Source organism: Camellia sinensis, chromosome 8, assembly GCF_055761805.1.
Source record: "Camellia sinensis isolate YWXY chromosome 8, ASM5576180v1, whole genome shotgun sequence".
In the NCBI taxonomy this organism is placed as follows: Eukaryota; Viridiplantae; Streptophyta; class Magnoliopsida; order Ericales; family Theaceae; genus Camellia; species Camellia sinensis.
Window position 1 is genome coordinate 159,439,190 of NC_138968.1, and position 54,103 is coordinate 159,493,292.

Sequence of the window (54,103 nt, forward strand, 5' to 3'; positions counted from 1 at the left end):
TTGGCTCGAGCGAGAGTTTTCTGTGTCTGGTCGCTCGAGCGACCAAGTCTTCGCTCGAGCGAGCGTGTTTTATATCAGCGGACAGTAGCATTTTTGAACATCACTTTTTCACTTTCTTTTTTGATCAAACCTTAGATCAGAGACTCTCTCTCTCTAAACTTACACTCTCTCTAAGATTTGATCTCCCTAGAGTGTGAATCTAGCCTAGGGTCTTTGTTAAAAAGATAGAGGGCCTTGAGAGCTTCGTTCTAATCTGAAAAAGTTTGGATTTGGAGCACGTTGATCTTCGAGTCTTCATCTCCTTTTTTGGCTTAAACTTCGAGGTAGGGATATCCTACTCCTCTCTATGGATTTTTTCTTCAAATTTTGGTATTTTGAGATGTTGGGGTTGGTTTGATAATTTTGTGGAAGTTTGGGGCTTTTGTGTAAGTTTAGAAAAGTTGGGGTTTTATTCATAATAAACCTAGATGCATGATTGGAATAGAGAAATGGAATAAATGTTGAATCATTAATGAAAATGGGACCTAAGGGTTGAAATGGTAATTATGGATAACGACCTAATTACATTGTTTGATTAATTGGGATAATTAATTGTGAGAAATGAGGAAATAAAATGTTGATTGAATATCCATTGTGCATTTATTTTCTGTTTAGAAATAACTGCTTTGGGCTATCGGTGGAGGATAGTCGTGATTGTTGTAGACAATGCATGATGATTAGGCAAACAAAAACTAATCAATGGAATGTGTCATGGAATTTGACGGTTGATAGAATACATTAATTGTATGTATTGAGTGATTGTATATAGAACCAATGTGTTTGTATACGTTATGTGTAGAGGAGGAGATGGGGGATGTACTCCGCGGTTTAGGGGAAGATAGGGGATGTACCTCTAAACCGGATAGTGTTGGGAGAAGATAGGGGATGAACTCCGTAGATACAGCTCATATGCTTGTCTAGAGAAGTGAAGATAGAGCTCATATGCTTATCTTTGTGAAGTGTGGATACAGCTTATATGCTTATCTGTGAATGTGGGATATTGTTGTTAAACATATCTGTTGAGAATATGGATAGAGCTTACATGTCTATCTGTTGAAATAGAGAAAATGAAAAGTAACTTGGACTCATAAGTCGTGTGGCATAAATATGTGATTTATGTGAATGTATCAGTGTTGGCCATCTATCAATTGCTAATCTTTTAGTCATTGTTCATGGTTGGTTTAGTATATTTCAACTGGGCTGTGGCTCACCCTATATGGGAATATCATTTTCAGGTACAGGTAGCATGCCACCTCCAAGGACATAGCTTGGGAGGCTTGAGGCGGACATACTTTTGTCGTTTTTACTTTTTGATGTATTACATGTAAATTCAAGCCAAGGGCTTAATGTGTAATAAGTTAGTACTCTTTTGTTGTAACCAAGTGTTAACTTGGAAAGCTGTAAGCCCTTAGGGCATTTGCTTTTGTTGTTAACATGTAATACTTATGTAATGGAATTCTGATAAATGGAAGAATGTGGAACTTTTACATATTAACGCATGTCTTATTTGATGGGATTAATGTTATTATTTTGAGGGCGTTACAACTTGGTATCAGAGCGTACCGGGTTCGAATACTTTGGGTACGTGAGAAGTGATTAGGATCACAATGGGTTTGTCTCGCTTGATAGAGACTTAGATGTAGTATCATATGCTAGGTGATTGATTGATAACATGCTTATGTGACTATGTGGGTATGTTATTTAATTTCTAGGATGTTGATTGGATCCTTGGGTTTCTGGGAGTCTTGTTGGAAAAGCACTTGATCAATGCTGTTTCTAACCGGAACTCTAGTAACGCCTCGGGACTATCATTATCCGGAAATGAAATTCGTAAGTGCTTATGTGTTTATGTGCTTATGTGGAGTGAATTACAGTTGTCCATGCATTAGGACATGAGTGTTTAGTTTCGGCACATTTGTGAATGTGCTAATGTTCTGTGTTACCTTTATTAGGATATCAGGACGAGGAAGAGGTGCTAGGCATGGTAGACCTGCGAGGCAGGAAGTACCGTTACCGGGTGAGATTCCGGCAGTGCAGGAGGGAGTTGGTCAGGCCAATGTGGCCGAGCCAGTGGGTCAGCAGGCCATGGGTGCCTTGGCCAAAGAGATAGCAGGAGCTTTGGGTATTCTTAGAGCTGGGAATCAGGCATCTGAGGCAGGGCCTTCTTTCTTGAAGAGGGAGTTCTTCCGGTCTAATCCGGATGAGTTTATTGGGGATCCGAAGGAGCCACTGAAGGCTGATGAGTGGCTAGAGCAAATGAGTAAGACGTTCGAGATGCTTGGCATCGAGGACGGAGCACTGAAAGTGACCTTGGCATCTTTCCAACTGAAGGGAGATGCGGGTCACTGGTGGAAGTACGAGAAGGCTCGTGTTGGTGGTACTTGGGAAGCGTTTATAAATGCTTTTCAGGAGAGGTTTTTGTCTGCAGCAACTAGGGAGAAGCTGAGGGATCAGTTTAGCCGGCTTAATCAGCAAGGCTTGTCAGTGGCCGAGTTTGAGGCTACTTTTACCAGTCTGTCCAGGTTTGCACCTGAACTGGTGGCGTCTGAGGAACGCCGTTGCTATGAGTTTGAGCGGAAGATGAGGCGGGGCCTCAAGCTGAGAGTTGGCGGGTCTTACATCCGAGAGTATAGACACCTAGTAGACGCTGCAGCTCATATGGAGCTCATGATGCAGGAGGAGGATGAGGGGCAGAGAGGCTCCAAGAGGAGCCAAGATGGTTAGAGTGATGGCAGGAGGCAGAGGGGTTCTAACCCTCAGCAGTCGCAGGGTGGTGTTGCTAGATCGACCTTCCCAGTGCCGAGTGCAGGCTCCGGGAGAGGTGGTCAGGGGGATTTCACATGTTACAAGTGTGGCCAGTTGGGTCACAAGGTTTCTGTTTGCCCGCAGAAGGGTGGGGGTCAGAGAGCTGCTTCTTCTTCAGCTAGACCGCAGAGTCAGAGTTTGGGCAGGGGACAGCCCTTGTCTTGTTATCAGTGTGGACAGCCTGGGCACCTGAAGAGGTTTTGCCCGCAGTTGAGTGCCATTTCGGGAGCGTCTGGTTCTAGGCAGACGCAGGGTTTTCAGCCAGCTCAGTCTGTGCAGGCTTCGAGGGCCAATCCGGGAGCTTCGTCATCCCAGTCTGTGCAGCAGTCTTTTGCTCCGAGAGGTGAGCAGGTAGACTAGGGGCCTACGGGGCGCGTGTATGCTGTTACCGCGCAGGATTTAGTACCGGCTCCATCGGTAGTGAGAGGTACTTTTCTGTTTTGCAACTCGGTTGCTAATGTGTTGATAGACACGGGTGCATCTCATTCTTTTGTATCTGCTGCATTTACATCTGTTTTGGAACTGGAGTTAGCACAGTTAGCATCTCCTATTTGTGTGGTATCGCCTTTGGGTGGTGAGTTGATCCTGAAACAGGATGTTAGAGGTTGTGATATAGAGGTCGCCGAATATAGGCTTCCTTTTCCGTTTGTTGTCATGCCCATGAAGGGTTTTGATATTATTTTGGGTATGGACTGGCTATCGTCATACCGGGCTGTTATCGATTGCTACCGCCAGAGGGTCACGTTATGTACCTTGAGCGGGGAGTGGTTCCATTTCTTGGGAGACCGGGTTGGTAGTGTTTTGCCACCGGGGTATGATTCGCGAGGGCGAAGTGAGCTTAGTAGTCTACTTGCTAGCTTTGAGAGTGGTGAGAGTGGTGAGACCCTGCTTGTGTTGCCGAGGGTAGTTTGTGAGTATTCGGATGTCTTTCCCGAAGATCTTGTTAGTTTGCCACCTCACTGAGAGATAGAGTTCTCTATTGATCTAGTGCCCAGCACGGCGCCGATTTCTATGGCACCTTACCGTTTTGCTCCAGCAGAGTTGGTTGAGTTGAAGGTTCAGCTCTAGGAATTGCTAGATAAGGGCTTTGTTCGCCCTAGTGTTTCGCCGTGGGGAGCACCGTCCCTCTTTGTTAAAAAGAAAGATGGTGCCTTGAGATTGTGTATTGACTACCAGAAGTTGAATCGGGCTACGGTTAAGAATAAGTATCCTATGCCCCGTATAGATGATTTGTTTCACCAGTTGAAGGGTTCCCGTTGTTTCTCTAAGATAGACTTGAGATCGGGTTACCACCAGTTGAGGGTCAGGGAGGAGGATGTTCTGAAAACGGCATTCCGTACGCAGTATAGCCATTATGAGTTTCTGGTGATGCCATTTGGGCTTACCAATGCACCGGCAGTCTTTATGGACTTGATGAACCGGATTTTCCGGGAGTTCTTAGACCGATTTGTGGTCGTCTTCGTGGACGACATCCTTATCTATTCGCCTTCAGAGGAGGAGCACGAGCAACACTTGAGAGTGGTGCTTGAGTTACTTAGAGCCCATAGGCTGTATGCCAAGTTTGGGAAGTGTGAGTTCTGGCTGAGGGAAGTCAAATTTTTAGGCCACGTGGTATACGGGAAAGGGGTGTCTGTTGATACATCCAAGGTAGAGGCAGTGCAGGATTGGGCACAGCCTAAGAGTGTATTTGAGATCCGTAGTTTTCTGGGATTAGCTGGGTATTACCGTCGGTTTGTGAAAGATTTCTCCAGGTTAGCGTCACCGTTGACTAGACTGACTCGGAAGGGAGTCAAGTTTGTGTGGAGTGAGACTTGTGAAAAGTCGTTCCAAGAGCTGAAGGTTAGATTGACCACCGCTCCGGTGTTGATTATTTCGGAGAGAGGGTTGGGTTATGCGGTTTATTGTGATGCCTCACGAGAGGGTTTAGGTTGTGTGTTGATGCAAGAAGGGAAAGTAGTAGCTTATGGCTCACGTCAGTTGAAAATACACGAGAAGAATTACCCCACACACGATCTAGAGTTAGCAGCAGTGATCTTTGCCTTGAAAATTTGGAGGCACTACCTTTATGGTGAGAGGTTCGAGGTATTCTCGGATCATAAGAGTTTGAAGTATCTGTTTACACAGAGAGACTTGAATTTGAGGCAAAGGAGATGGATGGAGTTCATCGAGGATTATGATTTTGAGTTGCACTATCATCCGGGAAAGGCCAATGTTGTGGCCGATGCCCTTAGTAGGAAGTCCATTAGTGATGTAGCTTGTATAGCCATCCGGGAATGGGAGATGTTGGGAGCACTTGGCGAGTTTGATTTGCTACTGGGCGAATCTGTTGAGGCTGCGGCCTTGTTTTCTGTTGTTGCGCAGCCTACACTTGTGACTAGAGTGTTAGAGGCACAGAGAGGTAATCTTGAGGTAGAATCCCTCCGAGAGAAGATCTCCAGTGGGAAAGTTGAGAAGGGTTTGACGGTGTATCCCGACCTGAGTGTGAGATACCGAGACCGTTTGTTTGTACCGGAGTCTTGCGGTGAGGAAGTACTCCGAGAGTTTCACCATTCACGCCTTGCGGTGCATCCGGGAGGTACTAAGATGTATCAGGATTTGGGTCGCCAGTTTTGGTGGCGGGGTATGAAGAGAAATGTGGCGGTTTTCGTATCGAAGTGCCTTACTTGCCAGCAAGTGAAGGCCGAGCATCAGAGGCCAGCGGGTTTGTTGCAACCCTTGCCTATTGCCGAGTGGAAGTGGGAGCATGTCACTATGGACTTCGTTGTAGGTCTTCCGAGGACTCAGCGGGGTAGTGATGCTATTTGGGTGGTTGTAGACCGGTTGACTAAGTCGGCGCACTTCATTCCTATGCGCGTGAGAGATTCGGTGGATCATCTTGCCGATTTGTATATTCGGGACGTAGTGAGATTGCACGGGGTCCCAGTGACGATCGTCTCAGATAGAGATCCTCGTTTTACTGCTAGGTTGTGGCAGAGTTTGCAGAGTGCCCTGGGCACTAAGTTGACCTTTAGTACGGCTTATCATCCTCAGACTGACGGGCAGTCCAAGCGTACTATTCAGATCCTCGAGGATATGCTTCGGGGTTGTGTCCTGGACTTCAGTGGGACGTGGGAGAGGCACTTGCCATTGGTAGAGTTTGCCTACAACAACAGTTTTCAGTCTAGCATCGGTATGGCACCGTTTGAGGCCTTGTATGGCCGACCGTGTAGGTCTCCAGTTTGTTGGGCCGAGGTGGGTGATGCACCTTTGTTGGGTCCGGAGTTGGTTAGGGAGACGACGGAGAAAGTTGAGCTTATCCGTAGGAGGCTTGTTACAGCCCAGAGTCGACAAAAGAGTTATGCCGACCGTAGGAGGAGGACTTTGGCGTTTGAGGTAGGTGATCATGTCTTTCTGAAGATATCACCTAGGAGAGGCTTAATGAGGTTTGGGAAGAGTGGGAAGTTATCCCCTCGGTTTATTGGTCCTTTTGAGATCCTTGAGAGGATTGGCGAGGTTACTTATCGGTTAGCCTTACCGCCGCAGTTGTCCGGAGTGCATGATGTGTTTCATGTGAGTATGCTTCGGAAGTATGAGCCAGATCCATCACATGTGTTGGATTGGACCGATTTAGAGGTAGATGAGGATGCCTCGTATGAGGAGAGACCGATTCGGGTCTTGGATAAGCGGGATCAGGTCCTGCGTGGCAAGACCATTCCTTTGGCGAAAGTCTTGTGGAAACATCACGGAGTGGAGGAAGCCACTTAGGAACGTGAGTTGGAAGTCCGTGAAAAATATCCGGACTTGTTTGTTGATATGTAATCTTGTATTTAAATTTTGAACAATTGTTGAACTTAAGAGCTTTTATATATGTCTTAAGTTGTGAAACATCGAAAATGTTTTGGTTTATTGGAAGTATGTTTTGGAACTTGCCTCATATGGAAGTTGAATATAGCTTTATATATGTTGAAATTGGAAAGATAATGCGTAATGTTGATGCATGTTAAAAGTACATATGTTGTTTACATATTGTGAAATGCCTCTTGTTAAAAGGAGGGGGTGACCGGTAAAGGGTCGAATTGTTGAATGTTAGTGTAACATTGTTTAAAATGGAGAAAAACTTGTTTTTGAAAACTTGTGCTTAATTTCGGGGATAAAATTCTTTAAGGGGGGGTTATAGCGATCCCGGGTTTACCCTTGTTATACCGTAATCCGGACATGTGTCCGTGGGTGTTGGTAGTTGTTTATTATCTTGTTTGCATCCTCTCTACTTTGTATATTGAGTTATAGGATGTGTTGGGCAGGTTTGTTACAGGTTGGTTGTGTTTGGGAGCCTAGTGTTGCTGCCCAGATTTTTGGACCTTCGCTCGAGCGAGGAGTTGGTCGCTCGAGCGAGAGTTGAGTTCGTGTCTGGTGGGTCGAGCCAGCGTGGTTTCGCTCGAGCGAGCGATGGCGTCTGGTTCTGGACCTGAGAGTTGTATTTCTTGGCTCGAGCGAGCTTTCCTTGGCTCGAGCGAGCTTTTCTTGGCTCGAGCGGTCTGGTTTGTTCTTCGCTCGAGCGAGAGGTTTGTCACTCGAGCGTGCTTCTGGTTGCAGACCTGAGGGTTTGAGTTGTTGGCTCGAGCGAGCGTTCTTTCGCTCGAGCGCACTTTTGAGTTTTTGGCTCGAGTGAGAGCTTCTTGGCTCGAGCGAGAGTTTTCTGTGTCTGGTTGCTCGAGCGACCAAGTCTTCGCTCGAGCGAGCGTGTTTTATATCAGCGGACAGTAGCGTTTTTGAACATCACTTTTTCACTTTCTTTTTTGATCAAACCCTAGATCTGAGACTCTCTCTCTCTAAACTTACACTCTCTCTAAGATTTGATCTCCCTAGAGTGTGAATCTAGCCTAGGGTCTTTGTTAAAAAGATAGAGGGCGTTGAGAGCTTCGTTCTAATCTGAAAAAGTTTGGATTTGGAGCACGTTGATCTTCGAGTCTTCATCTCCTTTTTTGGCTTAAACTTCGAGGTAGGGATATCCTACTCCTCTCTATGGATTTTGTCTTTAAATTTTGGTATTTTGAGATGTTGGGGTTGGTTTGATAATTTTGTGGAAGTTTGGGGCTTTTGTGTAAGTTTACAAAAGTTGGGATTTTATTCATAATAAACCTAGATGCATGATTGGAATAGAGAAATGGAATAAATGTTGAATCATTGATGAAAATGGGACCTAAGGGTTGAAATGGTAATTATGGATAACGACCTAATTACATTGTTTGATTAATTGGGATAATTAATTGTGAGAAATGAGGAAATAAAATGTTGATTGAATATCCATTGTGCATTTATTTTCTGTTTAGAAATAACTGCTTTGGGCTATCGATGGAGGATAGTCGTGATTGTTGTAGACAATGCATGATGATTAGGCAAACAAAAACTAATCAATGGAATGTGTCATGGAATTTGACGGTTGATAGAATACATTAATTGTATGTATTGAGTGATTGTATATAGAACCAATGTGTTTGTATACGTTATGTGTAGAGGAGGAGATGGGGGATGTACTCCGCGGTTTAGGGGAAAATAGGGGATGTACCTCTAAACCGGATAGTGTTGGGAGAAGATAGGGGATGAACTCCGTAGATACAGCTCATATGCTTGTCTAGAGAAGTGAAGATAGAGCTCATATGCTTATCTTTGTGAAGTGTGGATACAGCTTATATGCTTATCTGTGAATGTGGGATATTATTGTTAAACATATCTGTTGAGAATGTGGATAGAGCTTACATGTCTATCTGTTGAAATAGAGAAAATGAAAAGTAACTTGGACTCATAAGTCGTGTGGCATAAATATGTGATTTATGTGAATGTATCAGTGTTGGCCATCTATCAATTGCTAATCTTTTAGTCATTGTTCATGGTTGGTTTAGTATATTTCAACTGGGCTGTGGCTCACCCTATATGGGAATATCATTTTCAGGTACAGGTAGCATGCCACTTCCAAGGACATAGCTTGGGAGGCTTGAGGCGGACATACTTTTGTCGTTTTTACTTTTTGATGTATTACATGTAAATTCAAGCCAAGAGCTTAATGTGTAATGAGTTAGTACTCTTTTGTTGTAACCAAGTGTTAACTTGGAAAGCTGTAAGCCCTTAGGGCATTTGCTTTTGTTGTTAACATGTAATACTTATGTAATGGAATTCTGATAAATGGAAGAATGTGGAACTTTTACATATTAACGTATGTCTTATTTGATGGGATTAATGTTATTATTTTGAGGGCGTTACATTCACAAAAGGTGTAAGTTTTTTCACAAAATGTGTAAATTTTCACAAAAAGAGTATTTCACAAAAGGTGTAAGTTTTTTCACAAAAGGTGTAAGTACTTTCATAAAAAGACGTAAATTTTCACAAAAGGTATAAGTAATTTCACAAAAAGTGTAAGTTTTTTCACAAAATGTGTATGTGTTCACAAAATTACTTACGCTTTTTGTGAAAACTTACGCCTTTTGTGAAAACTTACGTCTTTTTGTGAAATTACTTACACCTTTTGTGACAATTTATAGTCATATCATATATTATTTTATTAATTTTACCTGTAAAGTGACCTATTTAGCAGGTCACCAATGTGTAAATTTTAACAAAATTTGATATAACCCAAAACATAAAAGGTGTAAGTGCCTTGGATATGATATGCAAGGTACACCTAAGAAAGATCCTTATTATAATAGTAATTGATTGAGGTACATTTGCTTGGGCAATTCACTTGAACTATGGACAAGGCTATATTAGGCCTGCTTGAAAACCTAAAAGACCTTGGGCGTGCAATGGGCCAATAATAAATAATAATAATAAGTTGCAGAAATCCCCATTACAAATCAGATCTCTCCTCCTGACCCATAAAACAAAAAGAAAAGAAGTACTTACCGATAAATCTCATACACAAAGTTTAAAATCTATTTAATTTTAAAATAAAATACTTATATTAATTGGTCTTGTATATTTTTAATTGTTACCAAAAAAAAATTTTTTTTTTTTATAACTTTAAAAATGTTGCTACATCCAACGACTTTTGTCAAACTCACCGAAAACTCGGCAGAATATTCAACATCACCGAGAAGTCGCCAGAGCATCACCGGAGTTTGCCGGAGTGTTTTGAGCATCACCGGAAGTTCGCCGGAGTATTCTGAATATCACTAGAAAATGTCAAGAATATCATCGGAGACTCACCGGAACATTCAGAATATTGCCCAAAAAAAATAAAAATAATAAATAGAGAAATTATAGTTAAAAAAACATAACAACAACAAACAACAATGGGAAAAAGTATATATTATTTTTCAATTTTTGTAGGGTTTAAGCAAATAATCTGTAATATTGATCAAATTGAAAAGTAAGCTTTAAAACTGTAAAATGTTACAGTTTCAAAGCATTATTTTATTAAGCTGGAAAACATGTTATGAAACTGCAAAATTTTGCAGTTTTAAACAAGATTTATTTCAGCACTAAAAAGAACTAAAACTGTAAAATTTTATAGTTTTCACCGCCTGTAACTAAAATTTAAAAATAACTTATTCAGAACTTAAAATTTTTCTCCATTAAAATAGAAAAATAGACGCGTGTAACAGAGAAAATATAGAAAAATTAAAAAATTGAAGGAAAGAATAGATATAAAAATAATATTGTACTTCGGCAACTATTTTTAGTTTAGATCTAGCCAGATCTCATGTAGATCTACTCAAATCTGATATAGATTTGAGTAGATATACATCAGATTTGAGTAGATCTACTCATCTTCTTCGCCGTCGGTGAGAATGAAGTAACGAGTTGATGTCGATGGTTGGTGGTTGCCCGTGAACCCCAATCAATGGTGGTCATCGGTCGTCGGTGACTATATATTAGAAAGAGAAAAAGAATAAGTAAGGTGTGATCACTGGTCGTTGAACATGACAAAGAGAAGGAGAGGAAAATACAGGGAAAAAAAAAAGAATGAAAGAAAACGCAGAGAGAGAGAGAGAGAGAGAAAAAACGTGTAAGACTTTTGGGTCCACTCAAATAGTTGTTAGATTAAATAGTGTACACATTTCAAGCAAGACATACAAGTAATTTTCTCAAAATAAAATAAAATAACACTTTGTTTGGCAAGAAAGGAAAAAAAAAAAAGATTCTCCTCATATTTTAATTCATTTCTCCTTGGTTTTTAGGTTGGTTAGCTACTGGTATTTAATGTAAACCATTGGATGAAGTTGGTCTAGGCCCAGTTTGGATCCAATCCAGTTAGATGATAGGTACAGTCCACTTAAAAGAGGGCTTTAGGTTTTTCTGTATTTATTTGTTGCCTTTATTAGCCTTGCATTACTGGGCCAAACAAAATCGAACTAAGGTTGCACATGCACAAGAGTAAAGATGGTATTAGAAACAAAGAAAACAATTACACATATTTTCAAATTATTATTATTTTTTTATTTTATTATTTGTATTTTGTCATTTTTAAACACAATTGAGTACATTCTATGTGCATTTATTAATATAAGTCTCATTGTCTTGTGTCTTGGAGGAACAAAAATAAGGTAATACATATAGCATTACTCATCTTATAAGAGCAACTACAATGCTATTTTTTATTTTTTAACAAGTTAAAGTATAAAAAAGGAATACTCTTTATTTTATCTAATTACATTTTTATCTATGTGCTCCAACTCTATTTTTTATTTTACCTATCTATATATACAAATTGTTTAAAGAGCCTCCAAAAGGCTCTCTAAATATAGTTAGCTTGGAATATGTTTTTGTTAAAATAGCTAGCTAGTGTAGTAACTAGCCCACTGAAAGTAAAATAGGATGAGACTAAGGCCTCGTTTGGAAAGGCTCTGTTTTAGTCAAAAAGTCAAAAAGTTATTAAATTAGCCAAAAAACCAACAACTCATACCAAAAAGTCAAAGATTCTCTTTTCTCTCTACTTTTTGCACATCTTTTCGTAATTAGCCAAAAAGTCATCCCAAACATACTAATTTTTTTTAGCTCATATTTTAGCCATATAGCTAAAAAAGTTACTAAATTAGCTTGTTCCCAAATGAGACATTAATAAGTTCTAATCAATTTCGTATTAGTAAAATTGGGTATAGGTAGGAGTAAGCATGGCCGTGCTAACCTATCCAATTCTCATAACTAAGATCATTTTTTAAGAATTTGAGATATATATTTTAGCACATAAGGAATAGTTAAACAAGGCTTGTTAGGCATTTTAGCCAATGTAAGTTTAATTTTGAGCTCCAATGGGCCATCTATTGGGCTAACTACTTTACTATCCTATTTTTTTTGTGGCTACAATTGAAGAGCCCCCAGAGGCTCTCCAAACAATTATGTATGTATATATTTTAGATTTTTGTATATTTATGTCTTGAATTTGGGATTTTATATATTATATATATATATATATATATGTGTGTGTGTGTATGTAGCAATTTTATATGTTCTTCAATTCTGGTTGATGAATTACAGAATAACTTATTTTGTATTTTATATTTTTTTTTCTCCTCATTCTACAGGTTTTGTATGTTTGTATGGGCAAATTTATTATTATTGCAAATTTATATTAGTAAAATATCAACAATTAGTATTTTTTTATTTTAAAATTTAATTAAGTTAGTTTAAATGATTAGCTAAAAAAAAGAGCGTGGTTGGAGAATATAATAGCTAAAGTAATTAAGTAAAATAAATAGTGTATTTTTTTTGTACTTTAACTAGTGAAAAGTAGAGAGTATGGTTGGAGTGAGTTAGGCTAAATTTTATGGTCCATTTATTTAATGAGATAAACTTGAGAATAATCATTGAAATTCTGGATGGCCAAATCCGATTATTACTAGTATATATTATGTATATGTATATATATATATATTATATAAATTTGCTATAATTTATTTAGTTTTATTTTTATTTTCTTCTTCCCAAATGGAGAGAATGTGTTATTTATGTTGGTATCCTTCACAAACATACAAACAAGGGTAAATTACACTAACAGTTCTTATAGTTTGATATTTGTGTCACTTTGATCTATGACTTTTCAATTGTGACACATTTGATCCTGAATTTTGAATCTTGTTCCAAATAAGGACAATTGAAGATACCATTGTTTAATTTTAAGAGTAAATCGTCAATTTAATAAAATATAAACTAATTTAACAAAAATGAATGTCAAAAATATATTTTTAATTTTTAAAAAATTATTTTTATCCACCAATGATAAAATTATGTAAAATTGATGAACATTAATAAAAATTACATGATTAATTTTTAAAAATTAATTTTACAAGATCATCATCCAAACATATAAAAAAATTAATTTGGTAAAAAAACAAAATAAATGTCTAAAAGATTTATCAATTTTACATAATTTTATTTTTAGTGGGTAGAAATAATTTTTAAAATTTTAAAAATATTTGTTTGACATTTATTTTTGTCAAATTAGTTTATATTTTATCAAATTGACGATTTTACTCTTAAAAAATCTAATGATATCTTCAATTATCCTTATTTAAAACAAGATTCAAAATTCAGGGTGTCACAATTAAAAAGTTAGGATTTAAAGTGACACAAGTTCCAAACTATGGGAACTTAATTTTTCCTACAAACAACTTAAATAGCATAGTTGACATTAAATAGAACTTTGGCTTACCTTACTTACCTTATCTCCAAATTAAAGTCATCGGATATGAATGAAACACCAAGGCTCCATTAACTCTCTGTAATCTCATTAATTTGATTACAAATGACAAACATTTTACAAGGCAGGTACAATATGTATGCATCGTCTTTAGGACCCACATGGGTCAACAAACCTCAATTCTCTTCTCTATTTATCTCATGCGATTTTAGCAGTTAGTGAAGAATCTAGAGGACACTTGCAAGACCACTTGGAGGTAGGAGTAACCAAAGGACAGTTCATGGACTGAAAGAGAGTTTATCAATGATTAGGTCTTCAAAATTACAATTATTAGGTTGCTTTTGAGTATTAGATAGTATTCTTGACAAATAAAAAATCATAAGAGACATACCATTCTTTGTCTTTAAGAGATCTAACAAAAGTGAGTCAGTATTATCTTACCTATAAAATCTTTTGTTACGTTATTAATTGAGAATGCTATGTGAAAATTGTAACATAATACTTCAAGGACATGTTTGATTGGAAGGATTAAAGCATGGGATTAGGATTATTAATCCGTGGGCCCAATCATCCTATGTTTGTTTTGACATTTTGGTTTAGGACTATTAATCCAATGGATAATTAATCCAACAAATTTGTAGGATTATTAGTAATAGGGTAGGGGTGGGATAGTTAATACCACACTAATTTAATAGGATTATTAATACCTCACTATTATTATTGTGAATCAAACATGGCCCAAGAGTACTGAATAATTACGCTTCTAAAAGATAGACTTCACATTTTTTTTGTTTTTTTTAAACAAATAATAGACTTCACGTTGAATTTGTGGCCTAATATAACCAAACACATCGTTTTTGTATGTACAGTTGTGAGCGCTTTGCCGTGCATACTTTCTCTTAACCCGTGTTGTGTTATGTGTGTGGTCCAATCCAGCAAAGCCAATCCAAGGCACCTTCAGTGTTCTGTTTGGTACCTCTTGACTCTCACAAATGGAGCTTCAACCTCTAGCATACGGTGAAGGTGTGTTAGGCCAATAAGTAAGAGCTGTGTATTTATATGACCTAAAAGAAATAAGAATAATGTGGGAAAATCATAAAATATTAGTAGTTGGGCACACAATCATGCAAAGACTAAATAATTGCAATTATACTAGTCATCATGACTCTAGATAATTTGCATCGCATTGGGTGATTAGTGCATTGGAAACAAGGAGTTTTTTGAGACACGTGATCCTGAACTGTGCCTCCATCAAATGTTGAACCAGAACATTAGACTCTTACCACTGATAAATATACGCGAGACTCATTTTTTTATATCATCTAATAATAAAAAAAGTCCAATAGTTTTTTGTTTTTTTAAATAATGAAAGTTCAAAACCATGCTTTGCACCCTTTGCAATCAAAACTTTCAGGTATGACATTAACGTTGTATTTGAATAATAAATTTAGCTAGAGATTTGAAAAAGAAAAAATATATATAAGAACAACGTGAATGAAATGTAAGTTAATTTTTTCATTATATTATCAAATTTGAATGACAAACCAGCGGTCTAAGTTCAAGTTAAAATTTTCTTTATTTTATTTTATGAAAGTCTTTCCAAAGTACAGTCATATTGAATTCATCCTTACATAATAAAATGTGTATTTAAAAAGAGACACAATATCAAAAGGAGCTGAATTTAAGATGTTGGAGTTTATAATTTATCTAATGACAAGGTTTTTTTTATCACTAAGTTATTTATACAGATTCTAATTTTATTTTTATTTTTTTTTCTTCTTAAAAATTCAAAATCCAAATACAATATAAAATTTGTAAAGAATTAAGAAAGCTGATTAGGTCCCCTTGGAGTCTTCTTCAGAGCCGAAGTGAAATTTGTCAAGAAGCTATTCCTCCTTTTCCCTTTGGAGTCTCTGGACAAAAGGAATTTTGTTTGGTTGTCGTTTAAATTTGTCATATTAGGAGGGACGTTATATGAACAATGACTAAACTTAGTATTACAATGGGTACACAACGTTGAAGGATTCAGATATGAAAAATTAAGCAATTTTTAATTTGAAGATATCACATTACGCGGTGAGAGAAATGACTTGAGATAGAAGAGATTTTTGTTATGCTACAAATAAAAAAATAAAATAAAATAAAAAATCATAGAAACTTACATAGACACATACTCACAATTGTGATTGTCTGTGTAAGTTTTGAGAAATTTTATTGTGCGATACTCTGTTTATTTTGATCAAAAAATATTTTTTAGGTCAAAAGAAAAAAAACAAATATTTATTTATTTATTTTTATGTTTGGTTGTGAGTTTGAAATTAATTTAGTAGTAATTGTATTATGGTGGGGTGGGGGGTAGAGGTGAGATGGTATCGCAGTACTCAATATGCTAACATTAATTAGCCTTTTGATTGAAAAAAATATATATATTTTTCACTTATATAAATTTGTTTGTTTTACGTTTACCACGTAAATGACTTTGATCCTCTCCATCAACTTAAAAAGAAAAATGAAAAGTATTTTTATAAGAAACAAAGGAAGAGTTATTAGAAATTAATTAATTTTAAAAAAATGAAAAATAGAAGAATGAGTCAGGATACGACTTAAAACTGGTTGACAGACTTAAAACCGGCTGACAGAATTATTTTTTTAGAGGTTTGCCAAGCCCAATATTAATTTGGAATGGTTCGACATCAAATGGACGTGGAGTGTGTTAATCTTTCTCTCTTCTCATAGAAATTAAGAGAAATTATATTTTAGTTGGACAGTGTGACAATAATTTTATTCTTATAATAGTGTAAATTTTCTATGTATGGGGTATAAATTTTTTATGTGTATGATAAAAAAAATTTCCGTGTGAAACTTATGTTAAAAAAATTCCACCTATGATATAATTATTTTACAGTTTTTTTTATTTTTTATTTTTTGTAATTTTTTTTTAGTTTCAGTTAAAAAAAAATTTTGACTTTTTAATTATTTTTCTAATATTATTATATGGGAAGAGAAGACAGTGGGGCCAAAAAGCAAAATGACGAAAATCAAGTGAGACAAGTTACCATTCTTTCATTTTTGGGGTGTCCTTCCGTGTCAAACAATGGCCTTCATTTCTAACCACTTTGAGACGGTTTTGTTGACCTCTTTCTTGACTACGCCACACCATACCCCTTTCATTACCATGTGTATGAAAAATCTCATTTCAAGATTACAACCAAGCAAGCAACTCCAAGTAAAGAATCTATTTCTATTTCAACCCTATCCTTTTCTCTTTTATCTTTTCCTTTGTCCTCTTTCTTCACTTTGGCTCCATCCCCATGACTTTTGGCGTTAAGCCGACTTAATACGAGCTGTTCATTATTTATTTTAATTTGAGCATTTATATCAGACTGTTTAATACAGTTTATATTTATAACTTAATAGATAAAATAAATTGAGAGAGATATATTTTTAATTTTTACTTTTGAATTATTAATTTTTAACTTATAATAAATTATACCAAACAAGATCTTTCACCTATGCAAATAATTATTGACTGATCCAAAGTATTATGTAGTGCATAGGGAAATTTTTTGAATTTTTGCAGGTAGTATATGTTATTCAACTTTATTTGAAAGGCAAACAATAATTTACTGTATTATATTTTTTTATCTGTCTAGAATATTATATAAATAATGTTACAACGATCTCAAAAATATCTGATAAATTGTCATACTAGCTATGGTGATTAAATTGAAGTATTAAATTGTAAATATTATCTCGTGTTTGTGCTTTATTAACATGTGAATGTTGAACATAAAAGGTGAGCATGTTAAAAAACTGCTTGAAATTTTCTGTATCAAATTTTTTATTCTCTGTTATTAGATTATATCTTGAGATATTAGACAAAGTATTATGAACACGAAAAAGTCATAGATCATAAAAAAAGATCTGCAATTAAAATTTATGGTATAAATTCAAACATAACAACCGCCAGTAAATCACATTTAAAATAAATTTAATTTACCCATTTTATTTTTATGATAACTTTCAACTTACTTTTCATGGATTAAACCTATGGATTTGTGCAGAGGAAGAGACAAAGAGAATTATTTTTTTATTTTCAATATTTTGATTGCTCAAAGATACACACAACAAAATAGACACATCCAAATTCCATATCCGTACAAAAGCAATTAAATCTGCACTTTTTTTCCTTATATCATGACAATTTAGATGACATTATTTAAAACTAACAAAGAATGTAAAAAATCTATGGCTAATTGACCTCCCTCCACATCCACAAAAAGAAATGAACATGTATACCTCATTTTCCATCCCAAAACAAAACTTTAGGATTATAAAAATAAAAATAAAAATTTAAAATATAAAAACTTGAAAGACAATAACCATATAACCCCTTAATTCCCCATAAAACTTGAATTATTGACTTTATTATTGTCACCGCTATTGTTATTACTGCTCGAAACGCCGCCATTGTTGTTGCTGGTGGTGGTGGTAGCTGCAACATTTCCATTATTGTTACCTCCACCAATTAGAGAAGAGATGGCCGCGGCTATAGCTGCGGTGAAGTTGGGGTCGGCAGTGAGGGCAGTAACGGTGTCTGCCAATGAGTTCTGCTGATTCAGTGGCGGCAGTGGCACGGCTTGGTGGCCCAATTGGGCATCTTGTGACATTTGAAGCCCAGAGAATTTTGATTGGTTATACAATGCCTGGCCAAATACTTGGGGCAGTAGATTGGCTGGTGGTTGTGGGTTAGGGAATGGGACATGAAATGGGTTTGGTGGCCTTTGGAAGTGTTGTAATGGGTTGGGGCTTTGGGTGAGGTCTAGTGTGACAGTAGGGAATGGGGCTGAGGCTGAAATTGTGGCCATGTTTGATGAGCATGGGAGGAGTGTCCTGGCTAGAAAATTGGAGTTAATTAGGCCGTCGGCACTCGGCATTGAGCCTGAGAGGAGCATTCGGGCGGCTGAGGAGGTTGTGGACGCCATGGCCATGGCAGCCGGAGGCAATGGGTGGTTGTGATTGCCTTCGTAGGTTGTAATGAGGATGGTTCTGTCTTCTGCACATCTCTGTACCTGTTCAAGCACCATCAATTTCAATTTAGAGCAAGAAAATTACCATATGAAGGTTTCGTTTGGAAAGTGGGTTAGTTTTTTGACTTTTTAATTTTTTTTGTCTATTTTAACTTGGGTTAAAAAGTTTGATTTGGGAAAGACTTTTTAACTTTTTTTTTTTAGAGAAGGGTGTAATGATTATGGATTGGATGTGATATTTTGTCTATTGTGACTAAAATAATTTATTTTTTCTTTTGTGACTAAAATAGCCAAAAAAGCCCATAAATAATCTTCCCAAACGGAGCTGAAAAAACGAATACAATATGAGTGTTTGGGAAGTTGTTATTTAATAGGTTATTTTAATTTTTTGGCTATTTTAGTAGGTTAAAATTTTTGTGTTTGGAAAAATAATTGGATTTATTTGTAGTTGGATGTGATATTTATAAGAGAAAAAATGAAATGATTATGAGCTTAATATAACATTTTGTCTTATTAACTATTTTAGTCTATTTTATCTTTTTATAAATTTTAGCCTAAATTAGGTTAAAATTCCACTTCCCAAATCTTTTCAATAAATGTTTAAAATGCAGTGTTTTTAAACAGTGTTGTCTATAGTATCTTCATCTTGAGTGAGCTCACATTCCATCGAAATGAGTACAGGGATACTATCACTACATTTTGGATGCTTTTTTGTATATATATTTTTGGGCAAATTATTGAAATGACTATGTAATTTACATAATATGTCAATTTAGTTCTTATTATTTTAATTTATTTAATTTTGTCCCTTAATTTAAATGATTGTATCATATTAGTCCAATAAATAACAGCCGTTAGTTTTGATGGATGGAAACTTAAATGATGTGTCAATTTGGTCCCTGTAGTTTAAACGATGTGTCAATTTGGTTTATGTAGGGACCAAATTGACACATTGTATAAACTATACGAATCAAATTGACATATCGTTTAGGCATGTGATAACTTTTCGTCCCCAAACCTAACAGACATTATTTATTAGACTAATATGACACAATTTGTTAAATTAAGAGATAAAATCGAACAAATTAAAATAATAGGGTCCAAATTAACATATTATGTAAACTACATAGACTATTTACATAATTTATCCTATATTTTTTTCTAAATAGTGATATACAAATAATTTTTTTTTTTGTATAGAATTCACATACAGAATGTGAACTTTTCTGGATTTTTCATTTTTTAAACTAAAACATGCACTATTATTGCTTCTAATTTCAAGAATATTGCTATCGTATCATTTTTTTTGACAAAATTTTGATTATAAATTATTTCGTTTTTTTATCTATAGTCGTAGCAAATTCTACTTACGAGTGAATGAGTTCTATAAAAAAAAACTACACACAATCGAGTAATTGTTCTTCTGTAAGACTTAAATCGAGTAATAGGCCATCTAATGTACTACCCAAGATCTAATATTCTGAATCCAAAAATACAAATTCTCTAAATTTGGCACGAGGCCCTTAATTATTTATTGAACTCCACCTACTTAATTTAACAATCACTAAAAAGAAAAAAAATTAATTGATTAAATTCAAAATTGAAGATAAAATATTAAATATTATGAGAAACTCACTAATATCTTCTTGAAATAATTAGTTCTTTTAAATTAATTTTTTTTTTAAATGAAATACATACTTGCTTTCGAACTGGGCAGCCGGCAGCCATGGTGCAACGATAATAGGCACGAGGGCACGGGTTTCCTTTCGCCATTTTTTGCCCATACTTCCGCCATTGGCATCCATCACTGATCTGTCATCGACAAATTTCTAATTAATTTAGCCAAAAATTAAAATTTTAAACTTTCGATACTAATATTCACTGGAGTGAGGTTAGGAATTCAAATAATTTATCAAATTTTCTATCAAATTTGCACACCCATGTAGGTTTGTGTGAGTCTCACGCTTATGCGAAAGTTTAATAAAAAATTTGATAAATTATTTAGGATTTGTAACATTTTTCTATTCACTGTATTAGCTCTAAGTACATACCATGGGTGCCTCGGATCGTGCTCGTACGGAGACTCGGGCTTTCCTCATGGTGGCCTCGGTAGCTTGATCAACATTTTTAGAAGAATTATTCAATCTAGCAACCTTATTAGGACCACCACCACCACCCCCACACCATCCTTGGCTCGATCCATTATCTGGACTCTCCTCTCTTCCCTGATCATCACACAACTCTTTCGAAGCCGCCGCCTCCCCATTATCATTCACCGGTGATCCTGACCGATCTTTGCTCCTCCCCTCCGAGGAAGACAGCTCAGTCTCTTCTGTCTCCGCAGCTAATCCAAGGTCCATGAACTGTCTAGGCACCATTAGACCACCACGTTTCTTATTATCATCAACTTCCACTTTCCCATCTAGCATGTTGTTATTGTTCCGATCGTCTTGTTGATGTTCTCGTTCTTGTTGTTGTTGCATCAGTGTCATCAGATGCATTTGAAGCGTGTTGTAATTGGTTGTAACTTGATTGAGCATGTCTCGCATGCGTTGATTCTCCGCGTTCATTCGTTCTATCTCCGCTTGAAGAACAGCTAGCTAAAACCAGTAACATCAAATTGAATGTAAATTCATGAAAATGAAAACAACCCATAATTGAAAAATATGCATATATAAAAAATTAAATTACTAGTTCTTATTATTACCTCAGTCCTAGCTCTTTTATCATCGGAGTTGGAAGATATTCCATCGTCCACCATTGATTGATCACTACTGGTGTTCGCAGTCAGAAGGTGCAGTCCAGTCTATAAATAAATAAATAAAAATCAATACGATTCAGTGAATGAAACTAACCAAATTGAATTGAAATTGGCATATTTGACGAATTAAAATGAGAAGTATTAAAGTGGGTATTGCAAAAATGGTATGTAAATCCATATTTTGTAGTGAAGTTCTTACGTTAACGTTGAAATCCAATTTGGGAGGTGGTCGATCGGCGGCAACGGTGGTGGCTGTAGCCTTGGAGTCATCGTCATGTTTTTTATTCTGGGCGAAGAAGTCCATCTCGTCGATGACCGTGCGATGATTGTGATCGGACGGCGTGGGAATGTCTTGATCGGAGGTGGTGGTGGTGGTGGTGGTGGTGGTGCAGTTGAGATTGACAGGGAATTGGATGGTTTTTATCGGTGACCTGGTGGTGGTTGGTTCCATTTCCATGGGTTCAAACTTGAGCTTGGGACGGTGGTGATGGTGGTGACGGTGGCGGAGGTGGTGGTGGTGGTTGTCGTCGGGAAATGAATTGATGACAGTTGGGTGGTATAGGAATAATCCGATCCGATCTGAATCAATTGAGAGTTCACTTCTTCCTTGGGCCATAATAAATCAAGAGGAGGGACTGAGAGAGAGAGAGAGAGAGAGAGAGAGGTCTGGAAACGGTGCAATGGACTCGGCAATAAAAAGGGAATGGAGACTTGAGACTAGGAGAAGAAGACCAAATACAAGTAGTGAGAGAGAGAGAGAGAGAGAGAGAAAGAGAATGCGTGTGTAGATTTGAGTGAAGAGAGAAAATGAAGGGATTTGACTTGGGAGGTGGTGTGGTAGTAGTGGCCATTCTCTCTCTCGCTCTCTCAAGTCCCTTTATGTTCTAGTTATGGTCTAGTTTACACTAGGACTTGTTTTGTCCGCATAAAAACTATCTCAATAATGTTTTTTTTTTTTTCAAAACAAAATAAATAAAAAAATATTATGTGTTTATAATAATTTTATTATTAATATAATTAATAAATAATACATTAATAGTGATACTAAAACTTATAATCTTATAATAGAAAAATTTCACAAGAATGATGAGGTGATGATATATTCGTAATTAAAATTTATTTTGATAAATGATTTTATTTTAAAATGAAATGTTCTAAGAAGAAGAAGAAAAAGAAGATAAATATTTCATTTTCTTTTGGATAAGTGGAGATGAGACTTTGAGCACCTTCATAAAAATTTAAAAAAATTACAATTAATTTTATTGAGTATAATTTATAATTGCACCATATAAATTATTATTGCATTTGACTGATTTGCAATTAAAATTTTCAGCTCTCATTTATAAAATCATCACCCTTTCTTAGTTCATATCTGAGTAGAATATTAAAAATCAAAAAATAAATAAATAAAAATATTTTTAAAAATAAAAATTTGAAGAATTTTGAAGGAAAATAGAGAGGGAGGTGGTAGAGTCATGGAGAAGGAAATAGTGAGCGTCAAAAACGGCAGCTACAGTGGGAGCAGGTTAGGTCGGGGCCAAGTCCAAGTGGGGGAGGCGGTCTAGAGTTTTAGGCAGGCAAGTGGGCCCGTGTTGGGAAAAAATATTGAAAGTACAATGAGATCATTTTACGTAGAATTATCGGGCAATAGTATTATCGGTCAATAAATGTTTATAAAAAAATAATATTAGAAATAATGAAAAAAATATATCAAGAAATGTATTATGAAAATTTTTTATCTTTTAATTAATGTGTAATGTTTTATTATATATGTAATCTAATATAAAGAATCTTTCATAATATTTTTTTCATAATTCTTAATATTACTCTTTATAAAAAGAGAATAAATTTTAATTAATTTAATCTTATTATGATATTTATTATAAATTAAGATTATTTACTTAATGATAATATCATCACATAATATCACCGTTATATATTATATCCGATAAACATTTCATTTATGTAATTTCTTCTTTACAAAATCTTCGAATGGCCTGACAAAAAAAAAAAAAAACAAAATTAATAATTCACATTTCTATAACCTTCTCCTCTCTTAGTCTCCGTTTGGGAAGTGAGTTGGCTTTTTGATTTTTTGGTTTTTTTGACTATTTTAGTCTAGGCTAAAAAGTTTGGTTTGGGAAGGGCTTTTTAGCTTTTTAACTTTTTTGATTTTTTTTGTGAGAGAAGAGTGTAATGATTATGGATTAGATGTGATGTTTTATTTTTTGTGACTAAAATAACATATTTTGTCTTTTGTAACTAAAATAATCAAAAAAACACCTAAAAAAATCCTACCCAAACGAACCATTAAAACCTTCGAACTAAACTTGTCACGTCATTCAAAAAAGTTTACAAGGGAGAAAGTGTGTATAGAAGTGTCAATATTTACTCCCGATTGGGCATGTGGGGGCATTGAATTGATTTGCGTCTAGCATTTGTCAAAAGATTGAGAATGGGGGAGATTGACGCGTTCCACATATTCACCGCCCTATTTGGCCCGGCACTCCTCCACACTTACACCCCAAATATTTACCTTATTATTATTATTTTTAATTATATAAATAAAAAAATTGTATAGAAATTATGTGGTTAAATTAGAGCTTTTCACTTCTTTTTTTATTTTATTTTAAAAAACGCTCTTATCTACAAAAATATAATTATCGCAACATTTTTGTTTTATTTTAGGGGATTTTTTTTTAAGATCCCTAATAATAACAATTTAGAGGCTAAAGGACACACAAAAAGATAGTGATGCCTCACGTCCCTGAAACAACTTGGCGCGCGTTTTTAATTATTTTGTGGACCAAAATACCCTCGCCAAAATCAACACAGAACCAAACTCATTCCGACGTCTCAGTTACATTCCAAACATCCAGCATCTTCACGAACAGGAGACCAGCAGAATTAGGGTTTCAACATCATCTGCACCATCGACATTACAGCTTCGTTATCCTCTCCAAAAATCATTCCCATTCCTTCCTCACAAATTTCTCTGACCTACGTTAAAGCTTCGTTTTCACGGCTCATCATCATCTCAGTCCATCTTCGTCACGTCGCATCTTCATCGCGGACCATATCAGCTCATCATTCAAGTTTCATCCTAACTCTGGTCAGTTTTTCTACAATACAACTAGATTTTCTCTGGAAACACAGTTAATAGCATTTTATAATAACCTTTCATAAATTAGGGTTTCAATTTCGTAATAAAAAGCTACCTGCATTTGAAAAAATTTATTTCTGTGTATTTTGAACTTATTCTTCAACATGTTTGTTTGACTTTATTTGTAAATTTCTCTGGCATTTGAATTTCTCTGATTTTTTATTAATGTAATTTTCTTCTTTCAATTTTCTCTGGCAAGTTTATTTTCACAACAATTTTTTGTGTTTTTATCTTATTCTTGAACATGTTTCTGTAATTCTGTCTATAAATTTTCCTGCTCCGTAAATTTCTCTGTAATATGTATTTTTAATTGCAATGTCTATCTTAATCTAGAATGTCTATTGCTTTCTTGCCTCTGTCTTAAGTTTCTCTGGTATTTATAATTTTCTCTGACCACATCACATCACTTTCCTCCCTTGTGTCTTTGTCATTTTAAATTTTCTCTGGAATTTTAATATTGTGGACTGGAATGAATGTTTCTTCTTGGAATTTTCTCTGCCATATGTACTTTGAGAAAAAGTTATTTCTCTGAATTTTGATCTTATTCTTGAATATGTTACTGTCATTTTGTATCTGAATTTCTCTGCTTTCTAAATTTCTCTGGAATATGTATCCTTCTCTGCAATGTCAATTACACTCTTGCCTCTGTCTTAAGTTTCTCTGGTATTTATAATTTTCTCTGGAATGAATGTTTCTTCTTGGAATTTTCTCTGCCATATGTACTATGAGAAAAAGTTATTTCTCTGAATTTTGATCTTATTCTTGAATATGTTTCTGTCATTTTGTATCTGAATTTCTCTGCTTTGTAAATTTCTCTGGAATATGTATCCTTCTCTGCAATGTCAATTACACTCTTGCCTCTGTCTTAAGTTTCTCTGGTATTTACAATTTTCTCTGACCACATCGCACCACTTTCCTCCCTTGTGTCTTTGTCATTTTAAATTTTCTCTGGAATTTTAATATTGTGGACTGGAATGAATGTTTCTTCTTGGAATTTTCTCTGCCATATGTACTTTGAGAAAAAGTTATTTCTCTGAATTTTGATCTTATTCTTGAATATGTTACTGTCATTTTGTATCTGAATTTCTCTGCTTTCTAAATTTCTCTGGAATATGTATCCTTCTCTGCAATGTCAATTACACTCTTGCCTCTGTCTTAAGTTTCTCTGGTATTTATAATTTTCTCTGGAATGAATGTTTCTTCTTGGAATTTTCTCTGCCATATGTACTATGAGAAAAAGTTATTTCTCTGAATTTTGATCTTATTCTTGAATATGTTTCTGTCATTTTGTATCTGAATTTCTCTGCTTTGTAAATTTCTCTGGAATATGTATCCTTCTCTGCAATGTCAATTACACTCTTGCCTCTGTCTTAAGTTTCTCTGGTATTTACAATTTTCTCTGACCACATCGCACCACTTTCCTCCCTTGTGTCTTTGTCATTTTAAATTTTCTCTGGAATTTTAATATTGTGGACTGGAATGAATGTTTCTTCTTGGAATTTTCTCTGCCATATGTACTTTGAGAAAAAGTTATTTCTCTGAATTTTAATCTTATTCTTGAATATGTTACTGTCATTTTGTATCTGAATTTCTCTGCTTTGTAAATTTCTCTGGAATATGTATCCTTCTCTGCAATGTCAATTACACTCTTGCCCCTGTCTAAGTTTCTCTGGTATTTATAATTTTCTCTGACCACATCGCACCACTTTCCTCCATTGAGTGTCTCTATCATGGTTAATTTTCTCTGCTTGTGTATGTAAATTTTTCTTGCATTTTAATATTATGAATTGAAATTTTCTCTGGAATGGAAATTTCCTCAAGAATGTGTAATTTTTTTCAGAATGTGCATTTTTCTCTGGTATGTTTATTTTGTTCAATTCTTGATTTCAATATGGTATACTTCTCAGTGCCATGTTTACATTACTTTGTTTATTTTATCTTTGCTAATTGTGGAATGCAAATTTTCTTTCACTTGCCATGTTTTACTTTTTTCTATCATTCATTTTCTCTGGTATGTTTACTTCTATCTGTAATTTAAACAATTATTGAAAATTTCTCTCCCATGTTTATGATGCTGAGTTGATTTTCTCTGACATGTCAAATTTTCTGTAATTTTCTCTTATCTGTAATTTTCTCTGGCATCTCCAATTTTCTCCCTTATCTGTAATTTTCTCTGACATTTCCATTTTTCTCTGGGATTTAATGTTGACATCTCTATGCTTTAATCATTGTCTAGAAATGGCAAAACGTAAAGGCAGCGAAACACCGGAAACACCAAGCAAAAAACAGAAACTGTCTCAGTCTTCTTATGCACAAGGATCAAAAACCAGCAGCAAAACACTAGAAACACCAAGGAAGCAAGAACAACTCTCTCAGTCCTCTTATCATCTAAGATCAAAAACCAGCACTAAAACACCACAAACTCCTTCCCAAAACACACAAGTCCAAGCTGATGAAGCAACTAGCATCCAGATGAGTACCCCAACTTCAAAAGACTCAAGCTCAAGGGGGAAAAAACCTGTTAAACTCCACAGAAAGAGAGCTCACTACAGCATTCAATACCGATCCAACCTCTCATCTGTCGTCTCCTTCTTTCAAACACTTAAATTCAGTTCAAAACATCTTCTAGAGCTTCAAAAGACCCCATTCTGGTATTTGATTCAAGCTCTAACCACTGGAAGGATGGATCCAAAGAAATCTAGGAAATCCGATGATGATGTAGTTGCCATAATCCAATGTTACAATGAAAAAACAAAAGCATTCACAGTTGGGAAGAAGAACCTGACCTTTACAACAAATGACATGACCTTGATTTTTGGTTTGGAAGGAGGTAAAGGAGCCATGTCATTAAGATACTCTAAAAAGCCAAAATCTGCATTCCTCAGGAGAAGATTCCAAAAGGACACAAGGCTCACTGGTCCTGTTCTTAAAAATGCCTTGGTCAAAGCAATGAAAGGCAAGCAACCAACTGACTTCAAAGATGTAGCAATCATTGTTACATTGTACTTGTGTCTCACCCTATTTTTTGCAACAAGTGGGAATTCAATAGGTTGGGTTTTTATAAAGTATGTGGAACCTCTTGAATCAATGAAACAGTATGATTGGCCGGAAGCAATCACATCAACATTGATTGATTCTATCATGGCATTGCATAGAACTCCAGAAAAAGTTACGGGGTGTGTCATTGCATTGCTGGTAAGTATAATATCCATTCAAATTTGCAGTTATCATACTTACAAATTTGTGCGTTTACAAAATTTTATTTACTTTCATTTTCATCACAGTATTGGCTATGTGAACATGCAACTATCATTGACTCAGAAGACAGTAACACAACAGATTTCCCAAGATGTGCCAAGTGGAACCTTCAAACCTTGACGAAACAGCTGCAGAAGACACCAGTCCACTCTCTTGCACCTCGACAGGTTAGATTCCTATTGCTACCGAAATCTCAGTGAAATTTCAAAAATTTCTCTGACTACTGCTTTGTTTCCCTCCTTATGCATTGATTGATTAAGATTAATTTTCTCTGAAATATCAATTTCTGTTTTCTTCTTTGTTAACCACTGGTCTATTTCTGCCATTGTAATCAATTTTCTCTCCCATCCAAATTTCTCTGACCACAATTGTAACACATTAACTTATATGCCCTGATTCATTTTCTCTAATATCTGAATTATGTTCTTTGTCACATAATTTTCTCTGGCCCATCAAATTTTATCTCCTTGTGTGTAATTTTCTCTGCCCATAACTTGTGTGCCTTGCATCTTTGATTAACACTGTTTATTTCTACCCTTCTAATGAATTTTCACTGGAATTCAAATTTCTCTGACACAAATATAGTAAAACATTAACTTATAAACACTGTTTATTTCACTGTTTCATAATTTTCTCTGCCCCATACAATTAACTCCATGCCTCTAATTTTCTCTGGCCCAATACAATTTTCTCTGAAGTTTGTTTCCAATTAGTATCATTTAGATGAATTTTATTTTCCTTATTTGAATTTTTTCTCTGAGTGAATTTTGTAACATTTCTCTAATAAAAGAGTCTCCTGTTACAGATTGATAACAAGCAGCTAGTCAAAAACCCATCTGAGGAGTTTTGTCTTGGCAAAAAGACAAAGAAAGAATTAAAAAAGGCAATTGTCATATTCAAGGAGAAATTACAAGATCCATCTGAAGATGGAGGGAATGAACAAAAAGAAGAAGAAACCACCAAAGAAACCAGCAATGGACAAGAACATCAAGCAAGCAGCACAGAAGAAGAAACCACCAAAGAAAGTGAAGAAATAGAACCAGAAGACAAAGAACAAAATGAACAGAAAGAAAATGATGAAGAAAGTGATGAAGAAGAAAATAATGAGCAGATGGACCAACAACATGATGAAGAAAGTGATGAAGAAGAAAATGAACAGAAAGAAAGTGAACAAGAAGATGAAGATGAAGATGAACAAGAAGAAGAGAACAAGGATGAAAGTGATGAAGAAGAAAATAATGAGCAGATGGACCAACAACATGATGGCATTTGTGGCTCAACAATGCATCAGCCTGAAGAATTTGAGGAATCAAAGGATGCCCAAATTGCTGATCTACGTCAAAGACTGAAGGCACTGTCTCAATCTAAAAAAGAAGAAGACAGAAATTGGATGGAATTACTTGCTGAAAAAGATATTTCAATAAGAATCCTGACATCACATAACTCAGAACTTCAAGAAAAAGAAAGCACAATCCGAATGAAACTAAGGATGTTGGAGGTTGAAAAAGCAGACGATGCAAAAACAATTCAACAGTTGAGGTGTTCAAATTCGGAGCTTGAAACTGAAAATGCCAAATTGCATGAACAAGTTCAAGAACTATCTGTCCAACTAGCAACACAACCATACCGAACACCAACACAACTTCAACCACAAGGTCAGTGAAAATCTTGAGCCACAAAAAGTTATGTCCTTGTGCCATCATAACTCAGAGAAATTTCTATTTATTATAATTTTCTCTGTCATTGGTAATTTTCTCTGGAAGTTATATCTCTCTCAACACATTAGTTATATTTCTACTGCTCATTTCATTTCTCTGTATATTTTCTTATTCCATTTTTGGGGCTTGTTTGATTTTCACTGTATATAGTTGGAATGCAACTGGAACAACAACCAACAACCCAACAAGAGCAAATCCCACACAAACAACAACCGAAACAAAAGAAGAAACTCTATGGTAACTACAAAATATTGAATTAAATAAATTTACATATTGAAATATCATCTGTTGCTTCAGAGAAATTTCACTTTTCCTAATATTTTCACTGCCTACAGTCAAAAAAGATCCAACCTCAATGATAAAAAATTTAAAGGCAAAAGAAAGGAAGGAAAAGCAGCATGATCCAGAATTCCAATATCTGAAAGTTGCGAAAGTGACTAGAGCTTCAAAACAAGCTGCAAAACAAGTTGAGCAAAGCACAAAGGACAAAGAAGTGTTTGATGCTGATGCATACGTCTTGCCTCAACCTATAAACATCACAAAATCTTGGGTCTTTCCACAAACTCTTCCCATTTCAAGATTGATAAAAGATCATATAAAAGACATCTTGCAGCACATATCAAATGTGTCTGGGCTTGAGTAAGTACAACAAACAAAATAGAACATAACAAACAACAAATTACAAACTTATGTTGCATTAACAACAATTCAATCCCTTCTTTGTCATCTTGTAGAGCTTTAATTTGGACAAGTGAGTTGAATATCATTACCTTTGAAGACATTGGAAACCTCATAAAGCAAAAAGAAATTGCCAACAATGTAAGTCTTTCCCTTTCATCAACATTTCTCTGCAATGTTCCATCAGCCTTTATAAAACAATATTACAATTATAAATCATATTTTTCAGGTCATTGATGGCTATGGAGAGATCCTTTTGGCTGACCAAATCAGAGAGAAACAACAACCAACCTCATTTTTTTTCACATCCATGTGCTTAGTATGTTACTACTATTTTATTTGATTTTCTCTGGAATTTACTTTCTACTTTCTCTTCTTAATATACTTCTTGAAGTCAGTTGTCTCACTAACAAAACCATTTTTTGATTTTCTCTGAGCACAGAATTTCATCAACATGACAGAAAATCAAAGTTTTCGAGTGTCCTTATTTGACAAGCATATTGAAACAGCATGGAGGAACTATAGGTTCCTCCATTTCCCAATAAATACTGGAGGTAATGAGAAGTCCACACATGGAAATCACTGGACCTTGCTTGTCCTGGACAAACAAGACAATTTATGGAGGTTCTACAACTCATTGAGGCCAAGGAGGGATGATGCAGAAGACAAATATGTCAAAGATGCAAAACAATTGGTAACGAGTGCAAATTTCTCTGATCCATCATCATCTTTATGTGATGATAATTTTCATAGAATCCCATTGACTTGTCCGTAAATTTCTCTCTTATATAAAAATTATTTTTTTGCAGCAAGATTACGTGGAGAATTTTCTGAAAGCTTGTCTTGAAAGAGACGCTCAATCACAACCCTCTTTCAAATTAATTAACTCACAAAACACAAGTTATGACTTTGAGTATGTCAACAATGCTCCACAACAAGAAAGCGATTCGTAAGTTTCATACATCTATAAATAAGATAATTTCTGTTGCATGTTTCTTAAAACTAACCATACCTATAATTTGTATGCAGTCTGGATTGTGGCCTCTTCGTCTGCTATATAATGAAACAATATAGCAAGCATGAACCTATCAAATCCAAATTATCCACACAAGAGATAAGGTTGATGAGGGCAGAACTCATAGAGAGATTTGTGACCGAAGTTGGCAGGTCATGGACTGAACCAATTGAAATACCCCCAGAAGAACCACAAATGTAATAGTGAAACTAGTGAAAGGAAGACAATGTACATATCCACACAGAGAAAATTGTCTCACATATATGTATATATCCTTTCTTGTTCATACATTGAAGGAATGATGATCCTTGACGTATATGTATATATCCTTTCTTGACTAATCTAAATTTCATTTTTTTTTTTATTTCGACTAATGTAAATTTCAACAATTGTCTACCAGAGAAAATTGTCTGCAGAAATTTCTCTGGTATAAACTACCAGAAATTCACAGAGAAATTTAACTTGTATCGTCCCAAGGGGATGCCTATATGATCATGTAATCTGTAAAACTTTGTGTTGGTACAAAACAATCATCAAACTCAACAAAACACAAAGCACACAATAATTTTATCTGCCACTGGAAAATTTCATTGCATGAGTTTCAAATTTCAGACCACAATGCCCATATAGTTTTCTCTGTTGGTGAAAAATTTCTCTGGATGAAAATTTCTCTGGCTTTGACACAAATTTCTGAGTTCAAGTGAGTCCAGAGAAATTCTATCCTGGTCCAGAGAAATTCTCAACTCAGAGAAATTTTTTGAATCCTCTGTCTGCTGTGCACATTTCTTGAAATGACTGATATGAAGCTACCAGAAATTTACAGATAAATTTAACTCCTATCTCACCAAAGAAGGTGCCTATATGATCATTCAATCTCTAATGCACTGTGTTAGTACAAAACAATTATCAAATTGAAAAAACACAATCCACACAGTACTTTAGTCTGCCATTGTCAAATTTATGTGGATGAATATGAAGCTTCAAAACACAACACACAGAATTTTCTCTGCCATAGGAAAATTTCTCTGGATGAATTTTACAGGTACTACAAACCCACTGCCTATAGTATATATCAACAAACACACTTTAACTCATATTGAAAAATTTCTCTGGATGAATTTGATTGATATTATTATATACACTGTCCAAAAAATAAATTTCACAAAACAAAATACACAAAGTAATCATCAAATGTATTATTCCATCAATAAAATGTATAATCCTCAACTATTTAACAAAGGTTCCTTGCATGTCCTCTTATTATGGTGACCAATACTCTCACAGCGACTACACTTAATCACCCTTTTAAACTCTCCAGTAGAAGCAATTCTGTTCTTCTTCGGCCTCCCAGCAGGTCTCTTGCTCAATGGAGGTAAAATCATAGCATCTTCAATGCTACACACAGGTTTTTCAACAGTTGGAACTGGGCCAATCGAAAAGGAGTATGCTTGACGATACATATCAGCATGAAAAAATGGTTCAACAAATGAATTCAAATTCTTTCCACTCCTAAAAATTGCAGCAACAGCATGTTGACATGGATACCCATTTATTTCCCATTTTCGACATGAACAAGTTCTCAACCCAAGATCAACCATAACCGAAGGAAAACAATGCACTTCAAAGACATTATCAGATGATAAACTCACATTCCATGTCCTCACGTCCAAAAAAGACTTCTCCAACACACTATCCATACGAGGACACAAAATTTTATTCCATTTACTAGAGAGAAGCCTCCTATCAGACCTCATATTCATGATTTGCAACCGTATCATGTCCACCAAATTTGTTATTGGCAAGTGCCGAGCTTCTCGTATCCATGAATTGAATGACTCAGCAACATTTGAATACATCTCACCATAACGTTTCCCTGCAAAATATGCATCACTCCAATTTTCATATGGTAAACTTCTCAAGAAAACACTCACAATGTCTCCTCCCTCACTTTTTAACTCATTTAACTTGAAATGAAATGATGCCTTTGTTGGAGCATATGCACATTCTGAAAACTTGGACACAATCGTCTCCCTAACCAAATTTGTGTTTCCACATGACAACTTATCCCTCAAATTTCTCTTTAGATGTTCCAGACAAAATCCATGAAAGCAGTTAGGGAAAAACCTAGCAATTCCCTCCACAATTCCACAATGTCGATCTGATATGAAACTTATCACCCTTTCTGATCCTAATACTCCATATAAATGTTCAAGAAACCAACACCAATTGTCTTTATTCTCAGCATCAACAACAGCAAAAGCTACAGGAAAAAAACCTACAAAACAAATAGGAACAAGCATATTAGGTACACACATGCAGAGAAAAATAGAACAATAAACATCCAGAGAAAATTCACACATTGGCAACATCCAGAGAAAATTGAATAAGTGACCAGCTACAGAGAAAATTCACACAATCATAATATACAGAGAAAATTCACTTAGTGACCACCTACAAAACAACAGAGAAAAATAGAACAATAAAACAACAAGAGAAGTTTGACACTGCCAACATCCAGAGAAAATTCACACATTGGCAACATCCAGAGAAAATTGACTTAGTGACCAGCTACAGAGAAAATTCACACAATCATAATATACAGAGAAAATTCACTTAGTGACCACCTACAGATACAATTCACACAATGACAACATCCAGAGAAAATTCATACACTGACAAAAATCCATTGAAAATTCTCACAGTGGCCACAACAATAGAAAATCCACACAGTGGCCAAAACCAGAGAAAATTCACATTCACTCAATTCCTACATGTATAGAAAATTCACATACTTAGATAAAAATAGATATATTTACAATTACCTTCATTCCCATCTTTCCCCGTTGCAGCAAGCATAACTCCTTTGTATCGTCCTTTCAAAAATGTTCCATCAAGAAAAAGCAATGACCGACAATATTTGAAACCAGCAATGCATGCATGAAAAGCCACAAACACTCTTTTGAAACGCTTGTTATCTTCAAAATCTAACTCAAAACGACTCCCTGGATTGTTCTTCAATGCCTCATCAAAATACCACCGTAATTGATCAAATGACAAACAAGAATCCCCATATGTACTACATTTTGCTTTCTCAACACTCAACCAACCACAGTTATAACTAATTGAGACCCCATACTTGTCTTTCATTCCTTTCACAACATCCACTGGACGAGTTAAAGGTTTTGCACTTACCTCTTCAAGTATCAGCCCAGAAACCAAGCTGGAAGTCATCCTCGAATGTTTACTCGTACGAACCGCCACACCACACGTATGTTCATTGTTCAAAGTCCTTATGTAGAAGAACCCATTTGTTTTTTCAACAGAAGCATGTACACGCCACATACATCCCCTTGATTCCTTATATGCACATTCTGCCGTAACCCTCAGCTTGTCATTTTTAACATACGTAAACTGAAAACCAACCTCAATAGCATACTTGCATAAAAAAGTACGGAACTCAACCACACCACCCTCAAACTTTTGTCCAACACTCGTAATATTATTCCGCCAACTAGCCGACAATAACACCTTTTCTTGGTGAGAACAAAACTTAGAGAGTGAATTCCTTTCAACATCCACCAGCCTATCACACTCACCATCCACAACATCTACCCAATTAGACCCCACTTCATCCTCTTCATCAGAAGTACTACATCTACTAACTGAAACATCAACTATATCAACACCGCGTGCACAAACAACCCTCAACATATTCAGAAAATCAATATTATTTCGAACCATACAATTCGGATGGCCCAAAATAGAATATGAAATACACATAGTCTCAGGTTTCAAATTCTCCCATGTTTTACACAAAATGCCAACCAATTCCTCAAAATTCAATTCGCATGAAACATTAATGACAATAGTATCATTCCCATATTTGCACAGCAACAACACTGCACTGTCCATTAAAACTGAAACAAAAAACAACAAAAAAAATCACACAAACACTTCACAATAACAACATCTCTAGTCAGAGAAATTTCTAAAAATTATAATTTTCTCTGAACTTAAAATAAAACTCCAAAGACATCTACAAACTGATATTCACCTTCAAGATGATAAAAAACAAAATCACAGAAACTTAATGAATCACAGAGAAATTTACTGCTAACAATTAAACACAATTATAGAAAAAAAATCACATAGAATACAAGTCCAGAGAAATACTTTTCTCTGAACTACAAACTGAAAGTGAGTAACAAACTTACAATTTTCTCTGAACTACAAATACAAGTATAGAGAAATTTATGAACTTACATTGACTTTCTCATATTCTATCTCCATTACAAACTTCTAATAATATGTCCATATGCACTTATAATTTCCTCTGGACTACACAAACAATAGTGCAGAAAATGAAATTTCTCTGGTTTGAAAAAACATAGAACACAACTATAATTCATCATCATGTTGATAAAAAACAGAGCCCCAAAAATGAACTCTAAACATCAAAATCACCTACACTGTCAACACTATCTGAAATTGATCAAAAAAACAAAGAATGAAAAATTAATTCCAAAAATAAAAAACAACTCTATCAAGCTGGCCTCTCTCTAAACAAAAATCAAAATACATTTGGAATCTAAATCGAAAACAAACCTAATCCAACTCAACTCAAAAACCTACGCGATCAACACACTGTCAACACTCTTTCAAATTGATTAAAAAACAAATAATAAAAAATTAATTCCAAAAATAAAAATCAACTCTATCAAGCTGGCCTCTCTCTACACAAAAATTCAAAACAAATATCAAAATGCATGTGCTATCTCCATCGAAAACAAACCTGATTCAACTCCACTGAAAATCTACGCGATCAATACACTATCACACCACTGAAATCTCCAACGAAATCTCCAACAAAATCTACACGATCGTAGCAATCTTTCTCGTCAACTCCACTGAAATCTCCGAAGAAATCTCCACTGAAATCTCCGACGAAAACTCCGACAAAATCTCCCCTTCAAATTCGGTTTCCAAAATGTATCAGTTAACTCAACCATATAATATTCAAACAAATTTATGTTATAAAGGAAGGGTAATTTAGGTACTTTATAACCTAAAATAAATTTGAGGGACCTTAGCCATCAAAACATATTATAAAGGACCTCTCCTCATATCAAAAGTAGAGGAGGGACCTTAGGCCAATTTTCCCTTTATTTTATTCATATAAGATTATAATTTTTAGTATTATTATTGTTAAAAAAACACTGTTACATAATATAAATAAATAACCAAAGACTCATTAATGTGGTCTATTATTGAAAAATAAAAATAATTCACAAATAAAATTTTAATACGAAAAAATCATATCCAAAATGAAATGGCTTTGGCATATTTTCAAAATTATTCAAAATAAAAGCACTATAACATATAAGAGTTTTAGAGATTAAATATTTTGGTTTCTAAAAATGAAAATTTTGTTGCAAAAGACATTTATGGATCAATTTCCATTGTCATGAGGATAGTCATTAAAACGTTGCCCCGAAAAGTCAAAAACAAGTCATTTAGCGACAAAATTTTGAAAATGTCACTAATAAATAGATTTTTAGAGACAAAATAATTTCATCTCAAAAAGATTTATTTTTTGAGACAAAAAAATTGGTCCCAAAAGGATAATAATTTCATCACTAATATCCAATTTTTATTGTTAAAAATATAATAACGATATTTTTCCCAACAAAATTATTTAATCCCTAAAAATAATTTTATTCCTAAATTTTGGTCTCTAAAATCTTAATTTTTTTGTACTGAAGTCGTCAATTTTTATTGCATTATTCATACAAAAAAAAATATTAGTATCACATAATTTAAGTTGAGTATTATGTAAAAAATTATGATAAATTTTTTTTTTTTCTTAATTCAATAATGGACTAGAACAAGATGAAGGGTCCGATCCGACTCCAATCAACCAATTTCAAGGGAGTGACGACTTGTGGGTCTCAATACTCCTCTGTGATCCAGCCACAATTAATGTCTAATCCACTCTTATTCCTAATCAGTCCCACTTGACTACTAAAAAATATATATAAATGAAGAGTCCGTGAAAAACATAAAAACAAATTAAAGTGGAGGCACAACACCACCAACATGTGTTTTTGAATAATTTTTTAAGTTAGGATTACTTTCTCACATACATATCACGTAATATCTCAAGAAAATTATTATGTAATATACATTAATTAAATTTAGACCACGCAATAACTTTGTTGATTTTTTTTTGTTTATCAATTCTGTACACGTATCTTTTATGTTTAGCAATTTCTTGATTTCTATATTTTCTATCATGAAATTGATATGAAGGGTTGAGTGATGACTATTCTAGGCTTGCCTTGCCTTTCCCATCTCTTTCCACTTAATTTCTTTGTTGTAGAAATTAATCAAACAGGCTGCAAGAAAGTAGAGAGAAGGCACAGCACAGCCAACTCATTTCATAGACAAAGAGTTGGACTCTTGGAGGGGGGATTAGGTCGAGTGCTTCATTGGAAGTCAAAAAGAGCAAAGGAGCATTTGTTCTTGTTCTGTCCCCTCTTGCTGCTTTCACTTTTTTATTTAACACTAGAATCTCTCTCTCTCTCTCTCTACCTACGTGAGTAATTATGGGCAAATTACATAAACCTCCCTCGAGGTTTAGTTAAATTATAGATACCCCTGAGGTTTCGGAAATTACAGATACCCTCATGAGGTTTATGTTTTCATAACAAATTGTCCTCTGAAATTTATATTTTCATAACAATTTACCCCCTAATTTGTTATGTAAATATAACCTTCAGGGAGTATCTGTAATTTCTCAAATCTTAGAGAAATATCAGTAATTTTATTAAATCTCGAGGGTAATACATGTAATTTGCCCTTTTAAAAAAGCATAGTTTCTTCAAAAGAAAGCTACGATGTTAATATTAGGCTTAGCAACATGTTAGTGAATTTTTTTTTATTGACTAAAAAAATATTACCTTTTAGGCTTGTCTAGAATAAACTATAAAAAATTTAAAAAGAAATTGAAAAAAGCCCACTAAAACACACACACACGCACAAAAAAAAAAAAAAAAAAGACGTTAGTGAAACTTTTTTTTTTTCTAAAATTCCATATATATATTTTTGAGTTTAGAATCTTTTAGTGTAGATGATGTAAAAAAAAGATGCAGCTTGCCTCCAATTCGAGATCAAATTGGACGGTGATGTTCAGTTCATGGGGGCCCACTACGGGTCCCGTTTTGATAATTTAAATTGTGCAATGTGTAGAACTCATCGATTATTATATTCTTATAAAAAATCACATTAATCGGATATCGATAGTTATGTGATCAAATCAGTTAATATAATAATAAAAAAAAATAGACGGTGAACAAATTAACAGTTGATAAAAAAATTGATCCAATGAGATAGTTATCGATATCCGATCAACGTGATTTTTTACAAGTATATAGTACTCGACGAATTCTACACATTAAAAGATTCAACCCGTGGTAGGTTCTCATGGACCGAACAGCACCGTCTAATCTGTTCTCAGACTAGAGGCAAGCTGCTCCCAAAAAAAAAAAAAAAAAAAAAAAAACTGAAAGTAGAAAAAGTTCACTAAAACAAAACTAGCCCAAAAAAGTAAACAAAAAAAAAAAAAGCCAATTAGCCTTAAAAAAAGCAAGTCTAATGGGTTCAACATCAATCACCATGTCAAAATACATCATTTTCTTTAGCATCCCCTTTCTTACGCTACTAATTACTTCAAAATGAAACCAAAGTATTAAAAGAAAGAATTCCAAGGGATTGGCTTAGAGAGTGGCTTGGGGTGTGCTTCCCCAGGTCTTAGGTTACTTCCACTAAGTGTTATTAATTTCTTAAGATCACGTTTGTGGGCTCTGTTTGAGACTTGTCCGATCTATATAGAGAGAGCGCTTTGCGTAAATCTCAAGATTAGTCAAGATGCATGTAAATTGTTCCGAACACCCAATCATTAAAAATATAAAGTATTAAAAGAGAAGGATGCTATATATGATTGAAATATTTTATTGAACATTTTGCTTTTTACATGACTTTTGATGTGATATGTTGATTTTATTATTTTCAAAATATATGTTGGATTCTACCTACATATATATAAGATTTGTTTTGTAAAAACATGTAAAATGAAAAATAAAATAGTAAATTGTATCTAACAACAATTATCATTTAAAGAAATTGCAATTTTCACAAGTCGAGAAATGGGAAGTGTGGAAAAAGAATGAGTAACAAAAGTTACAAGAAGCAGGACCCAAAGGCAAAAAGAGGCAGTAGTATTGTGAGACGAACTAAAAAATGAAGACCTGATTCTAAAGATATAGTGCAAAAAGTTTCCCTAAAATAAAATAAAAAACTTTAATTGTTGGGCGCACAAAAAAATTAACAGGACTAAAACGTGATTCAATTAATGTGGTAAATTCTTTATTGTCACCCCTCATATAATAGTTCTGTTCTATTGTTCTTTTTTGATTTGCTATGCTTACTTTAAAAGTGCGCATGTACCGTGTGTCACTTATTCGGAGTTGCAAAATATTGCTTCCTATTTTTTTTGTCTGTCTCCATGATCATATTCATGCACTTACCACGTCCATTTAATCTCCAAGAATATTCATAATCATAATCATAATCATAATCATAATAGTAAACTTGTTTTAAACCTAATGTTATCTTTCCTTAATGAATTCTCAACTATTGAGTTGTACAAAGTTTGAAATTTATGGTGACATAGCATTATATGTGTTTTTAATTCTTTTTGGTGATTGTTTCTTCTCTATTTATTATATGATTGATGCACAAAAAAAAAAAAAAAAAAAAAAAACGTGGCAACTTGTTTTCCACATCTCACTTGCTATTCAAATATCAAAGCATTTGTGGAGCTCATAATTATTGGACAATTTGCAAGTGTGGTTTCAAACGTTGATGATGAGTAATTATCTTATTTTCAAGGAATTTCACATTCATAGTGTGTCCAATCAATAACAGGGGTTAAGAATTATACAACACTAAAAATAAAAAAATGGTGGAGAAATGACATTAACTCCTTAGATGGACACATGACTGTTGGGTATACCTCCTTATTGGAGTGTGGAACCCAATTGGTTTAGTAAAAGAGTTTCAATTTAACTTGATTTAGGTATAATATATTTTTATATATTATATTTGAGGAAACCCAATCCAATTTAGATACAATTAGGTTTTTGATTACAAAACCCTAGATTAACAATATATATATATATATTGTTTAGTGTGTGCCGTAGGTGGTGAGATAGATTGGAAAATCAATTAGTGGAATTAAATTGGTGATGGTGTGTGTTGGCTGCCGAATTAACACACTGCTTCGGTAACAGTGCTTGGAATTGGTGGAGTTATTTCATTCGGTTTGTTGCTGTTGGAGCATAGTTTTGGTTCGTTATTTTGGGTCTTCTTCAACTCTGGTTCAGAAGATTTTGGTTCATCTATTTGGTGAGGTCTTTCCTCTTTGTTTATTTGTGATTATTTGGAATTCACCTAAGGGTGATTTTGTGAGACCATTAGTGTCTCGTTTGTAATTGTTTGGAACTCATTTGGTTGATAGTGGAATCGGATTTCGATCCCATGGACGTACCTCACATTGAGGGAACCACGTAAAAATTCTTGTGTTGCCTTTGATTTAATTTTTCCGCATTAGTTTTTATTCCCATTGATTGATTTACTTGTGGGGAATCACATCGATTTTCCCTAACAACTGGTATCAGAGCTTACGGTTTATTTGGGTCTATTTATTTGTGTAAATCAATGGAGGGGAATGTGGGTCGTATGTCTAGCTTCAATGGAAGCAATTGGGTAACTTGGAAAACTAAAATGGAGGACCTATTATTTTGTAAAGATTTATATGGACCCATTGAGGGTGATTCTGGCAAACCCGAGGGTATGAAAGATGATGAATGGAATAGGCTTAATCGAAAAGCCGTTGGTGTTATCCGTCAATGGATTGATGACAGTGTGTTTCATCATGTCGCTACTGAAACTTCAGCACATGATTTATGGAAAAAATTAGAAGGTCTTTATGATAGGAAATCAGCCACAAATAAAGCTTTTCTGTTTCGTAAGTTGGTTAATTTAAAATATAAAGAAGGCAGCCCTATTCCGGAACATCTGAATGAAATAAAGAGTATTGTTAACCAACTTGCTTCTATGAAAATTGTTTTTGATGATGAGTTGCAGGCTTTGATGCTACTGAGTTCTTTGCCCGAAAGTTGGGAGACTTTGGTTGTGACAGTTAGTAATTCAGCACCTGATGGAGTTGTCACAATGGGCCAAGTCACTAGTAGCCTGTTGAATGAAGAAACTAGAAGAAAATCAGCGGGTTCCTCTCATTCGGAAGCATTCGTTGTGAGAGGCCGAAGCAAAACAAGGGGGAGAAGTAAGACTCCTCATGGTCGTGATCAAAGCCGTGACAAGTCAAAAGATGGTTCTTTTTCAAAGAAAGATATTGAGTGCTATTATTGCCATGAGAAAGGGCACATGAAGCGGGAATGCCGAAAGCTCAAGAATAAGGAGAAAAGGCGTGACAAAAGTGTGGACAAGAAGCAAGAAGACACAACGGCAGTTACTACCAATGCTGATCTCATGGTCGTTTGTGAAGATGATTGTATCAATTTTGTGGGCCAAGAGAGCAATTGGGTGATTGATTCCGGTGCTTCTTTTCATGTGACTTCTCGAGTTGATTTCTTCACTACCTACACCGAAGGAGATTATGGTTCTGTTCGAATGGGTAATGAAGGTTTGTCCAAGATTATCGGCATGGGTGATGTTTGCTTGGAAACAAATTTGGGCTGCAAGTTATTGCTTAAAGATGTGAGGCATGTTCCCGACATTCGCCTCAATTTGATCTCTACTGGGAAGCTTGATGATGAAGGCTTCAACAACAAATTTGGTGATGGAATATGGAAGCTCACAAAGGGTTCCTTGGTGGTGGCTAAGTGTAAGAAGACTCATACACTTTATTCGATGCAAGGAAAAATTTGTAAAGGTGTTGTCAATGCACTTGAGGAAGATACTTCTACTGAATTATGGCACAAGCGGCTTGGCCATATGAGTGAAAAGGGGCTGCAAGTATTGTTCAAGAAAGAGCTTCTACCCGGTTTGAAAGGTACACATCTTAAAACTTGTGTTCATTGTTTGGCGGGTAAACAACATAGAGTTTCTTTTCATAAAAATGTTGCTTCTAGAAAAGAAAATGTTTTGGAGTTGATTCATTCGGATGTTTGTGGTCCTTTAAAAGTTAGAACACATGGTGGTGCACTTTATTTTGTTACTTTCATTGATGATTATTCAAGGAAAGTTTGGGCTTTTTTACTAAAAACTAAAGATCAAGTTCTAGAAGTATTTAAGCATTTTCAGGCTATGGTTGAAAGAGAAACAGGGCAGAAATTGAAGTGCATCCGATCAGACAATGGTGGTGAATACATCGGGCCATTTGATGAGTATTGTCGTAGCCAAGGTATTCGGCATCAAAAGACAGTTAAGAAGACTCCTCAACAAAATGGAGTTGCCGAGAGGATGAACCGCACAATTGTGGAAAGAACAAGGTGTTTGCTTTCACAAGCTAAATTGCCAAGATCCTTTTGGGGTGAGGCATTGAAGACAGCGGTTGACGTGATCAATTTGTCTCCTTCCTATCCTTTGAATGGTGATGTTCCAGAAAGAGTTTGGACCGGTAAAGATGTGTCTTATGAGCACTTGAGAGTGTTTGGTTGCCGAGCTTTTGTTCACATTCCAAAAGATGAGAGGTCCAAGCTTGATAGTAAGTCAAGACAATGTATTTTTCTTGGCTATGGGCGTGATGAATTTGGTTATAGATTGTGGGATCCGGTCGACAAGAAAGTCATTCGAAGCCGTGATGTTGTGTTTCTTGAAGACCAAACAATTGAAGACTTTGGCAAAGGTGATCAACCGGAGCCAAAAGCTAGTGATCTCATTGACATGGATTTATCTCCTTCATCTTCAGTTGATGATGAAAACGGGGGAGATGTGCAGCCACCCATTGAAGATGTGGAGGATGATGCTAATCCTAATGAAGATGAGCCAGAAATTGAGGAAGAGCATCCAACTCAAGTACCGTCACCACAACTTGAGTTGAGGAAATCTACAAGGGACCGACAACCTTCAAGAAAGTATCCTCCCAATGAATTTGTGTTGATTTCTGATCAAGGGGAGCCTGAGAGCTACCAAGAAGCAATTGAGCATGCAAAGAAAGGTGATTGGAAAAAGGCCATGGAAGAGGAGATGAATTCCTTAGTTGAAAATCACACTTATGATTTAGTGAAGTTGCCTAAAGGGAGGAAAATTCTGAAAAATAAGTGGGTCTTCAAATTGAAGAATGATGGCAAGAATCTGAGGTACAAGGCACGTCTTGTTGTGAAAGGCTTTGGGCAAAAGAAAGGTATTGATTTTGACGAGATTTTCTCACCAGTTGTAAAGATGTCTTCTATTCGGGTTGTACTTGGCATGGCTGCAAGTATGAACCTTGAAGTTGAGCAACTTGATGTGAAGACCGCATTTCTGCATGGTGATCTTGAAGAAGAAATTTACATGGAGCAACCGGAAGGCTTTGTGGAAAAAGGGAAAGAGAAATTTGTTTGCAAATTGAAGAAAAGTTTGTATGGTCTCAAGCAAGCCCCGCGACAATGGTACAAAAAATTTGACTCTTTCATGATGAATAATGGTTTTTCTAAAACCACTTCGGATCATTGTGTGTTTGTGAAAAATTTCCCAGATGGTAAATTTATTATTCTTTTGCTTTATGTTGATGACATGTTAATTGTGGGTCAAGATTTTACCATGATAAACAGGTTGAAATTGGAGTTGAGCAAGTCTTTTGCTATGAAAGATTTGGGACCGGCAAAGCAAATTCTTGGTATGAAAATTGTTCGTGATCGCAAAGAGGGACTGATTTGGTTATCTCAAGAAAGCTACATTGAGAAAATTCTTGAGAGGTTCAACATGGATAAAGCAAAGCCGGTTGGTTGTCCACTTGCGGGTCACTTCAAGCTTAGTTCGAATCAATGTCCTACAAGTGAGAAAGACAAAGAAGAGATGTTAAAAGTTCCTTATGCTTCAGCAGTTGGTTCTTTGATGTACGCCATGATTTGTACAAGGCCGGATATTGCTCATGCAGTTGGTGTGGTGAGTCGTTTTCTCTCTAATCCGGGTAAAGAACATTGGGCAGCGGTAAAATGGATTTTAAGGTATCTTCGAGGGACTTCGAAGGTGTGTTTGTGTTTTGGGGATGGTAAACCGATGCTTGATGGGTTCACAGATTCTGACATGGCTGGTGATGTTGATTCTCGGAAATCTACTTCGGGGTATTTGATTACTTTTGCAGGGGGAGCTGTGGCATGGCAATCTAAATTACAAAAATGTGTTGCTCTCTCAACTACCGAAGCTGAATTTATTGCTATTACAGAAGCTTGCAAAGAAGAGTTATGGTTAAAGAAATTTTTGCAAGAATTGGGTTTGAAGCAAGAAAAGTATGTGCTTTATTGTGATAGTCAAAGTGCTATTCACTTGAGTAAAAATTCTACTTTTCATTCGAGATCGAAACACATTGATGTGAGATACCATTGGATTCGTGATGTGTTAGATTCGAAATTGTTACAACTCGAAAAGGTTCACACAGATGATAATATTTCAGATATGTTGACAAAGACTTTGTCGAGGGACAAACATTTGAAGTGTCGAACTTTGGCGGGTATGGTTGATCTCTCCACCTAAGTCGGTAGGGGGAGAATTGTTGGGTATACCTCCTTATTGGAGTGTGGAACCCAATTGGTTTAGTAAAAGAGTTTCAATTTAACTTGATTTAGGTATAATATATTTTTATATATTATATTTGAGGAAACCCAATCCAATTTAGATACAATTAGGTTTTTGATTACAAAACCCTAGATTAACAATATATATATATATATTGTTTAGTGTGTGCCGTAGGTGGTGAGATAGATTGGAAAATCAATTAGTGGAATTAAATTGGTGATGGTGTGTGTTGGCTGCCGAATTAACACACTGCTTCGGTAACAGTGCTTGGAATTGGTGGAGTTATTTCATTCGGTTTGTTGCTGTTGGAGCATAGTTTTGGTTCGTTATTTTGGGTCTTCTTCAACTCTGGTTCAGAAGATTTTGGTTCATCTATTTGGTGAGGTCTTTCCTCTTTGTTTATTTGTGATTATTTGGAATTCACCTAAGGGTGATTTTGTGAGACCATTAGTGTCTCGTTTGTAATTGTTTGGAACTCATTTGGTTGATAGTGGAATCGGATTTCGATCCCATGGACGTACCTCACATTGAGGGAACCACGTAAAAATTCTTGTGTTGCCTTTGATTTAATTTTTCCGCATTAGTTTTTATTCCCATTGATTGATTTACTTGTGGGGAATCACATCGATTTTCCCTAACAATGACCACGTGATCTTCTTGACTCATAAGATAATTTCTAGTGAATAACATGCCCAGAACATGAAGGGAAAGAACATATAGAACCAAAACAACAACAACAACAACAACAACAAAAAGAAAAAGAAAAGGAAAAGAAAAGAAAGGATCTCATTACAAAATCCTTAATGGTGTGTTTGGTTGGGGGATTTGGGGAGGGATTTGGAAAGGAAAAGGGAAAAAATGTGTGAAATTATGTGAAATATATACATATTTTATTCACATTTCACTTACCTTTTCCATTTCTCTTTCCAAATCCCTCCCCAAATCCCCCAACCAAACACAGCATAAAATTATAGATTATCAACTTCTTAGTCTATATTCCAAGTCTTAAATTCATGATTTATGTAAATTCTACAATTCATTAATAAACTAACTACTGCCCAAAATCTGTCTCATTTTTCATTTTGTTTTGACTAGTCTTAGAATTTAGAATATTCAAATCATCGTATTTTCTTATATTCGTGAATTCTTATATATTATATGTCCTTGTGTATTAAATATTAATTCTCTTATGAATAATGTATTTTAAAAAAAAAATTAAAAAGCTGTGAGTTTAACAGCCAAGCTTTGAAAATTTTGCCTGATTTTGTTGACAAAATTGTGGAGATCGAATAATGAGTACATAGTTTCCATTACCTTGCTGTGAAGGATATATACGTAGATATAGAGCTGTGAGAAGCTGTATAGTCTAGCCATTTCATTAGGCCGCTATCTAAGACTTCCTCTCTTCTTCTTCTTCTTTTTTTATTTACTTTTTTTAATGTTAATTCACTGGAATTTTTACACGCAATTTACGCTCAAAATGATATAACAATGATATACTTGTAAATTATGATCATAATGAACAATGATATACTTGTAAATTATGATCATAATGATAGGTGTTATATTTTGAAATGAAGAGATAATAATCAGTCATATTATTGTGTATAATTTTTTATTTATATATTATTAATTATTTTTTTATTTTTTATTTTTTGACTTCCCAATCCCTAGAAGACAATATCAGAAAGTGGTTTAGTCAATAGATAATTGTATATTTTTAATAACAGTGCCAGCAATTAAACAACCAAATTTGGATTATCATATTCTCTCCAACCTCCCCCCCCCCCCCCCCCCCCCCCCCCCCCCCGTTTTGCCCCTTCATTACATTTGAAAACCAAAATGCTCGTTATTATTAATACCACGATAGCCAACTCTTCACATTTTTGTTTCTTTTGCCTTCATTTAAGGCTACGTTTGAATAACAAAAAATAAATAAAACAAAATAAAAAATTTAAATAGGGGTCTCATTTCAAATTATATATAATCTTAGAAAAACACTATGGTGCACACCCTTCAAAACCATATGCACCTTATAACTAAAAAAAAAAAAATAACATAATTTTAATTTTTTGAGTCATAATTAAAAAGAAAATGTTATAACTAAACACAACATAAGACATAATTAAAAAACTCATCAGTCATAGCTAAAAAAGAATATTAGTCATAATTAATAAAAAAAAAATAATAACATAACTAGGGATGCATATGATACACCCTTCTTAAAAGATTGTATATTAGAATTTCCCATAATTGTGTCGCATTATTTGTCCAAAATTGTGAAACCTCCATTTGAAAAGTTTATTGATCGTACTTAAAATTGTGGATCTCACTAAACAATATAATTTTGTGTTTTGTTTACAAACTTTTGAAGGGTGTGAATAAAATCAGAATTGGGTGAATAGTTGGTGGAGTTCAATCCTCAACATTAATTTTGCTAATGTAGGTCAGTGTGTAATCATTTGTTTAAACTCAAAATTAAATAATAAATAATTAAGTTTAAGGAAGACTGAGATACAGAATCACGTTAATGCAAACGCATTTCTATTTTAAAATGACTAATAAATAATTAATATTAGAAAAATTAGATAGAAAACCGACTTTATGTACTAGAAAATGCTTAGACCCTTGAATTAAGGACTTGTTATTTATTATGTACAGTTAGGGGGCAGAAGTGATACTAAATTGTTTTCACAATGCAGCTTTGATTTCCAACCTCAACTTATTGCATTGTTTTCAACATTCCCTAATTTATTAATTTGGGAAAAATTATATGATTCATGTTGGAAGTTTTTCTTAATGAAAAATGTAATTAAAACTTACAAATTTTAACAGATATGGCACAAAGTGACAAAATTGTAATAAATATACCGAATATGAAATGTGTAGATCAGATTTATTTTAAATGTGACTCACAATATCTAAAATTTGAATTTACATCATACATTTAATTTTTGAATTTTTTTTAAGTTGGTAGTTTTTTCTGATTTTTGTTTCAAAATTCAAATGGATTTCTCAGAAGGTTCAAAGTCAAGTTGGGGACCATTATTTAATCAACCACTACCAGAGAAAGAAGCAAAAAAAAATAGAAGTCTGTTCCTGAAAGCTCTTTCTTGGTCTACATATATTTCTCTACTACCCTTCTGGTCAATGTGTTAATTTTTTTAAAAAAAATAAAAATAAAAATAGAAAAAAAAGTGAAGAAGAAGAAGAAGAAGAAGAAGAAGTGAGGGAAACCCCATGATTCATTGTCAACCAAACAGCAAACTTGTCCCTCAATTTTTTTCTCATTTTTTCAAGAATGTTGTTTCTCTAGTTTAAGGGTTGGGTCTCTCGAGTCATCACCAACCATGTGGTGGGAGTCCTAGTCTCCACCATTGTCCAAGCAATTACTCTCTTTTATTAATTTGAGGACTAAACAATTGGTGATAGTTTGGCACTTCATTTCAAATTAATGCTCCGTATTCATTGTCTATCTATATTAAGTCATCATTATAAATTATTTTTTATTAAAAAAATTTAAAAAAATGTTTAAATGTTAGTGGATTATTATATGAACACAAAATTATAGGAAAAAAAATCAATGAAGTACCATATGATAAGTCTTGATCTTAGAACTTTAAAATAAAAGACCCGTCATAATGACTTAAATTTTCAAAAATATCACCGTCGCTGTCACATTATTTTACTCATAAATTTTGTATAGAACTTGTACATTGCTCGGGCAACAAGAGAATCCAATTTTCATTGCGTTGAAAATTAATCAATCCATTGTGGAACACCTTTTGTGATGTGAAATTTCAGGTTCAGCTTTTATTTGATATTTTTTATGGTGGTTATTTATTTCTTTTTCATTGTGAGGGTTGTGGTGATGGTTTATTTTGGAAGGATTCTATTTACATCCAAAAATTATTTAAGTAATCCCAATTTTTCAATACACGTTATTCAATTATTTAGGATTACAATTTATTCTTAGTAGACCTTTTTTTTTTTTTTTCAAATTACCCTTTTGAGGTACACCTAAATAAAACAAATCCAAAAATTCAAATTACTTTTGAAATTTTCTTTTATTCACGTACATACATAGAACACGATTAGAAAATTCGGCACAGGCGAAGGTGGCACCGGAAAAGGAGGACGGTGAAGGAGAAGGAGAAAGACAATTGTGAAGGAAAACGAAGAATATTCAACTTATTTTTCGTCATTATTGTTTGAACTTTTAGAACCGAACAAAGTGAATTTATTCAGACTTTCGTAATCGAACAAATTCACTTTGTTCGGCTGTACACTGCCGAACAAAATGAAATTATTCAGTTCTGAAAGTCTGAACAATAATAATGAAAAATAGATTGAATATTCACTTTTATATAAAAAAAAAAATACACAAGTCAATTATTGTACTTTGATATTTATGTGAATCATTACCTCCTTTTTGATAGGTTGCTTCAAAATACTGATTTGATTGTTACTCTCATTCATTGTTTGATTTGTTCAAATTTTCTTCTATTTGCAAGTAACAATATCATAAAAAATGATGTTGATGATAATGGTGAATTTTGGTAAAGTGGATTGGAGTTTTAGAGTGAAGAAGAAGAAGAAGAGAAAATACTTAAAACTTGGAGAAGAAGATGAAAAGATTTGAATGAAAAAAATGCGTATAATTGATTAGGATGTACCATGAGGAATTTTTATTTTATTATAATGTTTAATATGCATTGTCTTATTAGTAAATTCACATTAGAATATAATAAAAATTAAAATTTTAAATTTTGAATTGGCCATACTAAGATGATTTTTAGATTCAAATAGAATGGCCATTTATTTGGTTGTTAAGTTTGAGTTTGGGTTTAGTGGGCTTAATATATTAGTTGTGTTAGGCTTTATTGATTTTCTAATTATTATAGGCTAGTAGTCTATTTTGATAATGTAAATATTTCGCATACTTGTAATTACTCTCTTATCGATTGACAAAAAAAAAAAAATTATTTACCCACAATATAAGGTTTCTAATTGTCATTTCCGCTTGGTTGCAATTTAATGTTTATTATATTTTGAATTGTTCAACAAGTACTAATAGTATGTTTGGTGCGATAGTATGAAATGAAATGAGAATGGAATGAGAGTAAGAATGGAATACAATGTTGAATGGAATGGAATGGAATGTGCATTTCCATTCTATTGTTTGGTTACCAACATGGCATGACATAAGAATAATGGGATAATTATCATTCTCATGTTTGGTTATACTTGATAAAGTCACGGAATGGAAAAAAAAAAATTATTTATTTATTTATTTATTTATTTATTGACACGTTAGTAACAAATAAATTAAAATTTTATATAGATCACAATAATGTTGATGGTTGTGGAAGTAATGGTGTGAGTCATGGTTGCGGTGGTGGCATCAGTCGTGGTGATAGAAATGATAGTAGAATGGTGGTAGGATGTTGTGGCATTAGTGGTGGGTGTAAAGTGGTGTTGTGGTTGCGATAATGGTGGAGGCAGCCAACAGTAGTAGAGTGTTGGTTCTTGTGATGGTGATGATGGTGGTGTGATGTTTATGAAGGTAGTGGTAGTAGTGGTAAAGAGGTGGTTGTGGTCACAGAAGCAATGGTGGTAGTGGGAGCGGTGATAGTAATTAAGGTAGTGGTTCTAACGATAGTAACAATGGTGATTTTATGGTTGTAGATGTGGTGGTAGTGGTTGTGACGGTAGTGGTGTAGTAATGGCTACATCAATAGTACATTGGCAATACTATAGTGGTGTGGTGGTTGTGGCGGCAATGACCATGGTTGTGGTTGTGGTGGCAATAGGGTGATGGTAGTGGTGGCAATGGTGGTGGAATGGGTGGTAGGAGAAAAGAATGATGGTGGTAGCTAAATGATACTATTTTTTTTAAGTGCCAACAAAAAAAAATAAAAGTAAAATTTAATGGTGATTTTATGATAGAATGGAATGGCCATTCCATAGGTTGGAAGAAGGAATAAGCATTCTCACATTTTGTTAGAATAGTCATTCTAGATAAGGTGTACCAAACAAGGGAAAAGGAATGCAAAATTAGAATAGGCATTCTATTTCCGCACATTCCATCATACCAAACTTGCTCATAATTCTTGTTCAAATTAGGTTTGCGGATTTATGTTTTTGGACTTTATATATATATATATATATATATACATAATTAAGTGTCCAATTTGATGTAATTTTCATAATATTTACAAATAAGCTCCTACTTAATTGTCAAAAATCAAATAAAATTGCACATCAGTATAATACAATGCCAATATATTACTCCAAAAATCTGCAAATAATCCCAAGATTTCTTAAGGATTGAGTTGTTTTTTTATTTTGGTTATATGCATATAGAATTTTAAATTAGGAGACCAGAATTTGATATATAAGCAATTCAATTTTCGAAAAAGTAATCAATATAATTAAATCCACAAGGTAAAACTCAAATCATCACCCATGTGTAAATCACTGATTTCAAAGAAGATTTGAATCTGAGACAATAGCCCATGATCAAAGGAGGACAGGAATCTTGTTAACAAAATTGTCTCTATGACACAAAAAAGATTTAAAAAATAGGAGAAATATAAGGCACATTTAATTAATTTTAGAATATATTTCTCTGATTTTAACATACTTTTAACCTTTTACACCTATTTTAACTCAATCTTGATACAAATTAATATTAGGGTCACTAGTTAGCATTTGTTATTACTTTAAAAGTTGAACGGTAATATTGTATTTGATTTGTGTAAGTTTCACAGTTACGTAAAAAAGATCTCAAAAAAAATTTTTTTGTTACATATAAGTATTTTGTGAAAGCAAGGGTCGCGCCAAAAAAAAAAAAAACCATTATTTGCAATGGCCAGTGGCTGTCACAAGTAATAATCATATTTTTAGACTTTTTGTGAGAATATAGAGGTCGACGCTAAACATATGTATTGTCATCCAAAATAATTAGCGAAAACTCCTCCCAAATGCAAATATTTTTTGTCATCCCATATTATCATCCCCCTTCCAAAAAAGCCGACACAAAAAGTAATTTTTCTAGTATTGATATAACCAAACTATTTGTGCAAGTGAAAAAATTAATCGGTATCTTGTATAAAATGATGTAGCATTTTGTAGTCCATTCAATTCGAGTCAAAACACTAGTCATTATAATTTATAATTACAAAAATGTGATTACCACAATATTCTCTTATTAATTTTTATGTGAATCATTTTTCAAAATTATCATGAAGTCTGATAACACAAGTCGCTTTTCCTCACCTAGTTGTGCTTCAAAATGTTACTTTTGAGTAAGGTAATATAGATTATGGACCAGTTTTACTTGGGCACTAAAAGATCTAATACCAAGCACCCATGAAATGTGTGACACCATGTAGGCAAAATATTTACTAGACTAGACCTAGTAATTAAGTCACACATTGCAACATGGATGACTGCCTTCGTTTTGAGGGAATCCAAGTCTTTTTTTCCACGGACATGGCACTAATTAAGAAGGGGTTTCTGGAGAGAGAGAGAGAGAGAGGGGTAGGTTTTGTAGCATTTATCATATGCAACTATTCTAAATACATGGTGTTTATTTTGGCTAAAATGTCAAACATTGTGGTTATATATAATTGATATTCTTGATATAATGATCAATTCTCCCCTTTCAAACATTTTTTTGACTTTTTGCATTAATTGAAGTTAATATTTGCAAGGTCACGAAAGACTCTTATTCTCTGTCATTGTAGCGTCTAAATTGATATCAATTAATTAAAATAATAGAATTTAATTTTTTTTTATTAAGTTTTTAAAAGATAGATTGACAAATCTCAAATAATAAATAGTGCAGAATATTATTAAAGAATATTAATTCATCAAAAATGATAGTGTGGAGTTTTTATTTTTTCCAAAAAAAAATATTTTGATAGAAGTGGAATTTATGATTTCTGGTAAATTTGATTAACACAAATGAAGATTTGATTTCAGATTGAAAATATACCTTTTTTAAAAAAAAAAATTGATAGAAATTATTTTTATGAGCCTATTTTATATATGATCACACACTGTGACAACAATTTTCATCAGTCATTAGTAAATATGTGTGTATTTAGCTTTCAATTAAATTTTCTACACAAAGTATTAAGACTCAAAATTAATTTTTTATTTTAAAAATAAATTCGTGCGCATTGCATAAATCACCTACTGATTATCACCTAATAATAAAATACTAAATGGACAAATGAAAGTCTACCATGCCGATATAAATTTTTTTAAAAAATGTCTAGCTAAAGTAATAAGTAATATTATTTTGGCTAGATATTTTGACTATTATTGGAGATGCGCTAAGTGGTTGGCATTTCACTACTTTCTCTATTTAAAAATTTCCTCTCTTTGAGGGATTGTTTGGCAGTTTTGATATTTGTATATTTTTTTATTTTTTTAATCTTTTTTTAGTCATATCACATCTCTACTTTTCTACATATCTTTTTATAATAAAAAAATGCTTCGTAGCTTGACTTCTTCAAGCTCCAGTGGCCCGAAATTTTCTCTCTCCTCTCTATCTGTTTCCTCTCCTCTCCTCTCTATCTCTATTCTTCGAAACAAAAAAGCATATAAATACTCATTCAATAGATTTGGATTTGATTTTGAATTGATTTGGGTTTGATTTTGTCTAATTTGGGTTTCAATTTTGATTTGTGGTCGTGGCTGTGGGTTTGGTTTTGGGTTTGGTTATGATTCCAAGTTTGAGGTGCTCTTCTTTCTTCTTCTTTCTAGACTTTCGGTGGGTAAAAAAAAAAAAAAAAAGAAAAAAAGTTGGCCGGCTGGCATTTTGTATGGCCAGCCGACTTTTTTTTGGGGGGGCTAGCCGAATGGTTTTATGGCTAGCCGACTAGTTTTATGAGACAAAACAAAAAGCAACACAGAGAGAGAGAGAGATAGGAATTTTACACCAAACAAAAAGCAAGATCAAACGTTTAAAAGCTAACCGATTTCACATTCTATTTCCTAAATAGAAATTGTAGGTAAATAAATGAAAAAAATTCAAAACTTTTCCCCCATCAATTTTCTGGGCACCCTATTAGACATTAAAACAAGAGGAAGAAGATGAAGGAAAAAGAAAGGAAGGAAGAAGAGAGGGGGAAGGAAAAAGGAAAAAAAAAAAAATTGATTTTGATTCTGAATATGGATTCAGAAAGAACAAAGGAAGAAGAGGAAGGAAA

General features: G+C 34.3%; 3 protein-coding genes across 3 annotated transcripts; 1 reads left to right on the forward strand and 2 right to left on the reverse strand.

Moving 5' to 3' along the window:
- Positions 1-17,614: 17,614 nt before the first annotated feature.
- On the reverse strand, positions 17,615-22,149 carry LOC114267287 (putative WRKY transcription factor 31). The gene is made up of 5 exons (XM_028208308.2): positions 21,447-22,149; positions 21,194-21,292; positions 20,538-21,086; positions 20,185-20,298; positions 17,615-18,528 (listed from the first exon to the last, which is right to left on the reverse strand). Exons 1-5 carry the CDS (start codon positions 21,861-21,863, stop codon positions 17,851-17,853), a joined length of 1,857 nt encoding a protein of 618 aa, XP_028064109.2. The 5' UTR covers positions 21,864-22,149; the 3' UTR covers positions 17,615-17,850.
- Positions 22,150-23,941: 1,792 nt separating this feature from the next.
- Positions 23,942-31,438, forward strand: LOC145797254 (uncharacterized). The gene is made up of 11 exons (XM_082883929.1): positions 23,942-24,359; positions 26,647-27,605; positions 27,695-27,835; positions 28,474-29,323; positions 29,537-29,623; positions 29,722-30,025; positions 30,121-30,205; positions 30,294-30,383; positions 30,507-30,758; positions 30,874-31,013; positions 31,094-31,438. The coding sequence occupies exons 2-11, from the start codon at positions 26,649-26,651 to the stop codon at positions 31,278-31,280; spliced, it is 3,093 nt and encodes a 1,030-aa protein (XP_082740055.1). The 5' UTR covers positions 23,942-24,359; positions 26,647-26,648; the 3' UTR covers positions 31,281-31,438.
- A 714-nt stretch (positions 31,439-32,152) lies between these two features.
- LOC145797255 (uncharacterized) lies at positions 32,153-35,061 on the reverse strand. The gene is made up of 2 exons (XM_082883930.1): positions 33,902-35,061; positions 32,153-33,354 (listed from the first exon to the last, which is right to left on the reverse strand). The coding sequence occupies exons 1-2, from the start codon at positions 34,989-34,991 to the stop codon at positions 32,303-32,305; spliced, it is 2,142 nt and encodes a 713-aa protein (XP_082740056.1). The 5' UTR covers positions 34,992-35,061; the 3' UTR covers positions 32,153-32,302.
- Positions 35,062-54,103: the final 19,042 nt, after the last annotated feature.

Coding starts and splice junctions, on each gene's coding strand:
- LOC114267287 (XM_028208308.2), bottom strand. CDS start 21,863: ATGGCCCAAGGAAGAAGTGAACTCTCAATTGATTCAGATCGGATCGGA. Junction 21,293..21,446: donor AATTGGATTTCAACGTTAAC/GTAAGAACTTCA, acceptor ATTTATTTATAG/ACTGGACTGCACCTTCTGAC. Junction 21,087..21,193: donor ATAAAAGAGCTAGGACTGAG/GTAATAATAAGA, acceptor TACTGGTTTTAG/CTAGCTGTTCTTCAAGCGGA.
- LOC145797254 (XM_082883929.1), top strand. CDS start 26,649: ATGGCAAAACGTAAAGGCAGCGAAACACCGGAAACACCAAGCAAAAAA. Junction 29,624..29,721: donor ACAAAAGAAGAAACTCTATG/GTAACTACAAAA, acceptor CACTGCCTACAG/TCAAAAAAGATCCAACCTCA. Junction 30,759..30,873: donor TCAAAGATGCAAAACAATTG/GTAACGAGTGCA, acceptor ATTTTTTTGCAG/CAAGATTACGTGGAGAATTT.
- LOC145797255 (XM_082883930.1), bottom strand. CDS start 34,991: ATGGACAGTGCAGTGTTGTTGCTGTGCAAATATGGGAATGATACTATT. Junction 33,355..33,901: donor GGGGAAAGATGGGAATGAAG/GTAATTGTAAAT, acceptor TTTGTTTTGTAG/GTTTTTTTCCTGTAGCTTTT.